The sequence below is a fragment of the Protopterus annectens genome, chromosome 11.part0, assembly GCF_019279795.1.
Source record: "Protopterus annectens isolate FY-2018-M chromosome 11.part0, PAN1.0, whole genome shotgun sequence".
NCBI lineage: Eukaryota > Metazoa > Chordata > Ceratodontiformes > Protopteridae > Protopterus > Protopterus annectens.
Window position 1 is genome coordinate 1,181,202,194 of NC_056745.1, and position 72,089 is coordinate 1,181,274,282.

Genomic DNA, 72,089 nt, shown 5'->3' on the forward strand with positions numbered 1-72,089 from the left:
GGCATCAAGGAGAGGATGTGATACATTGTTTCATATGTCTATGGGATCACAATGTTTGATTCTGCTGCTCTTTATACTTAGATCATGCAGGAATCCTAATGCCAACTACTAATTCAGGAAAGAAGGCAGACCATCTGGTACTGCGCTTCTCCTTTTTTCATCTGGCTCGCTTATGCTCATAAAACTGTTATCTTGTGCTCTTAAAACTGTTATTTTGTGCTCTTAAAACTGACACCGTACACCTCAGATGCATCTTCGGAGTATGATTAATTCTGTGTGAGTTTGCATCTTCGGATTATGATTAATTCTGTGTGAGTTTAGGTTTGTTTATTTTGGTATGTAACAAAACAATACTATATAATAATCAGTTAATTGTTTAAGGTGGAGTGACATTAAAGTACTTAATTTCTTTTCAGCTACTGCCTATGTTTATATTTCTGTAGCACCCGTGAATGAATTTCCCCCTGTGTTTCAACAAACAACTTATGTCTTCAATGTTTCTGAGATGCTTCCTGGTAAGTATCGCTCAAGTATGATAAATAAAACCTGTTAATCAGAGTTTTCTAGAATATGGCAAGGTAGGTTAAGGTGAAATATTTAAAACATTGTACAGGGAACAACAAAATATATTAACAATATCTTTATTTAGAGTATAGTTTTGAAAAACTTTTGGTTATTGGGAAATATGTGTTATTTTCTGATTAAGTTTTTCAGATCTGTTGTTATTGAGAAATCATTGATTTAAGAATGAAATCTACCCCTAAATAAATAAATTAAACTATTTATGCTAACTAGTCTGAAAACAACGTGCATTACTGTACATCACCTGGTGTATACTGTATGTAACGAACCTTTCCAAAATGGTATGTAATACCACATAAATGGGTTTTACTGCACATGAACCATTTGGTGTACTACAATATTTTTGTTTGACAATTAACATTGCCATTTTATATAACAATTTATTTTTTTTGGTGCAGCTTTAGTTTTCCTGAATGCATTTCTGTTTTTAAACATATACCATGGTTCACTAATCGATCCTGACGTAACAAAATTATTGAAATGTGGACCTACACATACAGAAAAATGCAAAAATTTATATTTGGGATACCTATCTATAGGACTTTCTTTTCCTTTTTTCCTTCCTAGGCTCTATAATTTCAACTTTTAAGACAAGGAACTTATTTTCATAGCAGGTCATTATCTGATAGAAGTTGTGGCACCAAGCAGATCAGCTGATGGCTACTGTTTTTCATTTTATGATGTATGGCTCTGTTTTAATGAAGTACACAAAAAGGAAGTGTTCTGCTAGTGAAGAAGAATTGATATTACCTCATTTGCTATAAGAAATAAAAGAAAGCACAGCTAAGCAATATAACAAAATTAAGACTAGTTTGTAATACTGAATCAGTCTTAACTCCTACTGTATTTTAATTAAATGAGATGTTCCAATTCCTACATCATTTTAATTAAATGTGATGTTCCACTATGTTGATGCACCAGTTAAGCAAGAGGTTATTTTTAAACCAAATTAAGGTATGTCACTTTACAGTGGAGATGAATAATTGCACTCAGGAAATTGGCAGTTGAATGAGTACCTGTAGACAGAAGGGACAGTAGGCAGAATCCCCACATCAGGGAGTGCACAGGGTGTGCCTTTCTCCAAAAAATTACTATTTAAAATTGTGTGACATTTTTACTGACTGTTTTGGAGTACAGTTTCATATGCCTTTAGATGTTTTGGTTATTCATGTCCTAACGTACTGAGATGTAGCTAACCACAGTAAGTCCCTCTTACCCCAAGTATAAGGAAGGCTACACATTTTCATATTGGAGTAAACATGTAGGCTGACTCCCAGAGCTAACAAAAATAGATACAAATAGCAATGTTTAATTTACTTCTTCCTTCAAAGCAGGTGCATACAGAAAATAACTATACTTATGTGAAACTTTATGTTTACTATGAAACCTTTTGATAAGGATCTGAAAATGATCAGTACCTAATTCATTAAATACATTGAAAATAAATGCTCATTGAAAATACTGAAATCAATATTTGAAGGCAATGTAGGCAAAATAAAATGCATGTTCAGGCTTCTTACTGGTTATTTTATGAGTTACCAGGGAAGAAATGAAAACCAAATGTCTGACTACTTGAATGGAAGGCAGATTTAATCTTTGGTTATGTTAAAAAAATGAAATACAGTTTAAACTGGGTGATATGGAAATGGCAGCTGTCATGCTTACGGCATTCTCATGCTGTATTACATTCTTGGACAAACTTTTATAGGTTTCATAATTTGTAGAACTGCTTTTACTTGGGTTTAGGATTATGACTTTAAGAGGTTGTCAGTATTACCTCAGTTTTTAAACCCGAGAATTCATAAAGAACCCTAGTGCTCACAATAAGGGTTTAAAAAGGCCTTGTTTCTGCAATATGGAGATTTCCAGTTCAGAGATGCATTAGCCACAATGAGGAAAGGCATCATTATTGGCTAATTTACATCTCTCTGAGTCACCATTAACTACCTCAAGTGCAGATCAGCACTTCCTGCATTACTTTACACTGGCTGAGGACACATTAGCACTGACACCCCCCCCATTAGCTGTCCAACGTGTGCACGAGCACACGCACACACACACACACACACACACACACACACACACACACACACACACAGTAAAACACACAAACCACATACCTGTCCCTGTTGTCAGAACATTCCCTAATGTCTCCTTTTTCCTATCTTCATGTATCTTGGATGATTTCAATTAGTCATTAATTAATTCCAGACATTAGAGTTTCGCACTTCATATCCTTCAGTAAATCCTTGGTCATATAAACACTAGTGGCCTAAGTTTGTAGGAGATGTATTTAACCACTGTAACTCATTTGGTTCTGTCTTGCAAATAAAAGGTTGAGAAGTATGCCTACTGTTCCATGTACTTTTGCCTTATACATCTCAAACTGTTGTAACATGGAATGCTGCCCGAGATGCTCAATATATATTTAAAAAATATGTGGTTGACATATCAGTTAGTGCAGCAGATTAGTGTACACCTTGTGGTAACCTTTATGAATTTGGTCCTATAAATATTTTTGTTATGTTTATGTGAATGCAAGGATATTATCAGCAATGGCACTTACATACCACACACCTTACAGCATATTATTTTACCATTAGTAAGCTATGGATATTTTACTTCTGATCAGTAAGGTAAGCCTTGCAATCCAGGAGTGATTTCTTCGTTATTAAATAATTGATTATTTCATCCTTCCATTCATTAAGTTTGAAAGTGGTATTTTAAATATTTTCAAGTTGTTCAGTGGTTGGACAACATCTCATCAAAGCACTATTATTTGAACTCTGCTTTGAAAGCACATCACCATGAAAATATACTCTTCATGAGAAGGAAAATCATATTCAGAATCACTGCAAAAATGTTCTTTTTGTTAGAGGAGAGGAAAGCATAATGTTCTCCCTCTTCAATGATCTAAGCCCCCAAGTTCTTCATTTTTCAACTTTTTATTAATAAATGAAGTCAAAGTAAAGAAAACATACATGTGTGAGCCAGTATTTACATGATTTTATATAATAAACCCATTGTGAGAGTAATATTTTGGTGCAACATTATAATTTAGCAATAATCCACAGCTGAGTGTGGGTAATGCAAGATTTATTTATAGCTGTTGTGATCTAATCACACAGAGATCATAGATATTTCCTGTGTATATTTAGTTCTTTAGTTTCCTTAATTGTCTCATCCCATTGCTTTCTTAATATTTCTTCCCCACCAAATAGCATAACTAACACTTTGCTCTCATTCAATATAGGTTGATCAGCATTTGTTTTGAGCATATCCCCAATTCTTGTTTTTTTTCTTCACTTATTTCCAGCCCTACCCTCTCTAAATTGTGCTTCAGGGAGGGGATGGAGCCTAGATGGCCAACTGAGAGCAGTGACTTTTGAGAGCTTCATAAACTAGTATAATAATATAGGACAATGTTGTTATTTTCAAGTTTAAAACTTCAGAGATCTATAGATAAACCACTAAACTATATAAATATCTATTTTGGTGGAGATATACAAACATTTTCCTGTCAAGTAACTTGGAGATATATTGAGTCACTGAATATGAACAACTCAAGGAATTCTCATCCAGATGCTGCTTTGAAAAAAGAATTGCAATTGATGACATCTACCTTACAGGAACTATCTTTGAACATGGATGGCTTTAAAAATGACTTAGAAAACCTCAAATTAAATTCTCAAAAACAGACTGATACTCTTAAGGAACTATTACAGCAACACCATACAAAAATAACAAATATAGAGACTTCTCTAAATGACATTGAAGGGAGACTCAAAGAGGAAGAATTCTAAAAAAAATTTCTGCTTAAACAGAATATATGGCTGCTTAACAAAATAGATGACTTAGAAAACAGGGAAAGGAGAAACAACATAAGGACCTTTGGCCTTCTTGAAAACACTGAAGGAGAAGACATTATTTCATTCTTAACAACCTGGATTCCTGAATTTTTAGACTTGAAAGAGGGACTTCCATTTGGAATTGAAAGGGCACATAGAGCACTGAGGAAACCTGCTTCTAACTCAACAAATACTCCACCTAGATTCATAGTTATAAAATGTTTTTCTTTTCTGGACAAGGAACTAATATTAAAATCTGCTTGGAGAAATTCACCCTTAAAATACAATCAAAGCCTGATAAGGTTTGACAATGATTATTCTTCCAGAATACTAGAACAAAGGAAAAAAGTCTGACCAATAATAAATCTGTTAAAACAAAACAACATTAAAGCACAGCTGGCCTTTCCAGCCAAGATAAAAATACTTTTTGCCAGTGAGATGAGAACCTTTAATGACTTACAAGAAGCTACTATATTCATCAAAACAACAACATAGTGTCTATCCCAGATGAAATGGAATGGATGGCCCCCACCCTTAAAGGAATAAAAGAAACAAATCCTTGGACTGATGCCAGAAAGAATAAACAAAAAAAAATGATTCCAAGATAGCTGACCCAAAAAAATAACTTACAACTACATCTCTCAAAGTATCAACTGATATGGTATATCACTTGTCATCTGTTCTTATTTAAAAAAAGGAGGGATTCTTAAACAACTCAGAAACAGTAATGATTTATTCAGAATGTTCAAAGAGTCCAATAATTCTTCACAAACAAAGGTAGGTCAAGATGGGTTACTATTTACATTGTATATAAGCCAAACAAAGCAACATATAATACAAACATAGAAGTTTCTATTCCCCAACTTGAACTCAATGAATACTTATCTTATTAATTTTTCATTGATTTTACTTGTAATAATTTAAGTAATTAATTAGATCAGACTCAAATGTAACAAATTAACATCATATATAATAACAGTGACAGTAGAGTGTTTTGAAAAAAAAAATGCTGTCATGGAGACTAATGCCTTCTTCAGTTAAAGTATGATTTAGAAATGTCATGCATATCCTGGTTAAATAATAGTAGCAAGCTCTTAGTACAAATATCATTATTATTCTGTCTAAACATAGTTAATATCAATTATGGCAGGTATCATAGCTTTGAGTGCTGTTTGATTAAGCCTGACATGGTGTATGTGGATGCAGCTGTGTCTGGGAGCTGTTATATGTTGCCATTTTCGTCTCCAGGAAGCTGTGGGTTGCGGCTTGTGATCAAGGTTTACTGATGCTTGTGTATTAGGAAGAGGCATTTGGTGTTTTAGCCTGGATCCAGGGGAAGGGGTGGATAGAACTGTGATTTGGGATATTTTGGCAGAGAATAGTTTGTTTGTACATCTGCTGTTTGAGAGGTGGGAGGGCTGGAGGAGTGTGATGTCTCTTGATGTTCATTTAAGGAACAAAATGTCTCAACCTGAACAACCAGATTTAAAAGAGTTACAGGATATGATGCATAGTGCGGAGCAAGTGGGTAAACACACCTTACAATGTGGTTATGATGCCCTAGAGGCTTCCAGTAGAGCGGCTGCCACAGGATCAGTCATTCGCAGACATGCCTGGCTTAGGGAACAAAATTTACCTGATCATGTGAAAGCTAAACTTCTTGATGCTCCTTTACAAAAGGATGTACTATTTGGTACTAATGCTGAGGACATACTACGGAAAATGGAAGAAAAAGCCAAATCTATGCAAACTGTCAAGGCTTTCTTACAGGTCCAACCACCACGTTTTAGCAGAAATTGGCCTTCAAAAAACTGGTCCTTTCCCAGCCACTGACAAGCCCCAAAGAGGTAGATACAGATGCACAAGGGGCAGAGGGCAATCACAAGGATCATATAGAGGCAGACAATGGCAATCTCCAGCACCAAGAAGTGGTGAAGACAGTGCACAACAATACAGGAAGCAAACCCAATGACTCCCTCATTTCCATGCCAAGCAAGTCTCAGCTGACAGCACCTTTGGGAGGGAAACTAGCATTATTTGCAAGCAATTAGCATATTGTCACAACAGACAAATGGATACTGGACATTATAAACAGAGGCTACAAATTTCAATTTCACACTCTTCCATAAATGAGAGGCATGCCAAACCTGCCACAAAATCAAAGGGCAGAGGCACAACTGCAAATTTCAAAGCTCCTAAACATGAGAGCTATACAAAAGGTACCTACACACCAACAAGGTCAAGGTTTAAGACTTTTTCTGGTACCAAGAAAAGGAACCGACTGGAGACCCATTTTGGACTTATCCATCCTAAACACATTCCTACTCGTGCCAAAATTCAAGATGCTCACATTACAGCAACTTCGGCAAATATATCCTTGTGCCTTCTGTTGGATGATATTGCTTTTCTAAACAGGAAATTAGTAAGCTATGGATATTTTACTTCTGATCAGTAAGGCAAGCCTTGCAATCCAGGAGTGATTTCTTCGTTATTAAATAATTGATTATTTCATCCTTCCATTCATTAAGTTTGAAAGTGGTATTTTAAATATTTTCAAGTTGTTCAGTGGTTGGACAACATCTCATCAAAGCACTATTATTTGAACTCTGCTTTGAAAGCACATCACCATGAAAATATGCTCTTCATGAGAAGGAAAATCATATTCAGAATCACTGCAAAAATGTTCTTTTTGTTAGAGGAGAGGAAAGCATAATGTTCTCCCTCTTCAATGATCTAAGCCCCCAAGTTCTTCATTTTTCAACTTTTATTAATAAATGAAGTCAAAGTAAAGAAAACATACATGTGTGAGCCAGTATTTACATGATTTTATATAATAAACCCATTGTGAGAGTAATATTTTGGTGCAACATTATAATTTAGCAATAATCCACAGCTGAGTGTGGGTAATGCAAGATTTATTTATAGCTGTTGTGATCTAATCACACAGAGATCATAGATATTTCCTGTGTATATTTAGTTCTTTAGTTTCCTTAATTGTCTCATCCCATTGCTTTCTTAATATTTCTTCCCCACCAAATAGCATAACTAACACTTTGCTCTCATTCAATATAGGTTGATCAGCATTTGTTTTGAGCATATCCCCAATTCTTGTTTTTTTTTCTTCACTTATTTCCAGCCCTACCCTCTCTAAATTGTGCTTCAGGGAGGGGATGGAGCCTAGATGGCCAACTGAGAGCAGTGACTTTTGAGAGCTTCATAAACTAGTATAATAATATAGGACAATGGTGTTATTTTCAAGTTTAAAACTTCAGAAATCTATAGATAAACCACTAAACTATATAAATATCAATTTTGGTGGAGATATACAAACATTTTCCTGTCAAGTAACTTGGAGATATATTGAGTCACTGAATATGAACAACTCAAGGAATTCTCATCCAGATGCTGCTTTGAAAAAAAATTGCAATTGATGACATCTACCTTACAGGAACTATCTTTGAACATGGATGGCTTTAAAAATGACTTAGAAAACCTCAAATTAAATTCTCAAAAACAGACTGATACTCTTAAGGAACTATTACAGCAACACCATACAAAAATAACAAATATAGGGACTTCTCTAAATGACATTGAAGGGAGACTCAAAGAGGAAGAATTCTAAAAAGAATTTCTGCTTAAACAGAATATATGGCTGCTTAACAAAATAGATGACTTAGAAAACAGGGAAAGGAGAAACAACATAAGGACCTTTGGCCTTCTTGAAAACACTGAAGGAGAAGACATTATTTCATTCTTAACAACCTGGATTCCTGAATTTTTAGACTTGAAAGAGGGACTTCCATTTGGAATTGAAAGGGCACATAGAGCACTGAGGAAACCTGCTTCTAACTCAACAAATACTCCACCTAGATCCATAGTTATACATTTTTTCATTTCTGGACAAGGAACTAATATTAAAATCTGCTTGGAGAAATTCACCCTTAAAATACAATCAAAGCCTGATAAGGTTTGACAATGATTATTCTTCCAGAATACTAGAACAAAGGAAAAAAGTCTGACCAATAATAAATCTGTTGAAACAAAACAACATTAAAGCACAGCTGGCCTTTCCAGCCAAGATAAAAATACTTTTTGCCAGTGAGATGAGAACCTTTAATGACTTACAAGAAGCTACTATATTCATCAAAACAACAACATAGTGTCTATCCCAGATGAAATGGAATGGATGACCCCTACCCTTAAAGGAATAAAAGAAACAAATCCTTGGACTGATGCCAGAAAGAAAAAAAAATGATTCCAAGATAGCTGTCCCAAAAAAATAACTTACAAATACATCTCTCAAAGTATCAACTGATATGGTATATCACTTGTCATCTGTTCTTATTTAAAAAAAGGAGGGATTCTTAAACAACTCAGAAACAGTAATGATTTATTCAGAATGTTCAAAGAGTCCATTAATTCTTCACAAACAAAGGTAGGTCAAGATGGGTTACTATTTACATTGTATATAAGCCAAACAAAGCAACATATAATACAAACATAGAAGTTTCTATTCCCCTACTTGAACTCAATGAATACTTATCTTATTAATTTTTCATTGATTTTACTTGTAATAATTTAAGTAATTAATTAGATCAGACTCAAATGTAACAAATTAACATCATATATAATAACAGTAACAGTAGAGTGTTTTGAAAAAAAAATGCTGTCATGGAGACTAATGCCTTCTTCAGTTAAAGTATGATTTAGAAATGTCATGCATATCCTGGTTAAATAATAGTAGCACGCTCTTAGTACAAATATCATTATTATTCTGTCTAAACATAGTTAATATCAATTATGGCAGGTATCATAGCTTTGAGTGCTGCTTGATTAAGCCTGACATGGTGTATGTGGATGCAGCTGTGTCTGGGAGCTGTTATATGCTGCCATTTTCATCTCCGGGAAGCTGTGGGTTGCGGCTTGTGATCAAGGTTTACTGATGCTTGTGTATTAGGAAGAGGCATTTGGTGTTTTAGCCTGGATCCAGGGGAAGGGGTGGATAGAACTGTGATTTGGGATATTTTGGCAGAGAATGGTTTGTTTGTACATCTGCTGTTTGAGAGGTGGGAGGGCTGGAGGAGTGTGATGTCTCTTGTTGTGGTGGCTTGTTGGGAGGTTTTTTTTTTGTTTGTTTTTTTTTATCTGTTTGTTCTCTGTTCTTTTCCTGGCTGCTGCCTCGCTGAAAGGGAGGGAATTTTGGCTTGAAGTTACAATGAAGTGAAGCATTGCTTCAGGTGCATCGCGAGCCTCTGGTATGCAGTACACAGACACACTAACAGAAACAGATGCTCCTGGGTTGCTATGGTAATGGAGACAGAGTGACAATAATGTTTAATGGCTCTGAGGAGCCTCCAAGATGATTCTTGGCAATGACGTTTTTGGTTTTAAAAAAAAAATATATATATATATATATATATATATATATATATATATATATATAAAATAAAAGGGCTATTTTAAACCACATGTACACATATTGATGGTCTCCCAACACTTCGTTTAGCTTAAGTTGATTCTTGATAAAAAAAAAAATAATAATAAGCACAATTTTATATTTAAAATGTATTTTGGTCCAAACATATTAAGGACTTACATAAGAGTGGAAGTCTGAGTTATTGTGAAAGACTAGGAGTACTTGGTCTTGTATGGTACCCTTTGCAGTGGTCTGGGAGGTGAGCTTGCTCGGACATGCTGGGCATATGGAGATAGCTGATTCTAGGGGTGTTTGGGGTTGCCAGGAAGTGCTAGAGAGTCATCAGATTTCCTTCGTGGAAATATCTGTGGGAAAGGAAAGTGTGTTGAGTGATTCACTGGCAGAGTGGCAACTGCATGGAACAGGGTAGTAAAATGGAACAGGACAAATATTAGTTTGGATATTTTAAGAACAGCATGGAAACACACCGCATGAACTAGTGAATGGTATTCTGACAAAACTGGATGGGCATTGTTGCCCATGCTTGAAGTACTGATATGTGTGTATGTAAGGATGGAAATATACTTATAACAAATAAGAAACTAGAAGGGTTTCATAATTTGAAGTTTATGGACTGTATAAACATGCTTGGAAGGAGCTAATAATAAGAATAAACATTACAGCTTGTGGTCTCTCAAATAACTAAGCAACAGCCCAAAAAAAACAAAAAAATATACACACAATAGTTATGTAATGTATGATTTTAGTAAATCTAGACATAAAATATATACTCATCACATAAGATGAAGCAGTCTGCTGAATTTAGATATTAAAGACAGGATTTAATAACATGGGCTTGTGTATAATAACACTACTGTCTTAAGTTGTCAGAAATGACATACACTACATTGAATGTCAAGGGGAAGCATGATGATTTTCTTATAGAAGTAAATATGGATAACAAGTCATGTAATTGCTTTAACTTGAATTGTAGTTTTTGTAACCCATCTTGACCATATATAATACTTAAGTGGTCACCAAGGTAACTAATGTTTTATACATGACATCAAACTGACAAAGTTGTTCAAGAGAAACAATAGAAGCCTGAACTTGAAATGTCACAGAATGTAACAATCATATTCTGAACAAATAGTATTAAATTGACAATAGACACTCAGTTTAATAACATGGGTTTGTATATACTAACACTACTGTTTTAACTTGTCATAAATGACATACACTATATTGAACATCAATGGGAAGCATGATGATTTTCTCATATAAGTAAATGTGCATAACATTCCATATAATTGCTTTAACTTGAATTGTGGTTTTGTAATACATCTTGACCATACATAATACTTAAGCTGTTACCAAGGTAACTAATGTTTTTACATGACATCACACTGACAAAGTTGTTCAAGGAAAACAATAGAAGCCTGAACTAGGAATGTCACAGAATGTAACAATCACATTTTGAACAAATAGTATTAAATTGACAATAATCACTCAGTTTAACCTTTACTGATTATACAAAATAGAATCTTGCCATTTAAAGCTAAAAACTTTCAGTATATGCCATAAAATGGCAATTTATGAATATGGAAAGGGAACTTGTAACCATTAATCACAGTAAGTGAATTTGTTGTTTTTAACCTATAATTTCACTCATTTTATAATAAGAAATGACAGGTATGAAAATCCTTATGTGTAGAAAAGGGGGAAAGAGGGATGCACTGATAATTAAAATGTACTAACTTTCATCAATGTTTACATAAAACAAACTTGATGCTTTAAGTAAGTTAGCAACAAAGTGATTACTTAAATGCTGGCAAACAATGAAATATAACTTCTGATATATCTAGTAAAATACATTGTATTATAAACATTAGGTATACATATTATTACCATCTATTTATATTAAGTAATATGTTTTGAAAGATGTCATCACTAAGGGCGAATATGTTAAATAACTGTGTGCTATAATCTTTTATTGAGGTTTTATATATGATACATCCTACTTTACTATGATTGAATTGCTTGTCATCTACCTTTCATGTAAATATTAATTGCTTATACAATAAGTAAACTGTTATATTGTATTAACATTCTGTCTAATCTACAATAGTACAATATCTGTTCAAAATAATATAAATATTGCTTATTTCTATTACAAATATTCTCTATATGATAATTCAATTTTGGAGCTCAGATGTTCTGGATTGTCAAGGTATGAGTGATAATCTGATGGACTTAGGTTTATCCATCAGATTAGGAATAATTTTCATTCCATGGCTAGTGCGGATCTTAGTTTTGTTAACATTTATTAGTTTAAATTTGTTATTTCTCAAAACATTTTTAGTATGCCTGATCAAAACATTACTTTATTGGTAAACACTCAAAGTATAAAACTGATAATTTTCTTTAAAATCTCAAACATATACTTTATAGTTATCAGAGGAAAATGTTTAATAGTCACAATAAAACAAAAAATACATAGTCTAAATAACCTAAGATGGATTTAACTTTATTATCTTTAAATACCAATGGCTTAAACAATCCTAGCAAGATATCAAATCTACTGAAATATTTAAAACTGAACAAAGCACAAATTGTTTTCCTTCAAGAAACTCATTTCAAAACAAATGACAATTACAAATGGAATCCTAAGGAATATATGATATTGGTGCAATCCACTTATAAGGCAAAGACAAAAGGGGTAACAATTTTATGGAAAACAAATGTGATTAACCAAGAAATCATTTATAAGTATGAAGATAAAGAAGGCCTTATGGCATTAGTAGTATTTAAATATAATAACAGAATATGGACCCTAGCTGATCTATACTGGTTCCCAGGCATTGGAACAGGAACTGTTAAAAACACTTGGATTTCATTTCCAATAATTACAAAGGCAACTTAATATTAGGAGGAGGCTTTAACTGTATATTTGATATTTCTGAAACTACCAATAAAATACTGCAGCGTACATCTGCTGTATCAAAAGCTTTAAGCAAGTGGGTAGAATCATTTCATCTTGTAGATATTTTCAAATTTAAAAAAGATACATCTTTGTTGTTTTCCCATCAAGATCACAGATTTTGGTACCCAAACTAGAATAGATAAAATATTTGCTGCCAATGACTTACACTCTAAAATCTTTAATTTCTCAGTTACTCCCTGTCCCTTTTCAGAGCACAATTCATTGATACTAAAATTTCAAAATGGATACAAACCATTAATTTATAACTCCAGAATTCCAACATATATAACTAAAATGAAAGAGTTCAAACCCTGGTTATTATCTGAATTACAGTTCTTCTTAGATATTAATTACACCACAGAGATAAATAAAATAATGATATGGTACTCATTAAAAGCTTACATATATGGTAAAACCCTAACTTGGTATAAAAAAAAATCAGAGAATGGGATTCTGAATTATTAGATCTACAATCCAAACTTTTGTCAGTAAAAACTGAAAAAAATCTAAATCATTTGGAGATGAAAAAGAAAGCAGAAGTATTAAACAATAAATACAACAAAATTCTAACACATAAAACTAGTTTAGCTTTAGAAAAACTAAAAATGAAAACCTTAGCCACTTCGCCCAAATATTTACATAATTTATCCACAAGAATCAAAATACAATCAAAAGCTAATAACATTAAAAGTATCTTCCATGAAAAGAAAGGGAGAAATGTCTCGGATATAGGTGACATTCTTGATGCCTATAGAAATCACTATATGGAACATTTCCAAAAAGAAACTATACATATTGATCAATTACATCTAGATGAAAAATGTTCTAATATAAAAAAATACCAGAAAAATTAAAACTAGATCTGCAAGCACCCATATCCTACAAAGAAATTACAGATACAATAAAAGAGGGTAAAAATAATAAAGCTTCAGATATAGATGGCATAACTATGGAAATATATAAACGTTTTCCTTCAAAGATACTATCCCTCTTCCATAAAACTCTATTAGAAATTCAGCCACAAGCTTTAATACCATCCTCTTGGAGATATTCCTTAATCACACCAATCCTAAAGGAAAACAAATCCCCAAACATCTGTACTTCATATAGACCTGTATCATTATTAAATAATGACTATAAGATATTTATGACAATATTAACTAACAGAATGAAAATGCCACTATCCAAAATAATAAATAACGATCAAATTGGATTTATATATCATAGACACACACATTTCAATATTAAAAGGATAATTTCTTTTATAGATTATGTCAATAAAGAAAATAAAGAAACACTCATAATTGGCTTAGATATAGAGAAAGCCTTTGATTCCCTAAATTGGGACTATTTATTCAAAATTATGGTGTTATTTGAATTCCCTCCTTCCTTTGTTCATCTACTAAAGAATATATATACAAATAATTTAGCGTATGTTAAGCTAGGTCCTTTTACCTCTGAATCAATACATATAACAAAGGGTACTAAACAAGGATGTCCCATGTCACCAATTCTATTTGCTTTGGCTATTGAAATATTGGCAGATTCAATACATAACAATACAAAAATCAAGGAGTAGATGTTTATGAACAATACAATTCTAAAGTAATCCTCCTTGCTGATGACATATTATTAACATTATCCAATACAAAAGAGATATTAGAAGAATTAGATATTTTAATTGACGCATTTTACAGGACTACAGGACTCCATTTCAATAAATCAAAATCAAATTTTTTAATTTTAAATAAAAAAAAGAATTGCAGATGAAGGGGAATCACATTATAGGGAAACAAGCATCTACCTTAAAATATCTAGGAATTGAGTTATGCAAGGATAATAATGAATTAGTCTCAAAAAGTACAATAATATCATCAATACAATTAAAATATCTGTAGAAAAGTGGAACAAAATAATATTAACATTTGAAGATAGGCTACAGTTAATAAAATGGTTTTACTACCCAAGATTCTATATATAGCTTTGGCAATACAACTGTTACCAGAAAAGAATAAACTCAACGAAATAAACTCATGCCTAATAAAATTTTTATGGTTTCCCAAAAGAAACAAAATAGCTTTAATATGTCATATCAGACCATTAAACATGGAGGATTAAACTTTCCTGGTATAGAAGCATATATAAAAGCATCAATATCTAAAACAATCTTAGATTGCATAAGTCCAAATTATTCTGCAAATTGGAAAGAATTACTAAGTGTAATATCAATAAATTAATTTTTGATTTACAAAAAAATTCAAATAACAGATAAAAACAATTTGCCATGGCACATATGTATTAGTATGCAATATAACATAACTAAGCCCACTAAAACGTGTATGATTAATTATTACTTTGACTCATTTAGGAAAATTATTAATGCAAATATAGATTTAAAGATCTGGTTTGATCTTTTAACACCATTCATAGTTACAAAGAGCTATCCTCATAAAATATACAGAGAAATACTTAATTCCTGGGAACAGAAAGGATTTGTTTGTTAGTTTCAATGTGTCAAAGAACTAAAAGTTCTGGATATGCAAACAATAGAAACAGCATACAAAATTCCACAACAGATTGGCTAACTATGCAAAGCATTCTGATGTATTCACAAGATTTATGCAGAATAATTAGTAATTCTTCATTTAAATAAATACCTAAACTTACGAAATACCTATATCAAACCATATATAATGATTATAACATGGGAAATAGTATTTCAAAATTTTACGAGAAATTGATAGATTATAAAACAACACCCAAATCCTCATTTTGAATTATATAACAAAAGGACACTCATTACAGCTAACTGAAGAAATTAAATCAATATTTTATTATCAATAAAACATACATCCTTTACACAATACTGGAAAGTTTTTAATTGGAAATGCTTGCACAGAGCATTCTTAACTCCAGATAGAATTACTAAAATTAATTCTTCCACAAAGAGAATATGTTGGAGGTGTGAGCAAATACACAATGCAGACTGAAATCACATTTTTTTTCGACTGTGTTAAACTTAAACCATTTTGGAATGGTATTAAAAACTTTTTACAAGTTTTATTTAATGAATCATTTAACTTATCTAAAGCTCTAGTATTATTAAATGTGTATGAAGGTCCTCATTTGAATGAGTCAAATATGTATCTAGTATGGACAATACTTGCAATCTCAAGTAAGTGTATAACAAGAAGATGGAATACAAACAGAATACCAACTTTGGAAGACTTCTACAGCCTACTGAAGACCACAGCATTGTTGGAAATTAAAATTAAAGAATTAAGGATTCATCCTAAGCCATTTATTAACAATCCATGGAAAAAAGTCTTATCATTGATTGATACTTTACAATAACTGAACAGATACACTCTGATAACTGGATTGTTATACCTATAAAGTAATTGTATATATTGAGCTCTGTTATAGTGTCAAGCTGATGTAAATAGTGTACATAATTATTAAGATGTTATATATAAATACTATGGAATTTATTCAACTGTATTTAAAAAATAAAAAATTATTGAGGAAAAAATAAATTGTGCTTCAGGACCTTCATAGCAACATCCCCCCATACTTTATTCCTAACTATTAATACTACATCACTGCATAATTTAAAAACTACATCACTGCATAATTTAAAAACACAGGTAAAATAACTCATTTGTTTTATAGTATACTTGGATCTCTTAATTTTTATTCCATTAAATTCTTTACTGCATTCAAAGTAAAACTAAATAATATGGAACATATAGATCTTCCTTATTTGACTGTCTTCCCTATTTTAATTTTCTGGCTAATTCATCCACTAACTAGAGGTCTTATCCATGAATGTCCATATACAGATTTCATAAATTTCACTATACCACCTGGAATTCCATATACGTCTAAGATTGTTCACAACTGACCACAATTATCATTATCTTAGTATCACATAGTATCATTCATCCTTATATTTCATTTCTTTTAATCACATACACTCCCTCATTTTCTATAAATAGCATTTATTTTCCCTTAATACACCATTAAATGTCTAACAACTTTATTAAACCTTTCCTGCATAACAGAAATAACAATTGTATAATCAAAGTTATGCAGCATGATTGGTTTCCAGCACTTTAATAACTTATTGTCATCATTTCCCATATTATTTTTATCACACCTACACTTATCTCATCTTTATTATACCCTTTCAGCCATTCATTTGTTTCACAATGGAAATCTCTTTTTTCCTTTTTGCATACTTTTACAAAATTTGCAAACTAAACCAACTTCTACTACAAAGTAATTTCTCCTTTTTTGTATAACTTTTGTTTTTCTGAACTTATTTCTGCTTTTAAAAGCCTTTTGATGCAACTGCTTATTTTAAATGTTCCCCCTATACTATTCTCTTTCACATCTTCTTTATACATCTTACTTAAATGACATTGTCCATAATCATCCATCATTTCTTTCTCTTTCTCTCTCTCTTTTCTCACCCATTTCTTCTTGCATTTCTGTTAATTTTTACTCATTTCCACTTACCTGGTAAGCTAAGAATGGATTAACCTTTTTTTATCCTTACAATACAGTATTATTGCCTTTTTAACATATCCTTCATTTTACTTCTTCAATTCAGATATGTTTCTCCCTAGTAACTGCACTTATCATAAAGTGCTTATTTTAACTGCTTGAATTTTCTGCATACATTTCATTCAATGCATATCACTAGACTGAACACACATTCACTGAAAGTTGTTCATCTAACAATAAACCAACAAAAAACACTTTTTTGTAGTTTTTATAAAACATTTGTTTTGCAGGGGCAAGGTTCCTTGTATCTCCCATGTGAGGGAGACCCCCACCCCTCAACTTATATCTATATCTATCTATCTATATATATATATATATATATATATATATATATATATATATATATATATATAAACTCTGGGATTGCACAACAATGGGGAAAGTGCAGCTTTAATGATTGCCAAATGTACTTTCAGCAATTTACATTCAAACTAATTACATTTGATGAATGTGCATTTGATAGCATGTCAGCATCCAATTTCTTTATGAGAAATCCTACCTTTGGCATGAATGATACTGAGTTACTAGGAAAAGATTATTGATTTCAACAATTGGCTGAGTAACTGGTGGCATTCATGAGGGGCCCAGTATGTGTCAGCATGGGATGAACAGTTGTGCAGCACTACTTGCTTAAAAGAGGGTTAAGACAAACCCAAAAACGAGAGATATTTTGTACTGTAAAAAAAAAAAAAAAAAAGAATGGGGTTAGGGTTAATTAACCCAGTAGTTTATTTAGCATCGTTATACTTATATTGGATACTAATGAAAGTGAAATAGGAAGAAAAAGATGCACTCAGGAAAATATTGTTGGAAATAATTCGTAGAAGAAAAGGCAATGAAATCACAGAAAAATAAAAAGAGTTATATACATGTAATCGATGTACTTAAAGTCACCTAACTATTTAAATCAGATTTGAGTGGCTTCTATCATCCTTTCCACATTTTACTGTTTTCTCTGAATTTGCAGTTACAGCTATTAAATGAAGTAGCTTACAATTTGCATTGTGTTTCAACTGGTTTCTGTCTTGTGCCTAGCTATTTAAGTCAGTTTTGAGTGTGTCTGTCACTTTTCTGAATTTCTAGTGTGGGAAGTTACAGCTATCATGTACTGTGTCTAGCTATTTGAAGTCAGTTTTGAGTACATTTCAATCAGTTTATGTGGTTTTAAGTGAATTAATTAGTGTTTCTGCATTTATTTGACATGTTTTTAGCCACTTTCAAAGTTATAGCAAACAGACAGTTTTGATCAGGTGTATGAGTTATTTAGAGCTTGTAGTTGTTATCCTAGTGGGAAGAGGGTACTTATTGCAGTTATGGGGAAGAGGAATACTTCTGGTTATGGCTTTAGCTGTTTTTCATTGCTTCTTTCATCTTCCCAGTTTATTTTATATTGAGAAGAGCTGTGCTTAGCACTGTGGGGTTGACATATGGTCTCCCCAGTCGCAGGTTGTTTCAGCTGTAACTTTTCCTAATAAAACCATCTCACCAAAATCCTATTAGTAAATAGGCTTTTGCTATGTACAGGTGCAGCAAGCTGCACATAATTGCATTACATACAGAGCTGAGCACCTAGTACCCTAAAGTAACTTGCAAAAGCCATAGTAGCACTACATTGCACAACTTAGCCCACAACTACTACAAATTATGAACACTATTGTTTACAGAAGGATCCTGAGTTGTGCTTATCTTAGTAGCACATAAACCCAAGTTACTTATTTATTTAAATAGAGATTCATATGTAAGTACACTACTGATAACTTTCCCAATAAACCACAGAGCTATATTTCATTTAAGGTTTGCAACTCTGTAAATTAAATCAAGTTTTACTTTGCACTGGAAAAAACTGCAAGATCAGACTACTTGTCTGCCCTCTGTTGCCAAACTCATACCATTAGATTTTCTAAAGCAGTGAAGCACTGCTTTTTGCTCACAGATAATGAACTCTAGCTAAATACAAATACGTTTTTTGTGAGAGTTGCACATATTTAAGAGATATAGAGGACTCATTCTTACAAAACACACAGACTGTGAGCATTGTACTAACACACCACATGCTGCTAATTCAACATTGGCACATAATATATCATATGCTGATGCTATAAAGAAATCATTACTAAGTCTTCTAAACTCATAAAGATTGTCAGCAAAAATCAAAGCTAACCATCACATAATACCTAATTTTTAATAGAGAGCCACCATGAGGCAAAGGGCCTCAATTCTGTTACACCTGACCACTCCACAAACAAAAATGTTTTGGTGATTGGTGACTCCATAGTGATGCATCTAAAGAACAAAAGACATGCTGTCCTCACCAGAGAGTTCATTTTATTGGAGCTTTGTTTGAACATTTTTATCTTTAAACTCATCACAATTACTGTATATTTAAAATGGTGTGTCTCTTAGAGCTTTGTTATTTCTGAAGATGTCTTGTTTTTTAAGATGAAAATGCTCAAACAAAGCTCCAATAAAGTTAGTTCTCTTGTAAGGACACAGCATGTTTTTTGTTCTTGGAATCCCTTGTTCTTTCTGTTACTCACTGGAGATACTTTTTGTTTTTCTTGGTTCCAAATGAGACAGACATATTTCCCACTCAATAAGCTGAACAAAGGCAGGGTAACCGTAAATCATTTTTCAGGTGCCAGGATCTCAGATAACTCAGGGGCCTTTAGGACCCAAGCAACAGACAAATATAACTATGACATGGTAACAGTGAATGTTGGCATGAATCACTTGGGATGCAAAAGCCTGAGAGGAGATGCAGAGAGACATTTCAGAGCTCTCTATGCATGCAACAAATGCTGGCAAGACCCTGGTATTGAGCATAATCATCCCATCTCATGAATGATGCCTCAGCACAAAGAAAAGATGATTCACTTCAACAGTTGCCCAAGTAATTAGTGTCATTCTAGGGGAGATCCTGTATGTGTCAACATGGAATGAGATGCCTGAGAGTCCTATTTGTTTTGCAAGGTATGATCTGCACCTCTTGTTCAAAGGCTAAGCTAGCTAAATCCCTTGCTGTCCCCATAGTGTCTTTTTTAGGCAAAGCTCAGCTAATAACATTCCAACATAGAAAGCATATTGTTATAAAAACAGGATCAAATTAAGGTGGCTGTGCTCAATGCAAGAAATCTAAACAAGCTGTCCAACCTTGAGGCACTCCTACATTTGGAAGGCATTCATATATGTATAATCACTGAAACGTGGTTTATATGCCTAGAATACACTCCCTCCATACCTGGGTTTAGCAACTACTGTGCCTTTAAACCCATTCATAACTGTGGTGGCATGTCATGTCCATATTTGTCAAAGACTTTATCACCTCTAGACATATTCCTAGAGACCGAGAAATGGAACTTATAAAATGCCAAATAACACTAAATAAAATCAACTATCACTTTATTAGCTATTACAGGACACCTTCTATGACCCTGGATATTCATGTTAGGTTCTTAAAATTCATGGAAGAACTTTCCATGAATAAGAACTCCATCATTCTGGGAGACTAACTACCTGTCAATTGACTGGAGTGCCTACATCTCCAAAGTAGGATATGCACAGAAGATTTCAGATCTAATTAAAATTCAAGGGACCAGGTTTTTACCAATTCAAGTAAAGGACAAAATACGTTTGACTTGGTACTTAGAAATTTAGCTCCATTGTACACAACTCCACTAGTAACTCCCTCTCCAATTAAGTCAGACCATAAGCTAGTAACCTTTTCCCTCAGACTGTCTAAACTCACTTTGATCAATATCTTGGAATTCAAATACTTCAGGTGCATAAATCTCCCCAGATTTTATGATGAAGTCTCAGAGTTCACATACATCACCCCAGCTGTTGCCTCAACAGATAAGCTCAAGAAAAAGTTGTATACCCAATAAATAAATGTATAGAATTGTCATTCCCATCTAGCTTCAGATAAAATGGGAAATTTAAAATGCAAATCACCCTGGTGGTCCAACAACATAAATAAAATCTAAAATAAAAGGAAAAACTCATTAGAGTATACAGCAGATCTAAAGACCACCCCTAAGTCAAGGAATATTAGGAGTTTTACTAAAAATTTTAAAAAGGCCATTAGGTCTCCTAAGGCAGCTCACAAATTCAGGTTGGCATCTGTAAACAAGGACAATTTCAAATCCTTGTTTAATTATATTGGAAAAATAAGAAACATTACTTAAGAATGTACATATTTTATTCTAAATAGCAAAACTTATTTGAACTTGGTGAATATTGCCAATAGACTAGCAAATAAATATAGTACAAAATTCACTCTTGGGACAGCTATCCAAAGGTCTACAATATCTGTAATTATCAAACGCTTTTATCATCATGAAAGACCATGTACTGAAAGTGCACCCCAAGACAAAGAACACTTCCTCCATGGGACCAGATCACATACTGGGCTGTTAAATAGCACCAAACATGTCCTGCCGAAACCTCTGCATAAGTTATTTAATTTACACCTGGCTGCAGGCTGAGTCCCACAGGTATGATCTACAGCACTGGTGCTGCCAGTCCATAAACACAATAAAATGAGATGAAAAGACAGATTCATAACTTAGCATATCACTCACCTCAGTAACAGGTTCCCCATGGTATAAACTCGACTTGTGGATAAAGCAGTGTCACACACCACTATCTTCCTTCAAACTGACCCGGATTATTGAATAGGTATTTATAAATGTACAGGAAGCTTGACTGACCTAATCTTCCTGTAGAAGGGAAGTATTTTCTATGGCGGGAACTGGCAAGGTGTGATGGTCTCAGGATTCAGTAGCCTTGAACTTGCTGTCATTCTTATTATTCTTAAATAAAGAAAATAAGGAATGCAGAAGTAAAATTAATATATGGAAACTACAAATAGGGGTAGAAGGAATGGAAAGAAAGAAATGCTATAACAAAGGGATGGGAGGGTAGTATTATGTGAAACTATGTGAGAATTTATAAGAAGAAAAATATTGGTTATAAGAGAGAGAAGGTGTGTAGGTTTGGAAGAGAGAGTATTTTTTATATGGAGATAAATCGTATGAAAGCTCCCTATAAACAGACCAGTGTAATATAAACAACAAACTGAAATAATGTATAAAATATGCAATATATTATAGACACTGGAGGATGCTTTAAAAGACTGTGAAAGAAGAAAAAGCATTTTGGACCAAATTTGTGGAGGAGTATGCACTCATAAGCATGTTTTAGATAAATACAAATGGTTATAGAAATGATATTGTATGAGAAATGCAAATGAATGAGAGAGGTAAGAGAAAAAAAAGCAAATGGAATTATGAATGAGACATTATGAAATGTGTGGAATTGTTGGATGAAGTGTCACTGTATAATAAACTGTGCGATTATAACATTGTCTTAGACAGAAAAAGACTGTGGTTATTGAAAAATTAATTATAAAGGTGCTGCTTACTGTGCTGGAACTGAAGTCTTCTTAAGACACTAAGTCTTATTGGCTGGGTTCTGCTGAAATCAAAGTCTAGTTATGGTTGCATTTACAGTCTGTTGCACACAGAAACTTGCAGAATGTACACTGATGAAAGAATATACTTTGCAGCACAACACTCTGTTACTTTAAGAGCAGTAACTAATAAATAACTTATTCTTATAACAAACCACATGGACTACTATTGCAGCTTTAGTTACACTGTAACACATTACTTCTCAATCAGCATAGAAGATAATTCTGGTGTGCATTACTTCAGAACAAGTGTGTTCCTACCAAATACCTCTAACAATTTCATCTGCTACAGTCTTTTTATAGTGTTTTTAGACCCTGTTTTTCTTCTTGGTATTATTCTATTTTGGACTTGGCATTGAAACATCTGTTTGCTGATGTTTGCAGGAAAGCATGTAATAGAATTGTTTTCCATTCTGTAGAGAAACAATGCTGATATTGCCTTTAAGGAAACATCTTGTGGGAAGCACATACAAATGCTGACTTGATAAAAGCATGTCCATTCAAACTTCCTAGCTTGACGGTGTAAGAAAACATGTTTTTAAGGAAACATATGACAAAAACATATACAGATTGTTTTCTAGTTAAAAGCATGCCCATTTTTTAAAGAAGCAGGTCAATTTCCTTGCTGACAGTGTGAAATGCATACAGAATTTTTTTTTTACATTTTTGCTGAGTCAGTAAGAAAACATGTCCATTAAGCAGATTCCTTATTTTTCAAGGCACACTCATTTAGTATGGATGCTAATTATATATCGCTAAACACTATTTCTACATTTAAGCAAGCTTTATTTTATACCTTATTTATTTTGCATATTTGTAGCAGAATTACTTTCAACCTTAATACATTCTAACAGTTATAGAAAATAAGATGGAGAGGAAAAAATACTTGAAGTATATAAAAATGTTATATAAAATACAAAAAAGTTAACGTTCTAAAGTGTATTATGAACAAATGTGAATATGTTTATACATTGAAAATGGTGAGTGAAATAAGTCTCTTCTACTATCTGTGTTAAATGTTGTGGGGTCATTTACATCCACATAAGCTACCACCAACTGAGGCAGATGGGGCTTTGGTTAAAATCTCATCTGAAGGACAGTATACTCAGGAGTGCAACACTCCCTTATGCCCCACTGTATGTTAGCATACATCTCAACTGTACCTCATCATGAAGAACATTCCTCATTCTGAGGCTTACAAATTCCATGTTGTACTGTGTTCTACATTGAAAGGGTCTGTCACACATTCACTGTTGAAACATTTAAAAAAAATCATGGTAAATAACACTGAATCATATTAATTCATCAAAATTCATTAATAGTTGTATTTGAAAAATAAAATACAAATTTTGAGAAAATTCATTAATAGAACTTTTTGTAAGTATGAGTTAACAATTTGTTATCATGCTGTGAGCTTTCTAAAGTTTTAGTAAGTATTCCATATTTTGTCTTTTTGTTCCACATTATGGAAGGAAATGTTCTACATTTTTGAGGTAGAAATGTGACAGTTATGAGTGTTAGCAATAGAAAAAAAAAAAGAATCCAAGAACTTCAGATGGGAATACAAGACACAGCCTTCTGATCTTCCAGCGCCAAATGCAAGTTTGCTACCTGTTGATCCACTGCCACAATATACTGACAATTGTTTTACTTCAGAAGAAACTAGGTACAGAGAAGGGATGGGGAAACAGCTTTGGTCGAATGTAATTTATTATTGGCAAGAGAGACTTTTCTTTATATCAAGAGCTGATACTGATAGATTTGGGGCCCACCATTTTACTATCAGACAGTCAATCAACATTTCTTATCATGTTTAAAGCTAAGCATATCATAGTGAAGTAGAAAACAGATAAAACAATAGCAAGTACTACAAACATAAAAAAATTCTGTTTGCTATAACATTATAACAAATAAACTAAAGACAACTTCTTTAGGCAAAATGGAGTAATTGTAACTTGATGGGCATTTTAAATAAACTAATCATGTCACTTTCTTTAATCTGGTGTGGTAGTAAATTATCTAGGCAAGGTACATGCAATGCAAAAATATATATATGCATAAGTACTCCAGGTAAAACATAACAAATGCCTAACATTCCTTTGCTAAGAGAATCATTAAAGGATGGTAGAATTTTACTCTGTAAAAAATGGAGGACCAGCAGTTATTTTCATAGATACCAGTAGTATCAAAGAATGCTGGTTACTTCAGCTATCAGCTGGTGGCCTTGGGCCTTAGACTAGTGCTTGGCAGAAATGAAATAAGTGAAAAAGTAGAAATAAATTGGCTGCCGTGCATTTCCTTGAGGTCCATTTGATCAGATTTTAACTCTTCAATCACAACTGGTCAAAATACCTGCTTACAAGAGATTGTATCCTTTTTGTAGCTTCTCCCTTCCCCAGTTGGTGCGTATATGTTCAGGTGGTATGGGGGGTGATGCAAGTGGGCTTATTCCCTGCAGTTATAGTATTTTTCACATGTCCACCTAGAATAAATGTAAGTTGTATGTGTTAATCAGTTGTGATTGACAAGTTTATTTTCTAGCAAACATGCTTCAGTCTTACTCTGCTGAACCAAAATGTCAGAAAACTGTGAGTACATTTGTGCTGAATAGTGTCCCTTTTCGGTATTCTGAAAAAGTACATATTTATGTTTGTTGTAAATTTAGTACATAATTAGTTAATGTGTGGAAAATATAACATTTTGTACAGAATCATGTAGCTTGACCTTTATCATATTTGTAGATTACCTTTATTATTACAAGTGATTTCCTTTCAAGCATGCTCACATATTACTGAAACTAATGTGTTGTGATCTGGTATTAGCAGTAATTTTTTCTTAACCATAATATTTTTGTGTAAAAGTGAGACATTTCTACAACCCTGAACAACTATCTTATGGAAACTGACCACAAGACTCTTTCACATCAGTAAATGAGAAATGTTTATGTGTGAGTTTCCCTTTTGTGCTTCACATAAATATAATCACAGCTACTGTTTCTTCAGTTCACTACATGGCACAGATTTATTAGACTTGATTGTGTTTTTAAAACTGGAATACAAACTAGTCAGTGTTAATAGCTAAGCTCACTGAGCAAACACTAAAAAGGAAAGTGCCAGTCCTAACATTTTCCTTGACCCAAGGGGAAGAATTAACAGTATTGATTAGCCTCAATAACCTTTGGTAATGAGCTGTTCCTGATCTTCAGTCACCTCAGCTCTAGGAAATTGCAGGTAGAGATAACTCTTTAAAACAGATTTTCAGGATCTAAATAACAAACAGCAATAGTATTACTTTTATTATAGTAACACTAATAACAGTAAGAATAGTAGCAGTAGGAGCAACAGTAATAATAGTTGTTAAAGTGACAGTCATAGCATCAGTGGTAATACTAGAAGTACCAATAGTACTAGCAGCAGCAGAAGTAATAGTAGTTATAACAGTAGAAGAACAGAATCTAGAGAAATACTTGTAGTAGCAGTAGTACTAGTAGCAACAGCAGTAGGGTTCCTATCAGTTCGTCGAAACTTCAGCAGTTCAAACACCATATGTTCGAATTGGACGCTCGAAAACTGATTATTGCAAAGTCATTGAACAGAGAATTCTTTCCCAAGGAAAGAATTCGTGGGCCATTTCTGTGGCTTCGCTTATTTTCAGCACTGTGTTGATAAATTACAGGTCGGGTTCAGGTAAGTGTGCGATTGTGCGGCTGTTAGGGTTAGGGCACAGGTTAGGTGAGTTAGGGTTAGGGCGCGGGTGAGGTGGGTGTGCGATAGTGACAGGCTTTAGGGTTAGGGCGGGATAGGTGAGTTAGGGTTAGGCATGGGTCAAGTGAGTGGGCGATAGTGACGGACCTTAGGGTTATGGTTTGGGTTAAGGTAAGTGGATAGATAGTAGTGTATGTACAGTTTAGTGTAGGGTTACATGTAGATTTTTAAGTGTGTGTGTGTGGATTGCTGTTTTTTTTGTGTGCTTGTGTTGTGTGTGTGTTTCTTGGAACAGAGATTTTTTTTTCCCTGGGAAAAAAATCGCTGTTCTAAGCATTCGAAGGTTTTGCACTTCAAGGTTAGAGGTTCAAACATATGGTGTTTGAACTTCTGCCATTTCGTTGAAGTGATATAGACCCACAGCAGTAGTAGTAGTAGTAATGCTAGTAACAGTGGTAGTACTAGTAGTAGTAGTAGTAATAATGCTAGGAACAGCAGTAGTACTAGTAGCAGCAGTAGCAGTAGTAATGCTAGTAACAACAGTAATAATAGAAACTGAAGAAGCAGTAGAAGTATTATTAGCAGTAGCCTTAATTGTAAGCAGTAGGATTACATTCACATATTTAAGCAATAATTCATGACTGGTGTGGCATCACAGGATTTAGCCATGGTTGGTGTGGTTTGCTCATGAGGGCAAAGCCCTAGTGATTAAACAAAGCCAACTGTAGCTAAATGCTGTGATACCCCACATCCAGGACTAGATTACTGCTATTATACAATGACATTATTTAAGAAACAAATTGATTGTATATTGGTACCTTAGTGCTCTTCTACATCCAGGCTTGTATACTGATGTACTGTGCAGGTATACCTTCATTAATACATTTACTCAACAAATCAGTGCAGTAGAAGAGAAAAGCGGGAGAGAAAGGAGCAGGATAAATTTGTGGTTTTCCCTCCATTTTTTTTTCTAAATTAGATTTGAGGATAGTGAGGGAAGTGCTTTGCTTTACAAAACAGTGGTAGTTTGTTTCTTAGGTGAGGCTTCTTTGAGAGAGAGAGATAGAGAGAGAGAGAGAGAGAGAGAGAGAGAGAGCTTTCATACCAAGAAGTCTTATTTATGTTGTCATCAAGATTTATCAAAGAATTGCATTTACCATGAAAGCATTAAAATGATGGTTGACATAGCTTGCTTTGCTTCTGCACATGTCTGTGAAATGTAACTTGACAAACATCAACTTGTAACTCAACAATTTTATCATTCCCTAACAGTGTTTCCCGGTGTTTTAATGGGACTACATGAGAGCTATTGTTTCTATAAGATCTCTCACCCATTGTGGGTGTTTATGTTTTCTCAGAGGGATCAACCATGGAGTTAGTACATATAAGCAAGGGGGTTTGGAGTTCAGAGACATGTGGGATGCAGGAGTCCTGCAAAAAATTGAGTTTTTGTAGTACATTGACTAGCTAATTAGACAGTATGGCAGGTCTTTGTAAGGAACCCGTGTGTGTGTGTGTGTGTGTGTGTGTGTGTGTGTGTGTGTGTGTGTGTGTGTGTGTGTGTGTGTGTGTGTGTGTGTGTGTATGTGTCTTATGTAGTGTTACTGTGTGAAGGGCTGAGGTTGGGGCAGCAGCATGGTTACAGAGTTAAAGTTATCACACATAAGTAAAGTGGGACAGGTGTGTGTGTGTGTGTGTGTGTGTGTGTGTGTGTGTTTGCATGCGTGTGTGTGCTTGCGTGCGTGTGTGTGTATACAACTCTAATACTGTTATAGCCTTAGAGACAATGGAATTCTGGTAAAATCAGGAAATCCAGTAATGAGTAATACCAAGTAAAATCTGTGCAGAAAAAAATGGGCATATTACACCAATGAGTGATAAACAAGATAAATGAAAGGAAACACTCCATTAAACTTTAATACGGCACATTGAAAGCATCTATAAGAACATCTGTTATTAAATGTGCAGAAAAACATGAAACACTTTATACTGGAGATGGCTGGACTGTTCTGCAGATTGATATAATTTTAAACAGTACTTTAGTACAAAAGTGACAACAACAGAGATTGGAAAACAAGTTGATACACATTCCTGTTCTAAAACCAGTTTCAGTGTAATCTTTCATAGTAACAACCAAAACTGAGAAAAACACACTTTATAATAGCAAAGCTTTCAGATAAAATCCTTCCTCAATACTAATACAAACAAATCCAAAACCAAATGGTTTAAATACAGGTCAATGAAGTCACATGACCAGCAGTCCAAAAATCATGTGACCACAAGTATATAAAACAAAATCATTAAAATTAGAAAAATTAGAAAAAACATTAGATAAAAAATATAACATTATCGCAACCTAGTATGTTGCAATTTAACAAGAACAGGTTTCAGGGTAATCATATTATTTAAAACCTGGAAAATGGTCAGAATTCAACCTAAGAATACATTCATACTCTTTTAATTCAAGTAAATTACCACTATCACCACCTCTGGCAGAAGGCCGTATTACATCAATAACTCTAAAAAGAGAATCTATGCTCAATACCTGAATCAACTATGTGCTTATACAAGGCATTACTGTCAATGGCCCTTCTAATCTCCAATTTGTGTTCAATGATGCGTTCTTTAGCTTTCTAGTGGTCTTACCCACATAGAATGCAGTACATTTCACACAATTAGCTAAGTATACCACATTAGATGTAACACAAGTGGTAGAAAAATTAAACTGATAAACTTTACCACTAATAGGATGTTTGAACTTATCACTGCAACCAACCACAATATCAGAACAGCAGGAACAATTCAAACAACCATACGTGCCGGGCTTAGTGGTAGGAGTCCTCTCTACAGGTCTAAAAAAATCTTTGTAACATAACATACTCTTCAAGGACTTCATATTTCTATATGAGAAAAAGGGCCTGTCACCAAGAATGTCTTTAATCTCAATAGAGGCCATTAGTACAACCCAATTCCTCTGGATTATTTGTTTTACAAAGCAAGTCAAGGTATTATAACTAGTAAGATACCTAGTACATACTTTTGAACATTCTAGGTTAACAGAACCAACATCATCCCCAAGAAAAATCAGCTTCAATATTGTCTTCCTATTAGCTAAGACTTTATTTTTTGAATCTAAGACTAGTTTAGAATCATAACCACTATCCAGAAACTCTTGACATCTCATCCAACTGTAAATTAAATGTAGCATCATCAGTATTTAATCTACTAACTCTATTAAACTGTGAAGTCACAATCCCCTTAAAGACATGTGGGCATGCATGCTGGAATAATTAATGTATCTATCAGAGTTTACCTCCTTTTGTGAATACTAGTATGGGTAGAACCCTCACGTAGTTGTATCTTAACATCCAAGAAATTAATCTCACTATCAGAGGCATCCATCTTAAATTTCAAGAAACTGGTGGTTGCATTTAAATAATGAACAAATTATTCAACTGTGAAAGGGAACCTTCCAAACCATAAAACAATCATCAACGAAACATTGATAAAAACATATATTACTTACAAAAGGATTATCCAAATTATAAATATGAGCTTTCTCCTATTGGTATAACACCAAGTTGGCATAAGTGTTAGCCACAGAAGTACCCATGGCTACACCAGTGAGTTGCAAGTATAAGCATTCATCAAACAGAAAAATATTGTTCCTCAAAACTACATCTAGAAGAGAACAAATATTCTCAACAGATCTATTCACAAGAGAAGATTGGGAGATCAAAAATTGTCTGATGGACTCAATACCAAAATCATGCGGTATTACAGTAAAAAGGGATGCTATATCAAGCGTTACAAATAAATACTCACTTTGTCGACAGGAACCACCAATACTATTAAACCAAACACGCAATTTACAAAGGAAATCAGATGTATCTCTTAGCACAGAAGTGCATTTAGGAAAATATAGTTGCAATTGTGTTTGCAAATATATAGAAATAGGTTTGGTGATCCACCCCCCTCCCGATACAATTGGTCTCATGGGGGGGGGGGAGGTTGGTCACCGACTTGTGTATCTTAGGCAGCCCATAGAGACAAGGGATAATTGGACAAGAAACAGTAAAAAAATGAAATAAATCCAGATTAATATCACCACTAATTTGCAAATCATAGATCACCATATTGACATAACTAATACATCTTTTAACATCCATTGATGTAATTCATTTAAAAGCCTCAACATCATTCAGTAGAACGGAAACTAAAGATATATACTTAGGCCGATCCATAAGGACTACAGCCCCACCTTTATCGGCTTGTTTAATCACTAAATCTTTGCTCGCCTGTAGACTTTTGAGCGCTTTGATACTCATCAAATGTTAATTTAAAGCAAGAAAATCTCAAAGTATTGCAGTCAGAATACAACATTCTTAATTCCCTCTCACACAAATCAAGAAATGCTGTAACCACAGGCATACTAGAAGGTATAAAGGTACTACGCCGCTTACATGAAACTTCATTAACGACAGAGTTACCAACCAAAAGTTTTCAATTTACATTGCTAATGAAAATCTTAAGGTCTGTGACTGCAGTGACTAGATCACCCTTCGCTGTAGGAATCAAATTAAGCCCTTTTATGTAGTACTGAACAATGAGCAGAGTTCAAGTTAAAGGTTGACAGGTTGAGAATGCCTTTAGTCATTTGCGACTTACTTTGCCCTGCCCTAAAGGGCTCTCATTCTTACATTTGCCTGGGATAACTGTTTGTCCCATAAACGGTTTCCTTCTTGGAGAGGAACGCCAGTTACAGTCTCCGCTGTTCTAGATGAAAGTGTTTGCCAGAGAAATTAAATGTAAGTTGCTGTGCCTTCTTAACCGCAGTGGAACGCGAATTAGCCTCTCCATCTTGCTTGTCACTAAGTTCAGACTGAGAGCAAACATTCGTGGAGGCTAGCGTTGACGCCACCAAATAGGCATGTTCACTTGCAAGTGATTCACTTTAAACTGCCAAAGCCGGTTCCTGCTGTTGTGCAGTATCAACTGTAGTTTCAGAAAAGCCATCAAGAACATCTAAACTTCTCTTATTACTACGTACTGCAGCATTAATTTTAAAAGTTTGATCATTTTTCGGCCATGAGAAAATATGACCCCTTTGGAAGTCGTTGATATCACGCTGCGGAGCTTACGCTTCTTCGCTACTTCCAAACGGTCATCCAATGCTTGTGTTCTGTCAAGTAGCTGTTGATATAACTCACCCATAGACGCAAAACACAGGCATATCCATTAATTCATTTTCCATATTTAGTATCTCATCTTTAAGTTCCTTCTCGAGAGTTGAAAAGAATTCATTCATTAAACTCATGTAATCCAAACTTAACTTGATGTTGTTGCTGCCACCGCTTCAGGAGCTCAGGATAAGCGTTCTCATATGAAGGCATCTTGAGAACTCTCGGCCACGTGGGACAATGCCTTTATCTAGATATGCAGAGAAGCCAAAACGCTGCCATTGCAAGCCGCTTAAGTACCCACTTTTCTTCAAAAGATTCAGCTTTTTATGAAAATCTGAAACATTCTCAGATTTCCAATGTTCATCACTTTCAATGTAGAACAAACCGAAGAGGCAAACTGTAGTAAAGGATTAGTCTCATTCATAAACAGTGACTTGACAGAGTTAACAGTCTTCACCACTTCCATGTTAAATAAATGGATAAAGGACTGCAACACGACCCTTTAACTTGTTCTCAGAAAATGCAGCAAAAGATTAACAAAAGAACAAGCTGCATAGGAAATATGAATAACAACCAAAAACTGAGAAAACACACCTTATCATAGAAAGCTTTTGATAAACCTTCTCAATACTAATACAAACAAACCTAAAACCAAAATGGTTTAAATACAGGTCAATGAAGTCACATGACCAGCAGTCCAAAAATCATGTGACCACAAGTATATAAAACAAAATCATTAAAATTAGAACTTAGCTAATTGTGTGAAATGTACTGCATTCTATGTGGGTAAGACCACTAGAAAAGCTAAAAAAGAACGATCATTGAACACAAATTGAGATTAGAAGGGCCATTGACAGTAATGCCTTGTATAAGCACATAGTTGATTCCAGGGTATTGAGCATAGATTCTCTTTAGAGTTATTGATGTAATACGCCTTCTGCCAGAGGTGGTGATAGTGGTAATTTACATTTGAATTAAAAAGAGTATGAATGGATTCTTAGGGCTGAATTCTGACAATTTCCAGGTTTAAATAATAGTGATTACCCTGAAACCTGTTCTTGTTTTAAATTCTGGTAAAATATACTAGGTTGCGTATAATGTTATGTTTTTATTTAATGTTTTTTCTAATTTTTCTAATTTTAATGATTTTGTTTTATATACTTGGGGTCACATGATTTTTGGACTGCTGGTCATGTAATTCCAACATATATAACTAAAATTAAAGAGTTCAAACCCTGGTTATTATCTGAATTACAGTTCTTCTTAGATATTAATTACACCACAGAGATAAATAAAATAATGATATGGTACTCATTAAAAGCTTACATATATGGTAAAACCCTAACTTGGTATAAAAAAAAATCAGAGAATGGGATTCTGAATTATTAGATCTACAATCCAAACTTTTGTCAGTAAAAACTGAAAACAATCTAAATCATTTGGAAATGAAAAGAAAGCAGAAGTATTAAACAATAAATACAACAAAATTCTAACACATAAAACTAGTTTAGCTTTAGAAAAACTAAAAATGAAAACCTTAGCCACTACACCCAAATATTTACATAATTTATCCACAAGAATCAAAATACAATCAAAAGCTAATAACATTAAAAGTATCTTCCATGAAAAGAAAGGGAGAAATGTCTCGGATATAGGTGACATTCTTGATGCCTATAGAAATCACTATATGGAACATTTCCAAAAAGAAACTATACATATTGATCAATTACATCTAGATGAAAAATGTTCTAATATAAAAAAATACCAGAAAAATTAAAACTAGATCTTCAAGCACCCATATCCTTCAAAGAAATTACAGATACAATAAAAGAGGGTAAAAATAATAAAGCTTCAGGTATAGATGGCATAACTATGGAAATATATAAACGTTTTCCTTCAAATATACTATCCCTCTTCCATAAAACTCTATTAGAAATTCAGCCACAAGCTTTAATACCATCCTCTTGGAGATATTCCTTAATCACACCAATCCTAAAGGAAAACAAATCCCCAAACGTCTGTACTTCATATAGACCTGTATCATTATTAAATAATGACTATAAGATATTTATGACAATATTAACTAACAGAATGAAAATGCCACTATCCAAAATAATATATAATGATCAAATTGGATTTATATATCATAGACACACACGTTTCAATATTAAAAGGATAATTTCTTTTATAGATTATGTCAATAAAGAAAATAAAGAAACACTCATAATTGGCTTAGATATAGAGAAAGCCTTTGATTCCATAAATTGGGACTATTTATTCAAAATTATGGTGTTATTTGAATTTCCTCCTTCCTTTGTTCATCTACTAAAGAATATATATACAAATAATTTAGCATATGTTAAGCTAGGTCCTTTCACCTCTGAATCAATACATATAACAAAGGGTACTAAACAAGGATGTCCCATGTCACCAATTCTATTTGCTTTGGCTATTGAAATATTGGCAGATTCAATACATAACAATACAAAAATCAAGGAGTAGATGTTTATGAACAATACAATTCTAAAGTAATCCTCCTTGCTGATGACATATTATTAACATTATCCAATACAAAAGAGATATTAGAAGAATTAGATATTTTAATTGACGCATTTTACAGGACTACAGGACTCCATTTCAATAAATCAAAATCAAAATTTTTAATTTTAAATAAAAAAAAGAATTGCAGATGAAGGGGAATCACATTATAGGGAAACAAGCATCTACCTTAAAATATCTAGGAATTGAGTTATGCAAGGATAATAATGAATTAGTCTCAAAAAGTACAATAATATCATCAATACAATTAAAATATCTGTAGAAAAGTGGAACAAAATAATATTAACATTTGAAGATAGGCTACAGTTAATAAAATGGTTTTACTACCCAAGATTCTATATATAGCTTTGGCAATACAACTGTTACCAGAAAAGAATATACTCAAAGAAATAAACTCATGCCTAATAAAATTTTTATGGTTTCCCAAAAGAAACAAAATAGCTTTAATACATCATATCAGACCATTAAACATGGAGGATTAAACTTTCCTGATATAGAAGCATATATAAAAGCATCAATATCTAAAACAATCTTAGATTGCATAAGTCCAAATTATTCTGCAAATTGGAAAGAATTACTAACTGTAATATCAATAAATTAATTTTTGATTTACAAAAAAATTCAAATAACAGATAAAAACAATTTGCCATGGCACATATGTATTAGTATGCAATATAACATAGCTAAGCCCACTAAAACGTGTATGATTAATTATTACTTTGACTCATTTAGGAAAATTATTAATGCAAATATAGATTTAAAGATCTGGTTTGATCTTTTAACACCATTCATAGTTACAAAGAGCTATCCTCATAAAATATACAGAGAAATACTTAATTCCTGGGAACAGAAAGGATTTGTTTGTTAGTTTCAATGTGTCAAAGAACTAAAAGTTCTGGATATGCAAACAATAGAAACAGCATACAAAATTCCACAACAGATTGGCTAACTATGCAAAGCATTCTGATGTATTCACAAGATTTATGCAGAATAATTAGTAATTCTTCATTTAAATAAATACCTAAACTTACGAAATACCTATATCAAACCATATATAATGATTATAACATGGGAAATAGTATTTCAAAATTTTACGAGAAATTGATAGATTATAAAACAACACCCAAATCCTCATTTTGAATTATATAACAAAAGGACACTCATTACAGCTAACTGAAGAAATTAAATCAATATTTTATTATCAATAAAACATACATCCTTTACACAATACTGGAAAGTTTTTAATTGGAAATGCTTGCACAGAGCATTCTTAACTCCAGATAGAATTACCAAAATTAATTCTTCCACAAAGAGAATATGTTGGAGGTGTGAGCAAATACACAATGTAGACTGAAATCACATTTTTTTCGACTGTGTTAAACTTAAACCATTTTGGAATGGTATTAAAAACTTTTTACAAGTTTTATTTAATGAATCATTTAACTTATCTAAAGCTCTATTATTATTAAATGTGTATGAAGGTCCTCATTTGAAGGAAGTGTATAACAAGAAGATGGAATACAAACAGAATACCAACTTTGGAAGACTTCTACAGCCTACTGAAGACCACAGCATTGTTGGGAATTAAAATTATCGAATTAAGGATTCATTCTAAGCCATTTATTAACAATCCATGGAAAAAAGTCTTATCATTGATTGACACTTTACAATAACTGAACAGATACACTCTGATAACTGGATTGTTATACTTATAAAGTAATTGTATATATTGAGCTCTGTTATAGTGTCAAGCTGATGTAAATAGTGTACATAATTATTAAGATGTTATATATAAATACTATGGAATTTATTCAACTGTATTTAAAAATAAAAATTATTATGGAAAAAATAAATTGTGCTTCAGGACCTTCATAGCAACATCCCCCCATACTTTATTCCTAACTATTAATACTACATCACTGCATAATTTAAAAACTACATCACTACATAATTTAAAAACACAGGTAAAATAACTCATTTGTTTTATAGTATACTTGGATCTCTTAATTTTTATTCCATTAAATTCTTTACTGCATTCAAAGTAAAACTAAATAATATGGAACATATAGATCTTCCTTATTTGACTGTCTTCCCTATTTTAATTTTCTGTCTAATTCATCCACTAACTAGAGGTCTTATCCATGAATGTCCATATACAGATTTCATAAATTTCACTATACCACCTGGAATTCCAAATACGTCTAAGATTGTTCACAACTGACCACAATTATCATTATCTTAGTATCACATAGTATCATTCATCCTTATATTTCATTTCTTTTAATCACATACACTCCCTCATTTTCTATAAATAGCATCTATTTTCCCTTAATACACCATTAAATGTTTAACAACTTTATTAAACCTTTCCTGCATAACAGAAATAACAATTGTATAATCAAAGTTATGCAGCATGATTGGTTTCCAGCACTTTAATAACTTATTGTCATCATTTCCCATATTATTTTTATCACACCTACACTTACCTCATCTTTATTATACCCTTTCAGCCATTCATTTGTTTCACAATGGAAATCTCTTTTTCCTTTTTGCATACTTTTACAAAATTTGCAAACTAAACCAACTTCTACTACAAAGTAATTTCTCCCTTTTTGTATAACCTTTGTTTTTCTGAACTTATTTCTGCTTTTAAAAGCCTTTTGATGCAACTGCTTATTTTAAATGTTCCCCCTACACTATTCTCTTTCACATCTTCTTTATACATCTTACTTAAATGACATTGTCCATAATCATCCATCATTTCTTTCTCTTTCTCTCTCTCTTTTCTCACCCATTTCTTCTTGCATTTCTGTTCATTTTTACTCATTTCCACTTACCTGGTAAGCTAAGAATGGATTAACTTTTTTTTTATCCTTACAATACAGTATTATTGCCTTTTTAACATATCCTTCATTTTACTTCTTCAATTCAGATATGTTTCTCCCTAGTAACTGCACTTATCATAAAGTGCTTATTCTAACTGCTTGAATTTTCTGCATACATTTCATTCAATGCATATCACTAGACTGAACACACATTCACTGAAAGTTGTTCATCTAACAATAAACCAACAAAAAACACTTTTTTGTAGTTTTTTTAAAACATTTGTTTTGCAGGGGCAAGGTTCCTTGTATCTCCCATGTGAGGGAGACCCCCACCCCTCAACTTATATCTATATCTATCTATCTATATATATATATATATATATATATATATATATATATATATATATATATAAACTCTGGGATTGCACAACAATGGGGAAAGTGCAGCTTTAATGATTGCCAAATGTACTTTCAGCAATTTACATTCAAACTAATTACATTTGATGAATGTGCATTTGATAGCATGTCAGCATCCAATTTCTTTATGAGAAATCCTACCTTTGGCATGAATGATACTGAGTTGCTAGGAAAAGATTATTGATTTCAACAATTGGCTGAGTAACTGGTGGCATTCATGAGGGGCCCAGTATGTGTCAGCATGGGATGAACAGTTGTGCAGCACTACTTGCTTAAAAGAGGGTTGAGACAAACCCAAAAAACGAGATATTTTGTACTGTAAAAAAAAAAAGAATGGGGTTAGGGTTAATTAACCCAGTAGTTTATTTAGCATCGTTATACTTATATTGGATACTAATGAAAGTGAAATAGAAAGAAAAAGATGCACTCAGGAAAATATTGTTGGAAATAATTCGAAGAAGAAAAGGCAATGAAATCACAGAAAAATAAAAAGAGTTATATACATGTAATCGATGTACTTAAAGTCACCTAACTATTTAAATCAGATTTGAATGGCTTCTATCATCCTTTCCACATTTTACTATGTTTTCTCTGAATTTGCAGTTACAGCTATTAAATGAAGTAGCTTACAATTTGCATTGTGTTTCAACTGGTTTCTGTCTTGTGCCTAGCTATTTAAGTCAGTTTTGAGTGTTTCTGTCACTTTTCTGAATTTCTAGTGTGGGAAGTTACAGCTATCATGTACTGTGTCTAGCTATTCGAAGTCAGTTTTGAGTACATTTCAATCAGTTTATGTGATTTTAAGTGAATTAATTAGTGTTTCTGCATTTATTTGACATGTTTTTAGCCACTTTCAAAGTTATAGCAAAGAGACAGTTTTGACCAGGTGTATGAGCTATTTAGAGCTTGTAGTTGTTATCCTAGTGGGAAGAGGGTACTTATTGCAGTTATGGGGAAGAGGAATACTTCTGGTTATGGCTTTAGCTGTTTTTCATTGGTTCTTTCATCTTCCCAGTTTATTTTATATTGAGAAGAGCTGTGCTTAGCACTGTGGGGTTTACATATGGTCTCCACAGTCGCAGGCTGTTTCAGCTGTAACTTTTCCTAATAAAACCATCTCACCAAAATCCTATTAGTAAATAGGCTTCTGCTATGTACAGGTGAAGCAAACTGCACATATTTGCATTACATACAGAGCTGAGCACCTAGTACCCTAGAGTAACTTGCAAAAGCCATAGTAGCACTACATTGCACAACTTAGCCCACAACTGCTACAAATTATGAACACTATTGTTTACAGAAGGATCCTGAGTTGTGCTTATCTTAGTAGCACATAAACCCAAGTTACTTATTTATTTAAATAGAGATTCATATGTAAGTACACTACTGATAACTTTCCCAATAAACCACAGAGCTATATTTCATTTAAGGTTTGCAACTCTGTAAATTAAATAAAGTTTTACTTTGCACTGGAAAAAACTGCAAGATCAGACTACTTGTCTGCCCTCTGTTGCCAAACTCATACCATTAGATTTTCTAAAGCAGTGAAGCACTGCATTTTGCTCACAGATAATGAACTCTAGCTAAATACAAATAAGTTTTTTGTGAGAGTTGCACATATTTAAGAGATATAGAGGACTCATTCTTACAAAACACACAGACTGTGAGCATTGTACTAACACACCACATGCTGCTAATTCAACATTGGCACATAATATATCATATGCTGATGTTATAAAGAAATCATTACTAAGTCTTCTAAACTCATAAAGATTGTCAGCAAAAATCAAAGCTAACCTTCACATAATGCCTAAATTTTAATAGAGAGCCACCATGAGGCAAAGGGCCTCAATTCTGTTACACCTGACCACTCCACAAACAAAAATGTTTTGGTGATTGGTGACTCCATAGTGATGCATCCAAAGAACAAAAGACATGCTGTCCCCACCAGAGAGTTCATTTTATTGGAGCTTTGTTTGAACATTTTTATCTTTAAACTCATCACAATTACTGTATATTTAAAATGGTGTGTCTCTTAGAGCTTTGTTATTTCTGAAGATGTCTTGTTTTTTTAAGATGAAAATGCTCAAACAAAGCTCCAATAAAGTTAGTTCTCTTGTAAGGACACAGCATGTTTTTTGTTCTTTGGAATTCCTTGTTCTTTCTGTTACTCACTGGAGATACTTTTTGTTTTTCTTGGTTCCAAATGAGACACACATATTTCCACTCAATAAGCTGAACAAAGGCAGGGTAACCGTAAATCATTTTTCAGGTGCCAGGATCTCAGATAACTCAGGGGCCTTTAGGACCTAAGCAACAGACAAATATAACTATGACATGGTAACAGTGAATGTTGGCATGAATCACTTGGGATGCAAAAGCCTGAGAGGAGATGCAGAGAGACATATCAGAGCTCTCTATGCATGCAACAAATGCTGGCAAGACCCTGGTATTGAACATAATCATCCCATCTCATGAATGATGCCTCAGCACAAAGAAAAGATGATTCACTTCAACAGTTGCCCAAGTAATTAGTGTCATTCTAGGGGAGATCCTGTATGTGTCAACATGGAATGAGATGCCTGAGAGTCCTATTTGTTTTGCAAGGTATGATCTGCACCTCTTGTTCAAAGGCTAAGCTAGCTAAATCCCTTGCTGTCCCCATAGTGTCTTTTTTAGGCAAAGCTCAGCTAATAACATTCCAACATAGAAAGCATATTGTTATAAAAACAGGATCAAATTAAGGTGGCTGTGCTCAATGCAAGAAATCTAAACAAGCTGTCCAACCTTGAGGCACTCCTACATTTGGAAGGCATTCATATATGTATAATCACTGAAACGTGGTTTATATGCCTAGAATACACTCCCTCCATACCTGGGTTTAGCAACTACTGTGCCTTTAAACCCATTCATAACTGTGGTGGCATGTCATGTCCATATTTGTCAAAGACTTTATCACCTCTAGACATATTCCTAGAGACCGAGAAATGGAACTTATAAAATGCCAAATAACACTAAATAAAATCAACTATCACTTTATTAGCTATTACAGGACACCTTCTATGACCCTGGATATTCATGTTAGGTTCTTAAAATTCATGGAAGAACTTTCCATGAATAAGAACTCCATCATTCTGGGAGACTAACTACCTGTCAATTGACTGGAGTGCCTACATCTCCAAAGTAGGATATGCACAGAAGATTTCAGATCTAATTAAAATTCAAGGGACCAGGTTTTTACCAATTCAAGTAAAGGACAAAATACGTTTGACCTGGTACTTAGAAATTTAGCTCCATTGTACACAACTCCACTAATAACTCCCTCTCCAATTAAGTCAGACCATAAGCTAGTAACCTTTTCCCTCAGACTGTCTAAACTCACTTTGATCAATATCTTGGAATTCAAATACTTCAGGTGCATAAATCTCCCCAGATTTTATGATGAAGTCTCAGAGTTCACATACATCACCCCAGCTGTTGCCTCAACAGATAAGCTCAAGAAAAAGTTGTATACCCAATAAATAAATGTATAGAATTGTCATTCCCATCTAGCTTCAGATAAAATGGGAAATTTAAAATGCAAATCACCCTGGTGGTCCAACAACATAAATAAAATCTAAAATAAAAGGAAAAACTCATTAGAGTATACAGCAGATCTAAAGACCACCCCTAAGTCAAGGAATATTAGGAGTTTTACTAAACATTTTAAAAAGGCCATTAGGTCTCCTAAGGCAGCTCACAAATTCAGGTTGGCATCTGTAAACAAGGACTATTTCAAATCCTTGTTTAATTATATTGGAAAAATAAGAAACAATACTTAAGAATGTACATATTTTATTCTAAATAGCAAAACTTATTTGAACTTGGTGAATATTGCCAATAGACTAGCAAATAAATATAGTACAAATTTCACTCTTGGGACAGCTATCCAAAGGTCTACAATACCTGTAATTATCAAACCCTTTTATCATCATGAAAGACCATGTACTGAAAGTGCACCCCAAGACAAAGAACACTTCCTCCATGGTACCAGATCACATACTGGGCTGTTAAATAGCACCAAACATGTCCTGCCGAAACCTCTGCATAAGTTATTTAATTTACACCTGACTACAGGCTGAGTCCCACAAGTATGATCTACAGCACTGGTGCTGCCAGTCCATAAACACAATAAAATGAGATGAAAAGACAGATTCATAACTTAGCATATCACTCACCTCAGGAACAGGTCCCCCATGGCATAGACTCGACTTGTGGATAAAGCAGTGTCACACACCACTATCTTCCTTCAAACTGACCCAGATTATTGAATAGGTATTTATAAATGTACACGAAGCTTGACTGACCTAATCTTCCTGTAGAAGGGAAGTATTTTCTATGGCGGGAACTGGCAAGGTGTGATGGTGTCAAGATTCAGTAGCCTTGAACTTGCTGTCATTCTTATTATTCTTAAATAAAGAAAATAAGGAATGCAGAAGTAAAATTAATATATGGAAACTACAAATAGGGGTAGAAGGAATGGAAAGAAAGAAATGCTATAACAAAGGGATGGGAGGGTAGTATTATGTGAAACTATGTGAGAATTTATAAGAAGAAAAATATTGGTTATAAGAGAGAGAAGGTGTGTAGGTTTGGAAGAGAGAGTATTTTTTATATGGAGATAAATCGTATGAAAGCTCCCTATAAACAGACCAGTGTAATATAAACAACAAACTGAAATAATGTATAAAATATGCAATATATTATAGACACTGGAGGATGCTTTAAAAGACTGTGAAAGAAGAAAAAGCATTTTGGACCAAATTTGTGGAGGAGTATGCACTCATAAGCATGTTTTAGATAAATACAAATGGTTATAGAAATGATATTGTATGAGGAATGCAAATGAATGAGAGAGGTAAGAGAAAAAAAAGCAAATGGAATTATGAATGAGACATTATGAAATGTGTGGAATTGTTGGATGAAGTGTCACTGTATAATAAACTGTGCGATTATAACATTGTCTTAGAGAGAAAAAGACTGTGGTCATTGAAAAATTAATTATAAAGGTGCTGCTTACTGTGCTGGAACTGAAGTCTTCTTAAGACACTAAGTCTTATTGGCTGGGTTCTGCTGAAATCAAAGTCTAGTTATGGTTGCATTTACAGTCTGTTGCACACAGAAACTTGCAGAATGTACACTGATGAAAGAATATACTTTGCAGCACAACACTCTGTTACTTTAAGAGCAGTAACTAATAAATAACTTATTCTTATAACAAACCACATGGACTACTATTGCAGCTTTAGTTACACTGTAAGACATTACTTCTCAATCAGCATAGAAGATAATTCTCCTGTGCATTACTTCAGAACAAGTGTGTTTCTACCAAATACCTCTAACAATTACATCTGCTACAGTCTTTTTGTAGTGTTTTTAGACCCTGTTTTTCTTCTTGGTATTATTCTATTTTGGACTTTGCATTGAAACATCTGTTTGCTGATGTTTGCAGGAAAGCATGTAATAGAATTGTTTTCCATTCTGTAGAGAAACAATGCTGATATTGTCTTTAAGGAAACATCTTGTGGGAAGCACATACAAATGCTGACTTGATAAAAGCATGTCCATTCAAACTTCCTAGCTTGACGGTGTAAGAAAACATGTTTTTAAGGAAACAGATGACAAAAACATATACAGATTGTTTTCTTGTTAAAAGCATGCCCATTCTTTAAAGAAGCAGGTCAATTTCCTTGCTGACAGTGTGAAATGCATACAGAATTTTTTTTTACATTTTTGCTGAGTCAGTAAGGAAACATGTCCATTAAGCAGATTCCTTATTTTTCAAGGCACACTCATTTAGTATGGATGCTAATTATATATCGCTAAACTCTATTTCTACATTTAAGCAAGCTTTATTTTATACCTTATTTATTTTGCATATTTGTAGCAGAATTACTTTCAACCTTAATACATTCTAACAGTTATAGAAAATAAGGTGGAGAGGAAAAAATACTTGAAGTATATAAAAATGTTATATAAAATACAAAAAAGTTAACATTCTAAAGTGTATTATGAACAAATGTGAATGCGTTTATACATTGAAAATGGTGAGTGAAATAAGTCTCTTCTACTATCTGTGTTAAATGTTGTGGGGTCATTTACATCCACATAAGCTACCACCAACTGAGGCAGATGGGGCTTTGGTTAAAATCTCATCTGAAGGACAGTATACTCAGGAGTGCAACACTCCCTTATGCCCCACTGTATGTTAGCATACATCTCAACTGTACCTCATCATGAAGAACATTCCTCATTCTGAGGCTTACAAATTCCATGTTGTACTGTGTTCTACATTGAAAGGGTCTGTCACACATTCACTGTTGAAACATTTAAAAAAAATCATGGTAAATAACACTGAATCATATTAATTCATCAAAATTCATTAATAGTTGTATTTGAAAAATAAAATACAAATTTTGAGAAAATTCATTAATAGAACTTTTTGTAAGTATGAGTTAACAATTTGTTATCATGCTGTGAGCTTTCTAAAGTTTTAGTAAGTATTCCATATTTTGTCTTTTTGTTCCACATTATGGAAGGAAATGTTCTACATTTTTGAGGTAGAAATGTGACAGTTATGAGTGTTAGCAATAGAAAAAAAAAAAGAATCCAAGAACTTCAGATGGGAATACAAGTCACAGCCTTCTGATCTTCCAGCGCCAAATGCAAGTTTGCTACCTGTTAATCCACTGCCACAACATACTGACAATTGTTTTACATCAGAAGAAACTAGGTACAGACAAGGGATGGGGAAACAGCTTTGGTCGAATGTAATTTATTATTGGCAAGAGAGACTTTTCTTTATATCAAGAGCTGATACTGATAGATTTGGGGCCCACCATTTTACTATCAGACAGTCAATCAACATTTCTTATCATGTTTAAAGCTAAGCGTATCATAGTGAAGTAGAAAACAGATAAAACAATAGCAAGTACTACAAACATAAAATAATTCTGTTTGCTATAACATTATAACAAATAAACTAAAGACAACTTCTTTAGGCAAAATGGAGTAATTGTAACTTGATGGGCATTTTAAATAAACTAATCATGTCACTTTCTTTAATCTGGTGTGGTAGTAAATTATCTAGGCAGGGTACATGCAATGCAAAAATATATATATGCATAAGTACTCCAGGTAAAACATAACAAATGCCTAACATTCCTTTGCTAAGAGAATCATTAAAGGATGGTAGAATTTTACTCTGTAAAAAATGGAGGACCAGCAGTTATTTTCATAGATACCAGTAGTATCAAAGAATGCTGGTTACTTCAACTATCAGCTGGTGGCCTTGGGCCTTAGACTAGTGCTTGGCAGAAATGAAATAAGTGAAAAAGTAGAAATAAATTGGCTGCTGTGCATTTCCTTGAGGTCCATTTGATCAGATGTTAACTCTTCAATCACAACTGGTCAAAATACCTGCTTACAAGAGATTGTATCCTTTTTGTAGCTTCTCCCTTCCCCAGTTGGTGCGTATATGTTCAGGTGGTATGGGGGGTGATGCAAGTGGGCTTATTCCCTGCAGTTATAGTATTTTTCACATGTCCACCTAGAATAAATGTAAGTTGTATGTGTTAATCAGTTGTGATTGACAAGTTTATTTTCTAGCAAACATGCTTCAGTCTTACTCTGCTGAACCAAAATGTCAGAAAACTGTGAGTACATTTGTGCTGAATAGTGTCCCTTTTCGGTATTCTGAAAAAGTACATATTTATGTTTGTTGTAAATTTAGTACATAATTAGTTAATGTGTGGAAAATATAACATTTTGTACAGAATCATGTAGCTTGACCTTTATCATATTTGTAGATTACCTTTATTATTACAAGTGATTTCCTTTCAAGCATGCTCACATATTACTGAAACTAATGTGTTGTGATCTGGTATTAGCAGTAATTTTTCTTAACCATAATATTTTTGTGTAAAAGTGAGACATTTCTACAACCCTGAACAACTATCTTATGGAAACTGACCACAAGACTCTTTCACATCAGTAAATGAGAAATGTTTATGTGTGAGTTTCCCTTTTGTGCTTCACATAAATATAATCACAGCTACTGTTTCTTCAGTTCACTACATGGCACAGATTTATTAGACTTGATTGTGTTTTTAAAACTGGAATACAAACTAGTCAGTGTTAATAGCTAAGCTCACTGAGCAAACACTAAAAAGGAAAGTGCCAGCCCTAACATTTTCCTTGACCCAAGGGGAAGAATTAACAGTATTGATTAGCCTCAATAACCTTTGGTAATGAGCTGTTCCTGATCTTCAGTCACCTCAGCTCTAGGAAATTGCAGGTAGAGATAACTCTTTAAAACAGATTTTCAGGATCTAAATAACAAACAGCAATAGTATTACTTTTATTATAGTAACACTAATAACAGTAAGAATAGTAGCAGTAGGAGCAACAGTAATAATAGTTGTTAAAGTGACAGTCATAGCATCAGTGGTAATACTAGAAGTACCAATAGTACTAGCAGCAGCAGAAGTAATAGTAGTTATAACAGTAGAAGAACAGAATCTAGAGAAATACTTGTAGTAGCAGTAGTACTAGTAGCAACAGCAGTAGGGTTCCTATCAGTTCGTCGAAACTTCAGCAGTTTGAACACCATATGTTCGAATTGTGACGTTCGAAAACTGATTATTGCAAAGCCGCGGAACAGAGAATTCTTTCCCAAGGAAAGAATTCGGTGGGCCATTTCTGTGGCTTCGCTATTTTCAGCACTGTGTTGATAAATTACGGGTTGGGTTCAGGTAAGTGTGCGATTGTGCGGATGTTAGGGTTAGGGCACAGGTTAGGTGAGTTAGGGTTAGGGCGCGGGTGAGGTGGGTGTGCAAAAGTAACAGACTTTAGGATTAGGGCAGGATTGGTGAGTTAGGGTTAGGGCATGGGTCAAGTGAGTGGGCGATAGTGACAGACCTTAGGGTTAGGGTTTGGGTTAAGGTAAGTGGATAGATAGTAGTGTATGTACAGTTTAGTGTAGGGTTAGATGTAGGATTTTAAGTGTATGTGTGTGGATTGCTGTTTTTTTTGTGTGCTTGTGTTGTGTGTGTGTTTCTTGGAACAGAGATTTTTTTTTCCCTGGGAAAAAAATCGCTGTTCTAAGCATTCGAAGGTTTTGCACTTCAAGGTTAGAGGTTCAAACATATGGTGTTTGAACTTCTGCCATTTCGTTGAAGTGATATAGACCCACAGCAGTAGTAGTAGTAGTAATGCTAGTAACAGTGGTAGTACTAGTAGTAGTAGTAGTAATAATGCTAGGAACAGCAGTAGTACTAGTAGCAGCAGTAGCAGTAGTAATGCTAGTAACAACAGTAATAATTGAAACTGAAGAAGCAGTAGAAGTATTATTAGCAGTAGCCTTAATTGTAAGCAGTAGGATTACATTCACATATTTAAGCAATAATTCATGACTGGGTGTGGGCATCACAGGATTTAGCCATGGTTGGTGTGGTTTGCTCATGAGGGCAAAGCCCTAGTGATTAAACAAAGCCAACTGTAGCTAAATGCTGTGATACCCCACATCCAGGACTAGATTACTGCTATTATACAATGACATTATTTAAGAAACAAATTGATTGTATATTGGTACCTTAGTGCTCTTCTACATCCAGGCTTGTATACTGATGTACTGTGCAGGTATACCTTCATTAATACATTTACTCAACAAATCAGTGCAGTAGAAGAGAAAAGCGGGAGAGAAAGGAGCAGGATAAATTTGTGGTTTTCCCTCCATTTTTTTTCTAAATTAGATTTGAGGATAGTGAGGGAAGTGCTTTGCTTTACAAAACAGTGGTAGTTTGTTTCTTAGGTGAGGCTTCTTTGAGAGAGAGAGAGATAGAGAGAGAGAGAGAGAGAGAGAGAGAGAGAGAGAGCTTTCATACCAAGAAGTCTTATTTATGTTGTCATCAAGATTTATCAAAGAATTGCATTTACCATGAAAGCATTAAAATGATGGTTGACATAGCTTGCTTTGCTTCTGCACATGTCTGTGAAATGTAACTTGACAAACATCAACTTGTAACTCAACAATTTTATCATTCCCTAACAGTGTTTCCCGGTGTTTTAATGGGACTACATGAGAGCTATTGCTTCTATAAGATCTCTCACCCATTGTGGGTGTTTATGTTTTCTCAGAGGGATCAACCATGGAGTTAGTACATATAAGCAAGGGGGTTTGGAGTTCAGAGACATGTGGGATGCAGGAGTCCTGCAAAAAATTGAGTTTTTGTAGTACATTGACTAGCTAATTAGACAGTATGGCAGGTCTTTGTAAGGAACCTGTGTGTGTGTGTGTGTGTGTGTGTGTGTGTGTGTGTGTGTGTGTGTGTGTGTGTGTGTGTGTGTGTGTGTGTGTGTGTATGTGTCTTATGTAGTGTTACTGTGTGAAGGGCTGAGGTTGGGGCAGCAGCATGGTTACAGAGTTAAAGTTATCACACATAAGTAAAGTGGGACAGGTGTGTGTGTGTGTGTGTGTGTGTGTGTGTGTGTGTGTGTGTGTGTGTGTGCGTGTGTGTGCTTGCGTGCGTGTGTGTGTATACAACTCTAATACTGTTATAGCCTTAGAGACAATGGAATTCTGGTAAAATCAGGAAATCCAGTAATGAGTAATACCAAGTAAAATCTGTGCAGAAAAAAATGGGCATATTACACCAATGAGTGATAAACAAGATAAATGAAAGGAAACACTCCATTAAACTTTAATACGGCACATTGAAAGCATCTATAAGAACATCTGTTATTAAATGTGCAGAAAAACATGAAACACTTTATACTGGAGATGGCTGGACTGTTCTGCAGATTGATATAATTTTAAACAGTACTTTAGTACAAAAGTGACAACAACAGAGATTGGAAAACAAGTTGATACACATTCCTGTTCTAAAACCAGTTTCAGTGTAATCTTTCATAGTAACAACCAAAACTGAGAAAAACACACTTTATAATAGCAAAGCTTTCAGATAAAATCCTTCCTCAATACTAATACAAACAAATCCAAAAACCAAATGGTTTAAATACAGGTCAATGAAGTCACATGACCAGCAGTCCAAAAATCATGTGACCACAAGTATATAAAACAAAATCATTAAAATTAGAAAAATTAGAAAAAACATTAAATAAAAACATAACATTATCGCAACCTAGTATGTTGCAATTTAACAAGAACAGGTTTCAGGGTAATCATATTATTTAAACCTGGAAAATGGTCAGAATTCAACCTAAGAATACATTCATACTCTTTTAATTCAAGTAAATTACCACTATCACCACCTCTGGCAGAAGGCCGTATTACATCAATAACTCTAAAAGAGAATCTATGCTCAATACCTGAATCAACTATGTGCTTATACAAGGCATTACTGTCAATGGCCCTTCTAATCTCCAATTTGTGTTCAATGATGCGTTCTTTTAGCTTTCTAGTGGTCTTACCCACATAGAATGCAGTACATTTCACACAATTAGCTAAGTATACCACATTAGATGTAACACAAGTGGTAGAAAAATTAAACTGATAAACTTTACCACTAATAGGATGTTTGAACTTATCACTGCAACCAACCACAATATCAGAACAGCAGGAACAATTCAAACAACCATACGTGCCGGGCTTAGTGGTAGGAGTCCTCTCTACAGGTCTAAAAAAATCTTTGTAACATAACATACTCTTCAAGGACTTCATATTTCTATATGAGAAAAAGGGCCTGTCACCAAGAATGTCTTTAATCTCACTAGAGGCCATTAGTACAACCCAATTCCTCTGGATTATTTGTTTTACAAAGCAAGTCAAGGTATTATAACTAGTAAGATACCTAGTACATACTTTTGAACATTCTAGGTTAACAGAACCAACATCATCCCCAAGAAAAATCAGCTTCAATATTGTCTTCCTATTAGCTAAGACTTTATTTTTTAAATCTAAAACTAGTTTAGAATCATAACCACTATCCAGAAACTCTTTGGACATCTCATCCAACTGTAAATTAAATGTAGCATCATCAGTATTTAATCTACTAACTCTATTAAACTGTGAAGTCACAATCCCCTTAAAGACATGTGGGGCATGCATGCTGGAATAATTAATGTATCTATCAGAGTTTACCTCCTTTTTGTGAATACTAGTATGGGTAGAACCCTCACGTAGTTGTATCTTAACATCCAAGAAATTAATCTCACTATCAGAGGCATCCATCTTAAATTTCAAGAAACTGGTGGTTGCATTTAAATAATGAACAAATTCATTCAACTGTGAAAGGGAACCTTTCCAAACCATAAAACAATCATCAACGAAACATTGATAAAAACATATATTACTTACAAAAGGATTATCCAAATTATAAATATGAGCTTTCTCCTATTGGTATAACACCAAGTTGGCATAAGTGTTAGCCACAGAAGTACCCATGGCTACACCAGTGAGTTGCAAGTATAAGCATTCATCAAACAGAAAAATATTGTTCCTCAAAACTACATCTAGAAGAGAACAAATATTCTCAACAGATCTATTCACAAGAGAAGATTGGGAGATCAAAAATTGTCTGATGGACTCAATACCAAAATCATGCGGTATTACAGTAAAAAGGGATGCTATATCAAGCGTTACAAATAAATACTCACTTTGTCGACAGGAACCACCAATACTATTAAACCAAACACGCAATTTACAAAGGAAATCAGATGTATCTCTTAGCACAGAAGTGCATTTAGGAAAATATAGTTGCAATTGTGTTTGCAAATATATAGAAATAGGTTTGGTGATCCACCCCCCTCCCGATACAATTGGTCTCATGGGGGGGGGAGGTTGGTCACCGACTTGTGTATCTTAGGCAGCCCATAGAGACAAGGGATAATTGGACAAGAAACAGTAAAAAAATGAAATAAATCCAGATTAATATCACCACTAATTTGCAAATCATAGATCACCATATTGACATAACTAATACATCTTTTAACATCCATTGATGTAATACATTTAAAAGCCTCAACATCATTCAGTAGAACGGAAACTAAAGATATATACTTAGGCCGATCCATAAGGACTACAGCCCCACCTTTATCGGCTTGTTTAATCACTAAATCTTTGCTCGCCTGTAGACTTTTGAGCGCTTGATACTCATCAAATGTTAATTTAAAGCAAGAAAATCTCAAAGTATTGCAGTCAGAATACAACATTCTTAATTCCCTCTCACACAAATCAAGAAATGCTGTAACCACAGGCATACTAGAAGGTATAAAGGTACTACGCCGTTTACATGAAACTCCATTAACGACAGAGTTACCAAACAAAACTTTTAAATTTACATTTCTAATGAAAATCTTAAGGTCTGTGAGTGCAGTCACTAGATCACCCTTCGCTGTAGGAATCAAATTAAGCCCTTTATGTAGTACTGAACAATGAGCAGAGTTCAAGTTAAAGGTTGACAGGTTGAGAATGCCTTTAGTCATTTGCGACTTACTTTGCCCTGCCCTAAAGGGCTCTCATTCTTACATTTGCCTGGGATAACTGTTTGTCCCATAAACGGTTTCCTTCTTGGAGAGGAACGCTCAGTTACAGTCTCCGGCTGTTCTAGATGAAAGTGTTTGCCAGAGAAATTAAATGTAAGTTGCTGTGCCTTCTTAACCGCAGTGGAACGCGAATTAGCCTCTCCATCTTGCTTGTCACTAAGTTCCGACTGAGAGCAAACATTCGTGGAGGCTAGCGTTGACGTCACCAAAATAGGCATGTTCACTTGCAAGTGATTCGACGAAACTGCCAAAGCCGGTTCCTGCTGTTGTGCAGTATCAACTGTAGTTTCAGAAAAGCCATCAAGAACATCTAAACTTCTCTTATTACTACGTACTGCAGCATTAATTTTAAAAGTTTGATCATTTTTCGGCCATGAGAAAATATGACCCCTTTGGAAGTCGTTGATATCACGCGTGAGCTTACGCTTCTTCGTTACTTCCAAACGGTCATCCAATGCTTGTGTTCTGTCAAGTAGCTGTTGATATAACTCACCCATAGACGCAAACACAGGCATATCCATTAATTCATTTTCCATATTTAGTATCTCATCTTTAAGTTCCTTCTCGATAGTTGAAAAGAATTCATTCATTAAACTCATGTAATCCAAACTTAACTTGATGTTAAGTTGCTGCCACCGTTTCAGGAGCTCAGGATAAGCGTTCTCATATGAAGGCATCTTGAGAACTCTCAAGCCACGTGGGACAATGCCTTTATCTAGATATGCAGAGAAGCTAAAACGCTGCCATTGCAAGCGTTTTTAAGTACCCACTTTTCTTTCAAAAAGATTCAGCTTTTTATGAAAATCTGAAACATTCTCAGATTTCCAATGTTCATCACTTTTCAATGTAGAACAAACCGAAGAGGCAAACTGTAGTAAAGGATTAGTCTCATTCATAAACAGTGACTTGACAGAGTTAACAGTCTTCACCACTTCCATGTTAAATAAATGGATAAAGGACTGCAACACGACCCTTTAACTTGTTCTCAGAAATGCAGCAAAAAGATTAACAAAAGAACAAGCTGCAAGGAAATATGAATAACAACCAAAACTGAGAAAAACACACTTTATAATAGCAAAGCTTTCGGATAAAATCCTTCCTCAATACTAATACAAACAAATCTAAAAACCAAATGGTTTAAATACAGGTCAATGAAGTCACATGACCAGCAGTCCAAAAATCATGTGACCACAAGTATATAAAACAAAATCATTAAAATTAGAAACTTAGCTAATTGTGTGAAATGTACTGCATTCTATGTGGGTAAGACCACTAGAAAGCTAAAAGAACGCATCATTGAACACAAATTGGAGATTAGAAGGGCCATTGACAGTAATGCCTTGTATAAGCACATAGTTGATTCAGGTATTGAGCATAGATTCTCTTTTAGAGTTATTGATGTAATACGGCCTTCTGCCAGAGGTGGTGATAGTGGTAATTTACTTGAATTAAGAGTATGAATGGATTCTTAGGTTGAATTCTGACAATTTTCCAGGTTTAAATAATATGATTACCCTGAAACCTGTTCTTGTTAAATTGCAACATACTAGGTTGCGATAATGTTATGTTTTTATTTAATGTTTTTTCTAATTTTTCTAATTTTAATGATTTTGTTTTATATACTTGGGGTCACATGATTTTTGGACTGCTGGTCATGTGACTTCATTGACCTGTATTTAAACCATTTGGTCTTTAGATTTGTTTGTATTAGTATTGAGGAAGGATTTTATCCGAAAGCTTTGCTATTATAAAGTGTGTTTTTCTCAGTTTTGGTTGTTATTCATATTTCCTTGCAGCTTGTTCTTTTGTTAATCTTTCATAGTACACAGGATGAAATTGAGTCATTTTACAATAGCACAACAACATTAATATGTGTATACCAGACATATGATGTTTCTAATCTGCATAGAGCAAAACAGCAAGGAGCAGTGTTCACTTTTACATCTATGGGAGATATAGAAATGAGACATTCATTCTAGGCTGGGCATCCAGCAACCGAAACCATCTTCTAAACTAAGCATCAGCTAACATTTATGTGTATATGACAGATTTCTAAACCTGAACAAGACATTAACTAATGACCCTGAGTAATATGGGGTGCCATAGCTGGCAGTCTTTTTTGCCTTTTTCTTTTTAAAGTTAACCTGTATAATTCCAACTTTGATTTTTTTTTTCAAAAATAAAAACATGTCATTGCCAACTGGTTCACAGACAGGACCCAGGAAGTCAGGACTGGTGATTCCACCACCACTGAGAGACTAGTTACCAGTAGGGTACCTCCAGGCTCTGCGCTGGGACCAATCCTATTTGACATCTGCTTCTTGGAGGTAAAGGCTAATATCAAGGGCTTTTGGCTGAGCAAGTTTGCAGATGACTGAAGATTGGAGTTATCATAGAGCCACCCCCCCCCCATGACATAAGCATCTTACAAGAAGATCTAACGCAGGCAAATGACTGATGCCAAAGTCACTGACTAAAGCTCAATGCAAAGAAATGCATTACAGTGCCTTTTGAGAAAACTGCCACCCAAGCTAATTACTCCATTAATAAGACATCCCAAAGACTTGACCCAGTAGTCAGAGATCTGGGAAGATATGAAGAAAGTAATTTGGTCTTTGAACAACATGTGGCCAAGGTAGTAAGAAAATCATTTTATGTCCCCCAGCTTATAAGTAAGAGCACGGCATATAGGTCCAAGGAAGTCAGAGTGACACTTTATTTGGCCCTTATCAAACCTATCACTGAGTATAATGCCCCCTTCAGCATGCACCTGACCAAACATATGCAACAGTTGGAATGCCCACAAAGGTCCCTTACTAGGAGAATCTAGGGTATAAACACATTGTCCTATACAGATCACCATAAAGCCCTATCTCTATTGGCTCCTAAAGATTATTGAGAAGCAATCTATGCCTGGCATATGAGGCATTTTTAGATCCAGCTCTGATGGACCGTTTGCTTATCCCCAAAACAAACAGCATCAGAACCACTGGATCCAAATATTTAAATTTGTCTTGTGACATAAATAAGACATGTTGGTGAGACAGATATGTGCCTCAGAGGATCCCCATGCATATGAAGCAGAGTCCATTCTTAACCCTATTTAATTGTAACACTGACCAGTGGATGGGAAATTGGAAATTCATCCCAGGTCTGACTCCCATGTCTCTAACAGACAGAGGTAGACAGCAATGCCCAAAGTAACACATCCCCCCACATGACCTCTAGAAACTTCCCAATTAACATAACTCCTCCTAGTAAACTCCCAAGATACATAAGGACACAACACAACTTGGTTGGATTCTACAGCTATGCTCATAAAGGCCTTTATGGCCATTAGCCTAATATATAACTATGAACCTATGAACTAGTGGTATGAGTAGAGTGCTTTGCTTTCACTCTCAGTGTAAGAGAAATGGCACAAGTGGTTTTAATTTTGCTGTGTTGTATGCTTTACAGAAGTCTAAAACACATTTTATTTGAACAGTCATTGTAGAAGTAAACCCTAACAGAGCTGGGTTAGCTTCCAAAATTACCTTGAGCATGCACATTTGAATTCTTTAATGGCTGAGACTATATAGCTAGCCTGAATCAATTTTAGTTGTCTTTTATTGTAATGTATGATATTTGCATATCTGCTAATTGCATACATGCTATTTTTACTGTTTCTACTTACTGTAGTATCAGAATGTTATTATATGTATAACAGAAATTATGTAATCTTTGATGTATATTTAACTCAAAATGCTGTAGAATATGGTTTGTCTGTTTCATGATTGCATACGATTGACTGTACTCACTTTGCCCATGGTCCAAGTTATGGCTGGAAAAGATATGTTTATCAGCCTACCTACCTGCTTAACAAATTGAAAAATACATAAAGAAATAAATACATACATACATACATACATACATACATAAATGAAAATAACAATTTCTAGATGAAACAGCCCTAACCAAGAAATGTTACAAAAAACTGTTCAGTTTATTTATTCAATTTTCTCAGAGGACTGAATTGAAATAATTTTACGTAAGCTAAAGCTAAGGAGAAAATAACACTAAACAGAAAGTTGTAAAGCTGCTTTGTTAGGGATGTAATTGTGTTTTTTTTTACACCTCAGCTCTGCAGATATGAAGTAAATAAGGTAAATATTGTAGCCATTTCCCTTTCTTTGAGCTTGATATTAAACAGGTACATTCCCCTTCAGTCCACAACTTAAACAATTTCTGAATGCGTATTTAATCTGAAACTATTGAATGTGATTTATACAGAAAATCTTGGGATTCCCCTCTCTCCTGCATGTTAAGATTAGTAGATATTACTTCCAGAATGGCGTCACATTGAAAGCAGCAACACTATGGAACTCCGTTGAACACACTAAGAAAGCAGATAAACGAATAGAGAAAGTGTTGTGCATGAATAAGGAGGAATTAATGATTAATACCTTTCCAAGTGAATGTTGACAAGAGTTAAAAAAGGGAAATATGTGAGGAAAAGAGAGAAATAAACTTAACCTCAGATGGCAGAGGTGGAAGAACAAGGAACAATGCTAGAGACAAGGCCGGTGGCACAGGGAACAATCTGTCAGGAGCTAGTTGGGATGTAGAATACCCTACAAAAATGTAATTTCTCAAGTTATTGACAGGTTAAATGAATGTGCTGTCGAAGCCAGGCTTCACTTTGGGAGGCCTAGACAATAGATGCCAAAGACAGGTCTTGAAGAAAGAACATTTAAATTTTAGGGATCCCAGAGAACTGGGAAAATACAGACTGTGTGAAGACAAGAAGGAGTTATTACCAAAATGGACTGATATTGTTGAAGACCAAATGCTAACTGAGAGAACCCGTAGAACAGCATGACACCCAAGAACTGAGGAATCTGGAAAAGCTCACCCAATAATTGTTGGATTCTAAACGTATGCATTTAAAGAGAAGAATCTTCCCAAGTTATGGAAGCCAGACAAAAATTATAAGTAGGAGAAAAACATTTTTTATTGAGCAGGACTTCTCTCTTGAGACTCATAGAAAAGAGAACATTTTTATTCCAGTGCTGAAAGTATGCAAATAAAAAGGAGTAAGATGGAGAGTAATATACAGTACCTAGCATTGATGAAGCTATTTCTACAAGGCTTAGTGGAAACATGTAATGATCCTAAAGAGACAACATTTTTGAAATAGCCAGAGAACCACAGGAAATCTTTGTCACCAGCTGAAGTTCATGAATCCCCAGGGCAAGGTGTGAAAGGACAAAGGGAGGAAAAATGTGAAAAGAGAGACAAATACACATGATAATTTCTACTATTTATGAAATAACAACTAAGGGAGAAAGCAGAAGCTATTAAAGAAGCAAGGAAAAAGTGTCAGGACTACAATGAATTGATAGACTTGATTAAGGGACACAAGATACAGAACATTTAAGGTAACTGTGAATGAATAGATGATAGAGAAAGAAAGAGAAATAAAAAAATTAGCATGTGAATATAGTCCTGCCTCACTAGTTCGCATACTCCACAGGTACTAAAGAAAGTTAAAAGGGGAACGGTGGATCACTGGTGGACTGGATAGGTAAACTAGACAATTTGGTGAATGAGAAGGTGACAAAATAAGCTTTAACGGGATAAAAAAAAGGTTCAACCTAAGAGAACTTTGAGTGTCCAGCTTGGTGATCTATTAAAAGGAAGAGAATCACAAAGATTTGCCACAAGGAACATAATGCGTATAAAGGAACACTTTGCACCAAAAGGACTATGAAAAAATCAACTTGTAATGAAAAGTAAACACTAATAATTTGTGTTAACAACCCTTGTCAGGACCACACCCCCTGCTAAATATATATATATTGACTTCAAGATTGCACAATACCCAGGGAAAGTGAATATTTCCCTACCTGGGAATTGTCGATCTTACATACCTGTCGGCTATTTGTTTGCATCAACTAAATTGTGTCAACCAAACAAGTGTCAGTGTAGGTGCATCCTGTGATGAACTCTCAATTTGACAAAACAACCTTCCTAACTAAACATTCAATGTAACGAATATACAACCAAACACAAAGAACCCATATGTAAGTAATATAGATAGATAGATAAGAAATATAAAGAGATAGTTAAAAAAAAAAATATATATATATATATATATATATATTTGTGTGTGTGTGTGTGTGTGTGTGTGTGTGTGTGTGTGTGTGTGTGTGTGTGTGTGTGTGTGTGTGTGTGTGTGTGTGTGGATTTACTTCACAGTATTGAAAACCCACTTACTTGAAACACACATGATTAAGATGACAACAGCGAAATAGCAGTTCGACTCCTCACATCACCGACAGGTTACTAAGGGAAAGAAGGCAGTCAGCTAACAATAAATACAAACCACAGCAAAAAACTATGAACCCACGCAACCCCCCTAACTAAATATACCAACTCCGAGATTGGACCATAGTGGACAAAAGAGCAAACTTATGACTGTTGGCCTCCTTCTATATATATATATATATATATATATATATATATATATATATATATACATATATATATATATATATATATATATATATATATATATATATATATATATATATATATATATATATATATGTATATAGGCAGGGCTAGCCACCTGCTGGTGTAAACCTTGGCTCAAGATTATTGTCACTGTTGAAGTGACTCCCTGACCCCATGCGCAAAATGGGAAAAGGGGTTGAGGATGAATAGATGGATGGCTAGATAGATAGATAGATAGATAGAAAGATAGATAGAGATATATATGCAAAACTAAAACATATTCAAGGTAGAGAACACACAATAAAATAAGTTGACAGTATTACAAGTAGGTAAATATATGAAGAAATACAAGTTGTGGTGAGTATCTGACCTAACATGCCAGACTTCATAAAAATACCATGGTTTTCTAGTGCTTAGAATTTGGGATTTGCCAGTATTTTCTCTGAAAATGGGAAAAAGGTGTCTCTGCATATCACATCTCAGAAACACCTAAACATCCCAAGTATCTCTTGATGGTAGAACACATTGCAATTTTTGCATGCAACAAATATGGATTCACTACATGATTAAAAGTCAGGTAGGAGATGATGAACTGAAAATAAAAGAACAGAATAAAAATCATCAGGAAAGGAAACCGCTATAAAGAGGATGATTTAAGTGACTTTAGACATGTTATTTCAAAAATACTGTTGCGTATGATGTAGTAGGGTATGATACTATTTTAGTGGAGAAACGATGAAGGACAGATTGTCATCAGAGCTGAATCCTGAGTAAGACACAGAGAGAGAGAGACTAAGGAAGCAGTGCAAAAAGAGGTGAAAACTATTTGAGAGGTGCCTGCAACACTTGGGGAGCTGCAGTGGATCATATATATTAGCCCACTAGAATTTTCAAATGTCTGCTGTAGTCACTGTAATTGTAATTGCCATATTCTGATATATTCTGGGTCAGCAAAGAAAACCATATACCCAAACTCAAAGAAAAACATGTATAGGTGAACCAGCAAACCTTTACCAGTGCAACAGGCTGACTTGGGTAACACTTGCAAAAGTTGTTAACTAAAATGTAGCTATTAATTCATCACTCTTATAATGCAACCCATGCAGGTAGCATATATATCTCAATGCAGCACTAAAATGACACACAAAGCAAAGAACAATACTTAAGACCTTAGGCAAAAAAATAATAACTTTTTAATTAAGAGGTGTACTTTCAGGAAGAGGCAGCTATGATGATATCTTAACAATGTAATTTGAACAAGGAGTTAGCATTTAAAGAGGAGAAAGAGATCAGTAAACTATTCTAATTGAATTAGATAATTGGTCTAGTGTGGATAATAGCTTGACGATCTTTTGCAGGTATATCCAATTAAAGGTCACCGAAGCACACATTGTGCTTAACAGAAAATTTCTGCATCAATAATCCTTTATATTAAAGGGCTTTGTCAGTGAGGTAGCATAGCATGAATTTATGGTAAAGCAGCAGAGGTCCCTACAGAAGAAACAACAACAAAAATGAAGGCTGTTAAAGCAATGCCACAAGTGTTTCAGTGTTGTATACTGAAGAAGTATAGCCTGAAAGAGACTGCTATGTGTTTTATTTAGTCACCAATGATATTTGCAAAAAATAAGGCACTTCAGCAGAAGTTAAAATTTTATAAAAAGTTTACCTGTAAAGTCATTTTTGTCCAAAAACACTGATTAGGCCGATGGCAATAACTAAGTATTTGAAAGTTGGAATGTTTTAAGAGTTCTCCCTGACAAGTCTTGAGGCATTCTGATAGTATATATCTGTTTCCCATCTCACAATCATATGATTTGGCCTTAAAGCATCACAGTTTTCTTTTGACATATAATATGAACCTGCTGACCAGAAATTACCTTGGTGCAGTGATACAAAAGTAAAAATTCCATGTTGGCTTCACAGTGAAGAAAAAAATCAAGTAATTTCAATGTCAAAGCATGTGATATTCTTTAAACCCATGACTGAGCTAGGATAATAATGAAAGAAGAATTATACAAAAGGCTGTGTCCTTGAAGGACCCTTTTTTCATTATCCAAAATAAAAAAAGAACTCTTCTAGATCTAACAAAGTAGGATATTTCTTTCTTTCTTTCTTTTTGTTAACAGTGGTAGAACACTGATCACTCTGATTGTAAGTCATCACAAAGTTGAATATAAATAATCTTTTCAAATATCTTTCTGGAGTTGGTAGTACTGAGACTGGACAGAATTCATTTGTAGAAGTTGGTGAGGATATCTTGGGAATTGATTGAACATGTCGAATTTCTAAGAGCTAGGCAGAGGGTTTTTTTTAAAGTCAGACATTTTAAAGTATTATGAGATGCTATAGAAGGTGATTTTTATTTGGGATGAAAAAAGGTTGAAAGCCAGCTGATTCCATGGTTTATTTTGTTGCAATAGCTTTAAAGTTAAAAGGAGGAATGTAAGGAAGAAATCTATGTGTTTGGAAAAATTGGGAGTATTTAAAGGTAGGAACTAGAAGTACATGTGCAAATTTGTTAAAGTTATCTGGTGCAGAACTGTTTCCTCTTGCAGATGATATTGTGTTCTCAACTAGTGAGTTTTTATAAGGTGACCATCATGTAACCTGATTCGTTAGGTTTCAGATACATTTTGGTTTGTTCAGCAGAGTTTTTTTATAAGACTGAGGGCATTTAACTTTATGTCACCTATTGTTTTTCTAAGAAGTAAGATTTTTTTTTCAGAGGATGGTATGCATTTCCAATTTTTCCAAGTGACAATTCTTAGCTTAAATTGAGCTAGCAGTTCTATGTTTACAGATTAGAACTGATTTGCTTTAATTGACTGGTGACTTTTGGGAAGTTTTCATTCTATAGGTTTAGTAGGTGTTTGGTTAGTATGTCCAATGCAGTTGAAGGGTCAGAAATTGATGTTGTAGGTAGCCAACTGATTTTAGCCAAGTCCTTGTTCAAAATGTATAATGTTAATTTTGTTTTGGGGATGGAAGAACATTAGTTTGGGAGGAATTTTAAAAGTTATTTGAAAGAAGAAGGTGATGATGCCATGTCACTTAGTGAAGGATAAAGAAATCTGAGTAACAAAATTAAGTGGGAGTATTGGCAATTATGATGTCTAGTAGAAAGTGATCCCAAAAATAAAACTGCAGAATCAAAATGTTAACTCTGGTGTAGAATCCAATGAAATATTATTTATCTCACATACTGCTTTGAATTCCAGTAGATCAACATATTTTGTCAAATCAGTGAACATTCTAAGGCAATGTATTGGAAACTGTGTCTTTCACCTTGTGACCATTAAACAGGTAAAAGCAGTACCAACATTGTGGTTGTTTCTCAAACCTTACTGTGTCTTGAAAATTGTTGCAGTTTAAATTCACAGGGCAATAAACTATATGTGTTTTGATGGCACTGTATAAAGCATTGGACATTTCATAACAGATTCCTGGTTCTTCATCTCCCATTAAATTATGAAGATGCTGACTTCCTCACTATTGAAAACACAAAGTTCAGTTTTCAGTCACTTACGAAGATGCAAGGAATTTGTGATAAAGGTGTGCTGTGTAAATCACAGCAAGGACCTAACAAAGAAAGTTGTAGTCAGGAATTTAGCAACCCATTGCTATAACTGTTTTAAATAAGGTACAGTCATTACTGATCAATATTTATAAAACAAACCTCAGAGCATGTACCAGGGTTATTAAGCAATATATTGAAAGAAGCAAAAGCAGCACATATTATGTAGTATCAGTAGTGCAACAGATAGCACACTCATCTTTGGTACAGAAAGCTGTGGGTTCTTTTCCCATAGAATCCAAACACAGGAACAGCTCATAGGTAAACCAGGCAGGAATAAAAGATATCCAAAAAATATCCATATGTCATGTGATTATTATTTTTATGTATTGTACTGAGTAGGGAAAGTTCCGCAATGCCCTGGCCAAATTTCTCCTAAGAATTTAAATACCACCTTGGGTGTCCCCTGAAAAAAGGCTACTGGCTTAGTGGGGCTAACCTACTCAACAAAGGATAAATAAAATATCCTTTATCTTCAAAATTATATAGCCATTAGCAAATATGAAATGCTAAATATAGTGCCATGAACAAGTTCTGAGCTTATAGCTGTTAATTCTCTCTTTTACATGATACATCAACTATTAATAGTTTAGTGGCTTGTTCAGGGTCTTGTAGTAAAGAAGTATAAAATGATTTCATACGTAGGTCTCCATCTTTGCAGTTCATTGTCTTACAGATTGTGTAATGCTGTTTGTCATTTTCCTTTCTCATTTGATCTGTATGCTGTTTTACATCATAGCTTAATTTATTATTTCCAAACTTTTCTACATTTTTTATTAACTTTTCTAATTCTTATTCAAAACTCAGCTTGCATTTTCTCTGTTAGAGTTTGGATTTGGCTTCCATTCTTTGAATGAGTGAGTCTGAAAATATATGCAATTTATATTAGATATGAAGCTTGGATGTTTAAAATAGCTGGGTAACTTGTTTCATTTCTTTGAAGCTTTGATAAGTGAATCACCATGTTAAGTCAAACAAGGGTGAAGCAGTATATCTAGTAATCTGGGAGACTGTGAGCATTCATGTTATCTGCAGTTATAAACCAAGTTTACCACAGCAGATGTAATACATGACACATTTTCTTATTATACTTTTGGCAGTTAATCATTGCTATAATAGTAACTCCAATTTGTATTTTAAGGTGGGTCACAGGCTGGACAAGTAACTGCAACAGATCAAGATTTTCCAGGTATTCCAATTACCTATTCATTACTAGCAGGAGGAAGCACCCTTGGGTATTCCGAAGTTTTCTGGATCAACCCAGCGACAGGAGCGATACAGCTTGTGGTACGCCCAGACTATGAAACGACACGATTGTATACACTGATAGTCCAAGCAGTCGATGGAGGACCTCCTCCCTTACATACTGCAACAGCAGCTGTAAGTACTATCTTAACCCGAGACCTGGGTACTAAACTTGCTTATAAATTTAATCTGTGCCTTGGTTGTTGCTCTGTAGCTCTGCATGTAGAGCACAGTCAAATGTTGCCATTGTAACTAATGCAGATAATATTTTTACCTATAGAATATAATTATTTACTAAAGATACAGAGCAGGACAAAAGACAGCACCAATTAGAGCAGAAAATAACATGAGAAATATATTGGAAATAAAAAGCTAATTATGTCAGAGTAGGATAAAAATGTTTATATAAGCATAAAGACTGAAAAAATATATGGTAGGCTAGTTAGAGTAAATAAAATGTATGCTGGAAGAAGAATGGTGAAGAATGAATGTTTCTATGCAATATCCAAATAAGATTAGAAGTGATAGTTAACAAACAAAGGGTGTGGTCCTTCTCAACATAGGCAGTATCATTGGGTCCTGCTTCACTGTTTTTTACTGTTCACATGAGTCGGTGGTAAAATATACCTACTTGCTGAGTGTGCATACTCATCAGCAGTGTGTGCGTATGTGGGACATTACTTTTCTAGGTCCGATTGTCACTTATAGAGTAAGTGTTTATTGCTATACAAGAGGTGTTGCATATCAGAGTGACGTGTATGAGGAAAAGGTTGTCATGAATTTTGCCTAGTGTGTGCAGGTGGGTATGTTTGGTCAGTATTCTGTACGTTGGTTTACAGGAAATGACTAAAAGTGTCTTTTGAATGGGGAATTTATTATTTTTGTGGGAGATAGAAAGTTTGCATGTGTGTGTGTGTGTGTGTGCAGACGGGAAATGTGGTGAATGATTGTGCATGTTTGCTATAGTGCATGTCGGGTATGTTTTCTAGAGACTATGCTTTTTTGGGGTCTATATTGTATGTTCAAAGTTTGAAAACTTCGAACGTTAAATAATAATGTTCGAAGTTTCAAACATCGAACATATAATAAAAAAACAAAAAAAAACAAATGGAACTTACCTGACTTGTGTAGGCAGGGGGGCAAGCCCCCCTGCACCCCCCCACTCTTTAAATATACCAACTCCGAGATCACACTATAGTGCGATAAAGGGAAGATTTCCCTTACTGCACTGTAGTGGTGGTCTCGGAGTTTGATATATCTAAAGAGCGGGGGGTGTTGGGCGCAGGGGGCTTGTTCTGTGATATGCATGATTATGCAACTCTGTGTCCTGAGCAGCACTTGTCCCAAGGTAAGAGGCACAATCTTGGAATTGCTTATTAAGTTGTGGGGAGTATAGGAGTGTGCGAGGTTCCCCCAACATTAAAAGTGTGTTGGGTGTCTATTCTGTTTTTATTTCAGGTGCCCAGGTATTGTGCATGGGTAAAGTGTGTGTCTGTGTGTGTGTGTGTGTGTGTGTGTGTGTGTGTGTGTGTGTGTGTGTGTGTGTGTGTGTGTGTGTGTGTGTGTGTGTGTGTGTGTGTGTGTGTGTGTGTGTGTGTGTGTGTGTGTGTGTGTGTGTGTGTGTAGCTGTGTGTGAGGTTCAGCGGGCTGTTAGTGATTAACAGTCTACTGGATGAGTGTGCTGTGCTGATGTCTTTTTTCAAAGAGCTGGTCGTTGTTTAGTCTATAGTTATCACTATAACTGGAGAAACAGAACCTCAAAATGTAAAAGAAGTTGACACAAGTCATTTCACAAATGAAAGGTTTAGAAATGAAATGAAAAAGTTACACATAGCAAAAGAAGCTGATGGAATTCAAATTCTTAAAGAACTAAGCATACAGTCAATAATAGTACTAACCTAGTTTTTTTTGCAAATAATGTAGTAGCAATGTCTTTCAGCTTTTCCCAGTTAGGGGTCACCACAGTAGATTACTGGTCTGCAGATTGATTGGGAGTGGTCTTTTTTATGGAGTTACACAGAAGGCACACACACACAAACACACACACATCTACCTACATGTCCTTAAAACTCACTCAACCACAAGGAGGACATCCAGACTCCACACAGAAAGTGCGCCAGCTCAGAATCAAACCAGAGATCCTCTTGCTGTGAGGCAACAATGCTAGTCGCTGCACCACCATGTCCAGACCAGTGTAATAATGTGACATATACAGTTCCTATTTACAAAGTGAAAGCGAGCAAAAGGTTATAAACTGTCAGCCTGTCAGTTTAACATTAGCTATAGGGAAATCATGGAATCATATCTTTCAACCACTTAGCTCAAGAATCAAGGACAAAACTAAAAAATAATGGGGGTTAAAGGCCCAGAATTAAGGACAGATTTTAAATGTTGCTCTTATATACTTAGAAAGCTTTTGCATTAGCATACATTTTATAACAGATCTGAAATTCAAATATTGGTCATTATTTAGTGAATGCAATTCTCAATTTATTGATTAAATGAAGAACAGAACAAAAATGATAGGCAAAATCAGGGTTATTCTGCAAAATCATAGACAGTTGAGAGGTAAGCATGGAATCACTTCTGAATGTGAAATATTTCATAGTGAGCACAGGCTCTAAGACAACATAGATGTGCAACAGAAGCACCATGACAGACAAATCTAAAAGAGCTGCTTCCACAGGTAACCAAGTTATTATATCTGGTTATTACATCAGAGGGGTGGTGGATGTGACCTACTGAAACTTCAGAAAGAAAGTTGACCTCGTATCACAGAAAAGTTTAGCAAATGTGAGGTGGTCTCAAACTGGGGTCTAGATAGAAGCTTGTGCATAACTGGATATCATTTCAGCCACTTAAGGTTTTAATATAAATTTATACCATTTAGTTTGCAGACTTTGTATGGTCTTCTGCATTTGCTTTTGCTTAAGCAGAAGATCCTGCCCTCTGATTGTCCAGCTCTGCAGCCTGCCACTCTAAGGCAGTCAGCTCAAGACAAACTACACCCGACAATTATTTCTATAGCCCAATATAGGAAAAATGAATCCCTAATAGAGATTTTTTACGAGTAGACTTTTTCATATTTTTCACTGCTTTTACTGGGTAGCAGCATAGCACTAAATATGTTAAAATATTAAGCCTTCTTTAATAGTAATAATAATGTAAAATAATAAGGCTCCATCCAATGACTTTAATATGCAGATGATTCCACAATCATCTGCACTGCCTCATCCATACCAACTCTATTAAGGAAGCCTCTCCACCACTGAAATACTAACATCGATCTTAAATCATTCTCCATCTATAGCCATAATACATTCCCCTTGAACTTGTATCAGAAACCAAACTATTAGGAGTCCAAATCGATGACCAGTTTAAATTCCACTCCCATCTAAAAAACATAAAAAACACACCAAAAACTTGGAATGCTCTCATCATAAATAATTTCTTAGCCCAGCTACCAAACTTACACTCTCAACTACATTTCTCTTACCTCCCTCCTCTATGGAGCACCCTTCTCACCAACCTCCAATCTTCCTCAAAACCAAACTATCCTCTTGTTACAATAAAATTGCCAAATTTGCAACTTCTAACAAATCATCTATACACCACTGTGAACCACTCCACCAACTAAAATGGTTAGAACTACCCAACTACCTCTCATATACCCAACTCACATATGCTCACAAACTGATCTTCCAGCCAACCCTCTGCCCCTCACTCTTCTACCTTTAAAATCCACCACACACAAAGACAAGTAAGATCAAACAATCAAGACCTCATAGAAATACACAGACCCCACCACCCTCCTGGACAAAACCTCCTGTCCTTCTCTAGGCACGCTCATGGAACTCCCTTCCTCCGCCTCCCATCCTTCAAAAAATCACTCCACTCCTATCTATCTTCCTCATGGCAATGCTCCTGCTCTCACCCTTCATAACATACTATTTTCATCTTGTAACTCTTTCAGCTCTGACTACTCGGACTATAAGAACACCAGGCAGCATATTTTGTTTTTTAATTTGGATTTATTATGTACATTGTATTATGTTTTACCCCATCAAATGTATATGTATTTCCCCTGTACTTGTTACTTTTCTCATGTTGAACCCCATGTAATGTCTATGTTTATCCTCATTCTCTGTTAATTATGTATGTGGAGCTTTTCTCCCCAGGACTCCATTGAAAACGGGTTCTTGAGCCCAATGGACTATCCTGGTTAAACAAATGCAAATAAATAAATAAATAAATAATAATAATAATACCCATTTGTTAATGTGCTAGGCCTACTGGTCAAACAATCCCTTTTCATGGATGACCTGGAAGTAATGTCTGGTTAAGTGACTTGCTCAAGATCATTCCGTAGGCAAGTGAGGGATGAAGGAATCAAACTCTGCCCCACATGGTAACAGTCTGAGAGCTTAGTGGTGAAGGGTTTAGCTGAATTTCTGAGGAAAGCAGTTATCTTTTCTTAACAGAGCTGAGTGCTTTGTACAAAGTTATAGGTGATATTTTAAAGTAAGAATATACTTCTTTTAATAATTTCTCATGAGAATTTAGTTTTCTTGATTGTGTCTATTGCTTTGTCCTCTACAGAGGTAAGAAATTATTTTTATGTTTCTTTAATAGTCGGTTTTCAGTATCCTATCTAAATTTTAAGGCACTTCATTGTGAATCCTTGAAGCATAACAATGAAGTGCAAAACTCTCTGTTACACTTATAAAAGCTTTATACAGGGGGCACACCCTCTGTACCCCGGTGTGTTGGCTGCATGTGTCATAGCTACTCAAAGATTGCTGTACCTGGGAAAAAGGGAGATAATCTGACACACAGCAATTTCACAGATAGCCTATATTTCTCTGTAATTACATTGGATTTCTCACAGTTCCAAAGATCACGGTTATGGTCCTTGAGCATACAATGGGAACCTGCCAATTTCCTTACACTTCCTGTGAAGGACAGTAATGAAAGAGTCGTTGATTATTTATCAGGCTGAAAAAATACTGAATTAAACTCTGAAGTTTTATTATGTTATGTTACTAATATTCATAAGACCCTACGTCCATGTCACAAATCTGCCATTATAAAAAGGATTGTGAATGACAGTAATTGTTTCAGTATGATTTCTGGCTTTTAATATTTGGAGTATATGTTTTGCATATGAAGTGTGTTCTTTCTGTGAAATTTGTGTGCCAGATGCCAATTATTCGTTACAAGGTATGTAAAGTGAAGAAAAATAAAACCAGTGATAAAATCAATCGGTGGGAGACTTCAAGTTAATAGTTTGACTTAAAAAAAGTCCACAAGGGTGACACTGATCTACCCAGGGTATTATGTAAATGAAGTTTAAATTCTAAAGGGTTAGTTTGGGATAACTTCTTTTAAAAAAAACACTCCACAACAATATAATTATTCCGAAACTGTTTTAACTAGATAAAGATTTTGATCTGAATTTAAATATCAGAAGTTTGTTAATATTTGTTTTAACATTAAAATTAAATCCCCATTTTAACTTCAGCTAATGTATCCAAATGGAATACTTTTGAGTTTGAAGACCTGAAGGGGCATTGCTGTTTTTTTTTTCTCTTGTTATGCACTTCAGAAACATACAGTGTCTGGGGCTGAGAGAGGTGGTGCTACAGTTGAAGTGTGGTACATGCTGTAGCTGGTGCATAATTCCAAAAAAATCATGGCTACAGAACGTACCTAGCTCAAAGTGTAGCACCCCTACTCTTAGCCCCAAACAGTGCATATTTCTGAAGTGCAAATGCTTCAGTACTGAAAAACATTAGTCTGGACCAGAATCTTCTGAAAATAAAGCTCTAGATATATCATATAGTGTTTTTGTACCAACAGATGTTAGCTTTGATCTTGAGTATACAACTATTATTCATCAGTGTGGACTGGATTCAGAAAAATGATGTTTAATTTTCAACAAATAGACTTAAAAAAACAAGTTCAAAGCATCGAAACAGAATCTCATTGAGTGAATCCATTTGGTTCTTTCTGTAATGCACTGTAGGTGCAGGAGTGTATCACACTATGCACAGCCTTAGACGTAATATAATTTTTAAATTTCACTTTAAAACACTTACTTCTATCACCAATGATGCTACACAATTGCCTGGAATGTGTTTCTGCAGAGCACTTTCATGAATGATGCCATCATGTCATTCAGTGTACACTGCCTCTTTTTAAAGCTGGTAGTGTGCATTAAGAAGTACATTTAAAAAAAAAAGTTGCTCAACTAGAATTTCTGCTTTATTTGGTGATTTTGCAGGTATGGCTGTCGTTAATTGTCTATAATAATTTAGTGTGAGGAAAATAGCTTTTGTATACATCTCATATAACTTTGCTCATGGCAGAATGGCAGTTGATCAGTGCATACAAAAATATAGGTTCATAGTTCATTTGCTACAGCTTTGTTTTTTTACTTTATTTAAAATCGGGCAGCTAGCATTATCGTAAGTTGCCCATTTAACTCAGTGTAAACTCCCTGGACAAGTCTAACTTCTACAGCATTACACTGCCATTCCTCAATGGCTGTATGCTTTGATGTTTACTTTCCAAGTCTGTCTGCCTCGTTTCCTGTGCCACATGACCATAATCTAAAAATGGTGCTGATCTGGGAGCAAACCAGCAGTTTGTCTAGGTCTGGTATATTTACTATAGTATGTTTTAGTCATTTCTTTAAAACTGGTGATTTAGGATGAGACATTAACTTTACATTAGAAACACAGAATTGGTGGACTATAACAACTGGGATGAGTTATGGTGTTCCTTTGAACTTTATCTTTCAGGTGCATATCACAAACAAATCACAAGAGACTGCATATGATGGTTTCTACAAAATCTGCATCAATCCAAAAGATTTCATTAATCTCAATTACTATTCATAAATCCATAGCTTGCCTTCTTTTAAAAATACTTTTCTTACTATTACAGTGAGATTTGGAAGCACCAAATACAACTTAGTTTTACGTTATCCAGTGAGAAAGAGAGTGCACCACTTCCCTGGAATCTTAGAATGTTTTATTCTAGTTTTGTATGTATTGTGCAGGCAGCAAAAGTATTAACAAACACATACTATCTATGCTAATATTTTGAAATTTGCTGCTTCTGTTTGGGCACTAAATGAGCATACTAATTCTATCACATGTGGCAGAACATTTGCCCTTGGAAAACATAATAGTGGCATTTCTGAATGTTTCCTTACTAAAAAGATGTTAAAAATTAAACACAAAAAATAAGCCTTCAATAATTCCTGATTGATATAATATTTATTAAAAAAAATTATTTAGCAGGTAAGTTATTGTGAAACCCAAAAGGGATTAAAATGGGAATGGATGTGCCACCCAAGGACCAGTCTGGCTTGCTACAGCTGTACTCTAATGATGGTTTCAGGGTCATAGCAGGCTCGTCTAGCTCCCAGTATCCATTCCTGATGTAGCATCCACCCCCTTAAATCATCAAGATGAAGAGCAAAAAAAGGACTTTGGTTTACTCTGTAGCAACCAGATTGGTACATTTGTACCAATCAACTTCTTATAGGAAATACATGCCCCCTCAGTTGTTCTGAATGAATGAATTGATGAATTGAGTTTGTAAGGGTCTCTCAGTGCAGTGACAGTTTTAACACCTCTGCAGTAATGTGGGAGCAGGGAACTGTCAATTCCTTTTGAACTACAAAAGAAAACAATGAACAAAGGCCTGCAATTTAGCTACTTTTCTGGTTGTAGCTGGATAATGTCTACGTATAGTGTAAAACAAGGTCTGAGCCAAACATAAATGAGGATGATTAGAGATGGAAAAGAAGTAGTCCTTTTACAGAAGGTAAAGAAGATAATGACTCATACAAACCCCATTATATGTCAATGGCATGGGAATTCACAGTTACTTCCTTATGCCTGGCAGGAGTCATACAAAGCATTATGGGAAAGAGAAAGGGTTGAGAGAGAACAAGATCACATTGATACACTAAGCCCCATTGACAGCCATGTTGTGGAGAACAGGCTAAAATTACAAATAAAGCACTTAGGGTGATTTTGAGGTGTTAAAATAAGCCAGGAAACAAAGATAGAGTGAAAAAAACAAACAAATTGTTTTAGTTCCAGGGTGGAGTATTCCTTTAATGCACAGTGTATATTCTAAAATTGTGTGTGTGTGCATGTGTGTGTGTGTGTGTGTGTGTGTGTGTGTGTGTGTGTGTGTGTGTGTGTGTGTGTGCGTGTGCATGTGTGTGCATGTGTGTGTGTATTTGTCTGCATATGTGTGTTAGAGTATAGGATATCATCTAAAACCACGTGTGTGTGTGTGTGTGTGTGTGTGTGTGTGTGTGTGTGTGTGTGTGTGTGTGTGTGTGTGTGTGTGTGTGTGTGTTTGTCTGTATATGTGTGTGTGCGAGTATAGGGTATCATCCAAAATCGTGTGTGTGTGTGTGTATGTATGTATGCGTGAGTATATGCAGGGACACGGCCTTAGTACATGGTATTGTACTGTAGTTTGGCCTGCTGGACAGGTCCAAGGCATGCATGACAGAGGTTTCAGCTTCCCATTCACATCCCTGACTATGAGAACTGGAATCTTTTAATGTTTTATTTTAGTTTTGTATGTGCTGTGCAGGCAGCAAAAGCATTAACAAACTTAAATATTAACTATGATAGTATTATTTTTTAATCAAATAAATTATTCTTTTACACACACACACACACACACACACACACACACATATATATATATATATATTGCATTGTTGTATTAAATGTATGTTATTTATATTTGAGAGCATATATAGTTTGTTTAATAATATTATTAAGTATTGGTTTAGTTGCAGTGTTATATTACTTTAAGCTAGTAAGCATAGTTGAGTATATTATTGTTCTGTAATTGCTTAAAATGTTTTATTAATACATAATTAAGATGGGAGGGGTATGATGCATTTGTATTTAAGCTTGTGATAAACTTGTATGAATGTATTCTGAAGAAGTCTTTCAACGAAACCGTTAAGTAAAGGTTTTTTCGCTCAAATATTTTGGTTGGCATTTTTCTCAGGTGTTCCAGTGTTTGGTTTTCAGTTTTTTGTTCACTGGTGGTCGTCTCTTTCTCAACTGTGATAGTATTTTGAAGTTTGCTGCTTCTTTTTGGGCACTATATGTGACTGTAGCACAACCCTGCCTCAAGTGTTGGTGTGCTGAGTGATCTTGACTGACATCCACTAGCAGAAGTGCCAGAATGACAGTGATGGCCTGTTTTGGGAGTAGACTCCTCTACAATTGATATTGCTGTGGAAGTGATAATAGTGCAAGAGTGGGATCTCACCTGTCTATAGCCATACTCACCAATGTCTATGGATGTAGTAGATGACAATACCAACTTTGGAAGACTTCTACAGCCTACTGAAGACCACAGCATTATTGGAAATTAAAATTAAAGAACTAAGAATTTATCCAAAGCCATTTATCAACAACCCTTGGTTATCTTATCGTTGATTGACACTATACAATAATTGATCAGACACTCTGATAATGGATTGGACATACTTATAAAGTAATTGTATACATTAAGATCTGTTATAGTGTCAGGCTAATGTAAATAGTGTATATAGTTATTTAAGATGTTATGTATAAATACTATGAAATTTATTCAAATGTATTTGAAAAAAAAAAAAA